The 72,089-nt window shown below is 39.2% G+C and overlaps 1 protein-coding gene across 2 annotated transcripts; it reads left to right on the top strand.

The window, feature by feature from the left end:
- The first annotated feature begins 10,802 nt into the window (after positions 1–10,802).
- On the top strand, positions 10,803–45,673 carry SLC25A36 (solute carrier family 25 member 36). Of its 2 annotated transcripts, XR_005719791.1 has the most exons (8): positions 10,805–11,098; positions 23,424–23,588; positions 28,321–28,398; positions 30,467–30,567; positions 34,356–34,458; positions 38,164–38,230; positions 40,470–40,759; positions 41,773–45,673. XR_005719791.1 is itself a non-coding variant. In XM_040233866.1 (7 exons), the coding sequence occupies exons 1-7, from the start codon at positions 11,058–11,060 to the stop codon at positions 41,964–41,966; spliced, it is 936 nt and encodes a 311-aa protein (XP_040089800.1). In that variant the 5' UTR covers positions 10,803–11,057; the 3' UTR covers positions 41,967–45,673. The 2 variants fall into 2 exon arrangements, 1 of the variants encoding a protein (XP_040089800.1); XM_040233866.1 differs by lacking the exon at positions 34,356–34,458 and having other exon boundaries at positions 10,803–11,098.
- Positions 45,674–72,089: the final 26,416 nt, after the last annotated feature.

The following is a 72,089-nucleotide window of genomic DNA, read 5'->3' on the forward strand; positions in this document are numbered from 1 at the left end:
TTATATGACACCTGCAGAAGCATCCACTAAACGTCAGATTCCTAACTGATAAAAATGTGTTGAATAAAAGTTAGTTGCATAACTCTAATAAACAACTGCAGAAACTGTAATAACTGTGCCCATTTGTGTGTGCTTAGTCGTGTCTGACTCTTTGCGACCTGGTGGACTGACTGTAGCCCGCCTGGTTTCTCTGTCCATTGGATTTTCCAGACAAGAATACTGGAGCTGGTTGCCATTTCCTGCTCCAGGGGATCCTCCTAACATAGAGAGCCTAGAGATCGAAACCGTAACTCCTGCATTGACAGGTGGATTCTTTACCACTGCACCACTTGGAAAGCCCTAAAAACTGTCTGAAGTTCTGAAGTGAAGTGAAAGTAGCTCAGTCGTATCCAACTCTTTGCAAACCCATGGACTATACAGTCCATGGAATTTTCCAGGCCAGAATACGGGAATGGGTAGCCTTTCCCTTCTCCAGGGGATCTTCCCAACCAAGGGATCGAACCCAGGTCTCTCCCACATTGCAGGCAAATTCTTTACCACAAGGGAAGCCCTAAAAACTGTCTAGGAGCCTGGATATTCAAAAGCATAGACCGCTTCCAGCTTCTTTCATCTTGAATTCCCCGCAGGGTGCCCTGGCACTGTCAGTCCAGTTCAGTTCAGTCGCTCAGTCGTGTCCGACTCTCTGCGACCCCATGAATCGCAGCACGCCAGGCCTCCCTGTCCATCACCAACTCCCGGAGTCCACTCAGACTCACGTCCATCGGGTCAGTGATGCCATCCAGCCATCCTCATCCTCGGTCGTCCCCTTCTCCTCCTGTCCCCAATCCCTCCCAGGATCAAAGTCTTTTCCAGTGAGTCAACTCTTCGCATGAGGTGGCCAAAGTACTGGAGTTTCAGCTTTAGCATCATTCCTTCCAAAGAAATCCCAGGGCTGATCTCCTTCAGAATGGACTGGTTGGATCTCTTTGCAGTCCAAGGGACTCTCAAGAGTCTTCTCCAACACCACAGTTCAAACGCATCAATTCTTCGGTGCTCAGCCTTCTTCACAGTCCAACTCTCACATCCACACATGATTACTGGAAAAACCATAGCCTTGACTAGATGGACCTTAGTCAGCAAAGTAATGTCTCTGCTTTTGAATATACTATCTAGGTTGGTCATAACTTTTCTTCCAAGGAGTAAGCGTCTTTTAATTTCATGGCTGCAGTCACCAACCCCCAAAATAAAGTCTGACACTGTTTCCACTGTTTCCCCATCTATTTCCCATGAAGTGATGGGACCGGATGCCATGATCTTTGTTTTCTGAATGTTGAGGTTTAAGCCAACTTTTTCACTCTCCTCTTTCACTTTCATCAAGAGGCTTCTTAGTTCCTCTTCACTTTCTGCCATAAGGGTGGTGTCATCTGCATATCTGAGGTTATTGATATTTCTCCCGGCAATTTTGATTCCAGCTTGTGTTTCTTCCAGTCCAGCGTTTCTCATGATGTACTCTGCATTAAATAAGCAGGGTGACAATATACAGCCTTGACATACTCCTTTTCCTATTTGGAACCAGTCTGTTGTTCCATGTCCAGTTCTAACTGCTGCTTCCTGACCTGCATGCAGAATGTGCCAAATGTGGCACTCAATTCTTTGTGTAAGTAGATACTGAGCAATGCTCTTTATTCTTTTTGTTTACAGTTCTATATATTTTGCCTGGATCTTCATGATATTTCTGATCCCTCGTTATTCTACGTTGTTTGAAAGTGAAAAACCTACATAGCCAAAATTATGGAAAAGTTGGGAAAACAACTTTAAGTATTTCCCAATTGATAAAAAGAGGGAAAACAAAGTATTCAGCTGTGGCCAAAAAATTGGCTGGTGACGGTTTCATCGACATCTTGAAAGAAGACACTAAGGGATTAACTGAGGAGCAGAGAGAAACATTAAGTACAAAAAGTTCTTAATATCTCATACTTCTGGGAGATTGAAAGGTTTTTCCCAAGGCAATTCTGACTATGGAGTGTGGAGCTTTCCCTTCCAGCACTGATCTTTGACCCTAACCCAAAGGTTAGTGAGACTCCCCAGTCCTGTTCTGTTTCTCTTCTGTTCACCCAACTTCTCAGCAGGATAAGAGAGCATGGCCTGAGGTCAAGGCGGGGGAGAAGGTGGAAAGCTGCTAAATCGGTTCTGGGTAGAGAAAGGGTTGAGAGGGCATCCAGATTCAAGGGAATCAGCCACTTACGAAATAAAACTGTTATCACTCTCTTCCCCACCAAATATTTGCAAAGTTCTGCTTTCCCACAGCATTGCTGCCAAACCAGAAGTCTATCCTTTTAACATTTGGCCCTTGACTCTGAGTACTGATGCAGTGCGAATTTATTGCCAGATATCGGAAAAAAAAAAGGATCAGCTATACTTTTTGGTTTCAGAGCTGAAAGACCCAAATGAGCACTTGTGAAACCATTAAACAACACTCCAAGTGTGAATTCTAGTTATTCATTTCCAAGCATAAGAGGCCCATACGGTACTCAGCACAATGAATGAAGAGACTCTACCATCAACATGGTACTCTGTGAAATTTCCCAAAACCATAGAAGAAAGACCCTAAAAGGTTAAAATAGAAAAAAACAGAAAAGAAAACACACGTTCTATAGAAAGACCAGAGCTACAGATAGAATCAAGCTTCTCCATATTGGGCCTGAGTGCTAGAAATCAATGGGTCAGTGACTTCAAAAGTCAGAGGTCCAGTGGTGGTCCAGTGGTTAGGAATCCATCTGCCAATGCAGGGGACACTGGTTCAATCCCTGACTTGGGAAGATCCCACATGCCAAACAGCAAATAACCCCAAGCAACAAAACTATTAGTCTGTGCTCTAGAGCCTGGAAACACAAACTATTGAACCCACATGCCACCACTACTGAAGCGCGCTTTCCCTACAGCACTGCAACGAGAAGCCACTGCAATGAGAAGCATCAGAACCACAATGAAGAGAAGCCTCCCAACCCTCTGCTCACTGAAACTAGAGAGAAGCTTGAGCAGCAGAGAAGACCCAGCACAGCCAAAAGTAAATAAAATTATATACATATTTTTTAAAAAATAAGAATATGCCTTGCAACGCAGGGGATGAGAGTTTGGTCCCTGATCAGGGAACTAAGAGCCCACATACCACAGAGTAAATAAGCTTGTGCACTACAACTAGAGAGTCCTTGTGCCACAACTAAAACCTGATGCAGCCAAAAAAAAAAGAGGAAAATTATTTTCAATCCAGAATCCCACTTTTCCCATCAGGTGACCAAAGTACTGGAGCTTCAGCTTCAGTATCAGTCCTTCCAATGAATATTCAGGGTTGGTTTCCTTTAGGATGGACTGGTTTGATCTCCTTGCAGTCCAAGGGACCCTCAAGAGTCTTCTCCAGCATCAGTTTGAAAGCATTAATTCTTCGGCACTCAACTTTCCTTATGGTCCAACTCTCACATTCATACATGACTACTGGAAGAACCATAGCTTTGACTATGTCATTTTTGTCAGCAAAGTGATGTCTCTGCTTTTTAATATGCTGTCTAGGTTTGTCATAGCTTTCGTTTCAAGGATCAAGAGTCTTTTAATTTCATGGCTGCAGTCACTGTCCGCAGTGATTTTAGAGCCCAAGGAAATAAAATCTGCCACTGTTTCCATTGTTTCCCCAACTATTTGCCATGAAGTGATGGAACCGGATGCCATGATCTTAGTTTTTTGAATATTGAATTTTAAGCCAGCTTTTTCAATCTCTTCTTTCACCTTCATCAAAAGGCTCTCTAGTTCCTCTTTGCTTTCTGCCATTAGGGTGGTATCATCTGCATACCTGAGGTTGTTAATATTTCTCCCAGCAATCTTGATTCCAGCTTGTGCTTCATCCAGCCCACCATTTCTCATATGTACTCTGCATAGAAGTTAAACAAGCAGGGTGACAATATACAGCCTTGACATACTCCTTTCCCAATTTGGAACTAGTCCACTGTTCCATGTCCAGTTCTAACTGTTGCTTCTTGACCTGCAAACAGGTTTCTCAGGGGGTGGGTAAGATGTTTAGATATTCCTACCTCTTTAAGAACTTTCCACAGTTTGTTGTGATCCGCATAGTCACAGGATTTAGCATAGTCAATGAAGCAGAAGTAGGTGTTTTTCTGGAATTCCCTCGCTTTTTCTGTGATTTGACGGATGTTGGCAGTTTGATCTGATTCCTCTGCCTTTTTTAAATCTAGCTCATACATCTGAAAGTTCTTGGTTCACGTACTGTTGAAACCTAGCTTGGAGATTTTAAGCATTACCTTGCTAGCATGTGAAATGAGTGCAGTTGTGTGGTAGTTTAAACTTTCTTTGGCATTGCCCTTCTTCGGGATTGGAATGAAAACTGATCATTTCCAATCCTGTGGCCGTTGCTGAGTTTTCCAAATTTACTGGCATATTGAGTACAACACTTTAACAACATTATCTTTTAGGATTTTAAATAGATCAGCTGGAATTCCATCACCTCCACTAGCTTTTTTCATAGAATCCCATACTTAGCCAAATTATCTAATATGAAGATAAAATGAAAGCATACAAAATCTAATGATTACAGGTAAGAGGATGTAAATCCCAGGATGACAATCACACAGCCAAGAGAGTACCTATAACTAATTCAGGTTGGAGAAGCAAGATAGAAGAATCCAAGAGGAAGGTCTCTAGAGTGAGGAAAAAAAAGTAGGATTGATAGACTGATATTAAAACATTTGGAAAATAATATTTTAGGCCATTGATAGATATGATGCAGATATATGGTATACTACTTGTACATTAATTGGCTTTGTAGTGGACAAAATCTACATAGTCATGATAAATAATTGTCAATTTAACTAAAAAAATGTGATACAACTATTGGGAAGATGAATCAGGAAAAATGAGTTTAGGGGTGGAATAAGAACCCTAAATCTGCATCTCTTATTACCCAAAGGGTAATGGATAACATTTGAAATTAATAAATCAAGAGAAACAGCATGAATTGCTATAATTGAGAAATCTAGAACTAAAGAAAAAGTTGAAAGTGGTTCAGTTCAGGTCAGTTGCTCAGCCGTGTCCGACTCTTTGCCACCCCATGAATCACAGCACCTCTAGGAGCAAAAACGATGAAGACAGTGAGGAATGAGGTTGGAAGTCTTGAAGTAATTACTAACTTTTCTAATAGCATATATTTACTTTCTTACAGCTTTGTGCATTGCTTTTAGTACTTTTATTCTGGTAAAATTTTCATAACATAAAATTTACTATTTTAACCATGTCGGAGTGTACAGTTCAGTGGCATCAGTTCAGTTCAGTCGCTCAGTCATGTGTGACTCTGCGACCCCATGAATCGCAGCACGCCAGGCCTCCCTGTCCATCACCAACTCCCAGAGTTCACTCAGACTCACGTCCATCGAGTCCGTGATGCCATCCAGCCATCTCATCCTCTGTCGTCCCCTTCTCCTCCTGCTCCCAATCCCTCCCAGCATCAGAGCTTTTCCAATGAGTCAACTCTTCGCATGAGGTGGCCAAAGTACTGGAATTTCAGCTTCAGCATCATCCCTTCCAAAGAAATCCCAGGGTTGATCTCCTTCAGAATGGACTGGTTGGATCTCCTTGCAGTCCAAGGGACTCTCAAGAGTCTTCTCCAACACCACAGTTCAAAAGCATCAATTCTTCGGCGCTCAGCCTTCTTACAGTCCAACTCTCACATCCATACATGACCACTCGAAAACCCATAGCCTTGACTAGATGGACGTACATTCATATTATTGTGCCACCATACACGATCCATCTCCAGAACTTTTCCATCACCCCAAACTGAAACACTACCTCCTCAATCCTCCCTTCCACAAACGCTTGGGAACCACTGGTTTACTTTTTTTCTCTATGAATTTCACAATTCTATGTAACTCACATTTGTGAAATGCTACAATATTGGTTGCTTATCAGCATATTTCACTTTAGCATAGTGTCTTCAAGATTCATCCACATTATACCATGTGTCTGAATTTCCCTCCTTTTTAAGGCTAAGTAAACATTCCACTGCATGTATATACCATATTTGGTTTATCCATTCATCTGATGCCAGACACCTGGGTTGTTTCCACCTTTCAGCTATTTTGAATAGTGATTCTATGAACCTTGATGTTAGTATCTGAGTCTCTGCTTTCAATTCTTCTGGGTATATACATAAAGGTGCAATTACTGGAATACAGGATAACTCTGTTTAAGTTTTTAAGAAATCACCAGTACTCTTGCCTGGAAAATCCCATGGACGGAGGAGCCTGGTAGGCTGCATGCAGTCCATGAGGTTGCTAAGAGTCGGACACGACTGAGCCACTTCACTTTCACTTTTCACTTTCATGCACTGGAGAAGGAAATGGCAACCCACATCAGTGTTCTTGCCTGGAGAATCCCAGGGACGGGGAGCCTGGTGGGCTACTGTCTATGGGGTCGCACAGAGTTGGACACGACTGAAGCAACTTAGCAGCAGCAGCAGCAGCATCTGTAATATGTCCTTCATTAGGTTCTGAAGTTAAATACATGAAAAGCGCTTCCAACAGTGCCTGGTACATGGTGAGCACTGCACCCACTTGAAGCTCTTTGAGATGATTACTATCATGGCATTAAGTACCCAGAAGGGTGCTTAACCAACACTTACCAATGATGTCCTCTGAGGAGCAGGATTTAGGAAGGGAGCTGGTTGAGGTAAGGATTTTAATTTCTAACTCATGCATCTCTGTATTATTTGAATTTATTACTTTTTATTAGAAGCAACATAAGGAAAACTATTTTAATGGCATCTGGCTAAGAGAATATAAAACAATCTCTCCAAACCTCCCATTAAAAGCTAAGAAGACACAAAGCTTTTAAAAAAAAAAAATCCACTCAAATATTTAAAATTAATGTCACCAACCTAAGGTTTGGAACCTGTATGAATTTTCTGTTATCTACAAGACCAACTGAGGCAAAGCGAGGGAGGGAAATGGTATCACTGGCCCATCTGTGCTCCACTTCCCAACAAATAGGTACTCAGAACTTCTCAGCCTTTAGCAATGAAAATTCGAGCTCAGTACTAATCAGAAACCAGAGTAGCAGTCTCCTCCACTTCACAATGAGCTTCTTTGTTTTGAGCCAAGCAACCAGATGTGGCCATGCTTTCCCCATCAGCTTCTCTTTCTACATTCAGTTTAAAACTACAGCTCCCAGAAAACCACTCGGTAGGAATGGGGATTGAAAGAGATACAGGTATACCTGACAACAAAGCAAGGTCTCTGCCCCACCCAGCCTACCTTAATATTCTGGAAAAGTACCTGGAAACTTGTTTGTTTAAGGGGCAAGGGCTCAAGTCACCTCTTCTTTGTGCTGGTCCTGTGTGAAGCACTTGACATTAGAAAATAGGAATGAGGAAGGAAAGTTATAAAAGCGCTGACAGACGACACAGGGCAGTAGAAACTCAAGAAACAGGACAGCCAATGCAACCCCAGAATCCCTGCAGGAATGACAGCCTCAGCAACCACACCCCAGTGGGTGGCCCCCAGGGCCACTAGTCAGAATGTGCAGGGCACGGAGTCTCCTTCCATGATGGCATCTGAAGGAGGATCCAAAGGAAACAGCCACATTATAAAGTGCTATTGCTCTTGTGGGAGTAATTTACCGCACCTAAGAACTCAGGCTCCTTCCTTACCAGTTTCAGAACCTTCATTAAATGTAATCACCGCAGTATTCACTATGCCGAAAACGTGGAGCCACAGTTACTGTCTTAAAGAAAATGCATCATAAATTGATGCAGTCACTTTGGAAAACAGTCTGGCAGTTATTGAAAGTACTAAACATCAAGCTATCATATGACCCAGCAATGCCACTCCCAAGTATATTCCCAGGAGAACTGAAAACATACATGCATTCCAAAACTTGTACACAAATATTCATAGCAGGATTATCCATGACAGCCAAAAAGTGGAAACAATCCAAATGGCCGTCAATTGAGAATAGATAAACAAAATGTAGTATAGTCATACGATGGACTGCTATCCTATCATAAAAGGGAATGAAGTAGTATTGTTGCTGCTGCTGCTGCTAAGCCACTTTAGTCGTGTCTGACTCTGTGCGACCCCATAGACAGCAGCCCATCAGGCTCCCCATCCCTGGGATTCTCCAGGCAAGAACATTGAAGTAGGTGGCCATTTCCTGCTCCAATGCATGAAAGTGAAAAGTGAAAGTGAAGTCGCTCAGTCATGTCCGACTCTTAACGACCTCGTGGACTGCAGCCTACCAGGCTCCTCCATCCATGGGATTTTCCAGGCAGGAGTACTAGAGTGGGTTGTCATTGCCTTCCCTGAATGAAGTACTGATAAGTGCTAAAATGTGAATAAATCTTGAAAACATTATGCTTAGTGAAAGAACCTAGACACAAAAGGACACATACTGTATAATTCTATTTATATGAAAAGTCCAGATTAGACAAATCCAGAGAGATAGAAAGTAGATTAGTGGTTGGCAGAGGATAGGAAGAGAGGAGAATGGGAGTAATTGATAACAAGTATGAGAGTGAGGAAATGTTCTTTCAGGATGAGGAAAATGTTCTAGAATTAGGTAGTGGTGATGGATGCTGGGAATGATTGAGGGCAGGAGGAGAAGGGGATGACAGAGGATGAGATGGTTGGATGGCATGACTCAATGGACATGGGTTTGGGTGGACTCCGGGAGTTGGTGATGGACAGGGAGGCCTGGCCTGCTGCAGTTCATGGGGTCACAAAGAGTTGGACACGACTGAGCGACTGAACTGAACTGAACTGATGGTTGTGCAACCATCAGAATATACTAAAAACCACTCACCATACTTTAAATGGGTGAATTTTATCTCATGTTTATTATACCTCAATAAAACTGGTATATTAAAAAAAAAAAAAGATCTACCCACCCACCCACAACACCACTGCCAAAAGTTAATACAAGGGTTTGAGGGAAGTATGGCCAGGGTGTCAATTTTTATTTCTACTTCTCTAGGAGTTTTGTTTTGTTTGAAAATTTCCCTCTCTGATGTGCAACTATTACTTCACCAACTGAAGCACTGAGATCAGAGACTCTGCTGGATGATTCAAATCCAAACTCTTCCTGGGTGAAAGAGAGAATCTTGGGCAAGTAAATTATTCTATATCTCAGTCTCCTCGTGAAAAAGTGGGGGGTAAGATCACTGACCTCGCAGGGTACTTGTGAGTTTAATAAGAGAATGCTGTAAAGGATTTAGATCAGAGCCTGACATATTAGTAAGTATTCAAGAAATATCAGCTGCCATCATTTTTGTTATTACGAATACAACACAGTAAAATAATACTACTTATTATTACAGGTAGCACTTACACAGCACTGTTACAGCATTTTACAGAATCTTAAGGTGTTCAGTCCTCATTACCGCCTTGTGAGATAAGTACTCTAAAGCCCATTTTACAGATGAGCATTTACTGTGAAGTGCATGAACTTGACAGTGTTGTGCAATCTGTACATACATTTTGTGGAAATTTAGGAGCAGGTAAAGAACATAGAGAGCTGAGGTAATCAGGGAGGACTTCATGAAGTAAGTGACCTTGGGAGGGTGGGAAAATGTGGTGAGGGCCTTGAAGGTGAAATGGAAGCTGCCAAGAGGTGGAAAAGATCAACATTTATTTACTGTGAGTGACAAATAGTTTCCGTGTTATGTTATATTCTGCACCTCAGAAATAACTACTAATTAGGAAAATTTTTAAATATTTAATCATCATATTCTAAAGGGATAAAATATTTTCTTTCCCTCAGTCTTCGACCTTCTTTCGTATACATATAAGAAACAGCTGCTAGTTAGAAAAATTAGTAAATAATGGTTTTCTTTCTTCTTTCTAAAATAAACCTTAGTGTTTTAATTCCATTTGCCTGTTTTAGTTACTACACCTTGGAGATTTTTTTTCACATGGATCTACCGCACCCTTTGTTACAATTGCATAATACTCCATAGTAGGAAAATTCTGTGACTCATTTCTCCATTCTCCTACTGATCAGTTTTCCATTACAAGCACTGTTCGTAAATACAGTACTGTTGTTTGTGATCCTGTAGTAGTATCTTTGTTCGAGCCTTTTCTTGGATTGTTTCCTTTTGTTTGTTCTTTCATTCTTGGATTGTTTTGAGTGCTACTCTGAGGTATCAACTGGAGTAGGAAAAGGCAACCGTCTTCAGTATTCCTAACTGAAAAAAGATTCCAAGGACAGAGGAGCCTAGCAGGCTACAGTCCCTGAGGTTGTAAAGAGTCAGACACGACTGATTCCAACCATGATGCCACGACTGAGATATCAACAGATAACAGGAAGCGGAAATGCTGGGTCATAGATCCAATTTTTAAAACGCGAATCAAGCAGGAGGCAAATGGAAATTTTCTGTACCTTCGTTTCAATTTTGTTGTGAATGTAAAACAGCTCTTAAAAAAAAAAAAAAAAACAGTAGTCCTTAAATCAAATCAGAGATTAGGCCGGCTCGCACCCCGACTCCGCTTGCCTACCAGGAACCCAGACCCGGAGCCGGGGGATCGAAGAGCTAGAATCCGCTAGGCTGCTCGGGTGGAGACCGCGCAGAGCGCAGCCCTCCGGACAAACGCTCGAGGTGCGAGGACACCGTGACCTACTATCCTCCGTGCACGCGCTCTGGCCCCGCCTCCCGGCCCCTTTCATTGAGAAACGCCTTAGCGATCACGTGAAAGAGGCATGCCGGCTGCGTGACGTCATGCAGCGCGGACCAATGGTAGCTTCTGTTTATGTCTGGGGGGGGGTGGTCGGAATATTCATCCCCACTTCGCCGTCGCCGCGGTGCCCTCTAGCGCGGGTGGTGAGCGCCGAGCCAGAGCGGGAGGCGGCCCGGCTGCAGCGCTTCGGGGAGGGCCGCGCCGGCCCCTTCTGCAGGTCTCCGTCAGCTCCCCTCGCCGTCACTGGGGCGCCGTGCTGCTCCAGGCCGGGGCGGAAGCTGCGGCCTTCGCGGGCGGCCGGATCCGCGTCCCGCCTCAGCGCCCGGAGGACATGCGGGAGAGAGAATGAGCCAGAGGGACACGCTGGTGCATCTGTTTGCCGGAGGGTACGTTGCAGCCGGGGCTTGCGGACGGTGGTCGAGGGCTCCGGGCTGAGGCCGAGGGCCGTGGCCTGAGACGCGTGCTAGAAGGGAGAGGGGGATGCGGCCCGGAAGCGCAGGGGTGAGGGGACTGGAGCTGGGAGCCGAAGAAGCCCAGAGGGCTGAGGCCCAGGCGGGGAGGGTGGGAGGGCGAAGCTGGCTGGACGTCAGGCTTTGGGCCCGCGGAGCCGGAGCGAGGCCTGGGGAGTGGCTGGCGGCGCTGGGGTCCACGTAGGCCCAGTCCACGCGCCGTGGCCTAGCGGGCGTCGGGGATGCGCGGCCGCGGGAGGACAGTAGCTGCAGGCCTCACGTAGGTTGTCCGGCCTGGTCGGGGGCGGAAAGTGCGGAGGCCGAGGACAAAATGGGCGCCGCACCTCCTTCTTCTTCCCTCCCTGGCGCGCGGGCTGCGGCGGGGCCTCACGTAGCTCACGCCCCTCCTCGGACCTCGCGCGGCTGATTTGCGGCTGATTTCCGGGCCCTAGTCAGTCCCGGTGAGTCGTCCTGGGGCTTCCGGCTCCAGCGGGAAAGCTTTGGGGTTCGGTTGCTCGCAGTAGCTGTATGTTTCTAGCTCAGAAAATTTCCTTCCTGAGCTTTTCCAGGTTGCGAGGTGCTGTCTCAAAGCGACAGTGCGTCCGCTGTCATTCTTTTCCTGAAAATCAACCCTCTTGCACATCCGCCGCTTTTCGTCCGCTTAAAGAAGAAAAGTAGGGGTAGGGAAGAGGTTAGAAGCTTTGACAATAGTTAACTGTTTGTACAAGGTTAAGACTAAAAGTCTTAGCTCCCTGTTTGCCAGCCTGAGTGCTACAGATATTTTGTTCAGCCAACTTAGTCTCCTTTTTTAGGTTGTTCTTTCCAAATTTGGAGAGGCATAGCAATTTTAAATTTAGGAGTGACTTCTTTTCTGCAGGGTCATAAAGAGTCTTATCAAAAATGGATACGACGAATTATGCTGAGGTTCTTTTCTGCCTTTGTGACCATATAAAGTCGCATCCCCTCAAAGCATGCAGTTTGTTTCTGAATCAGCTACTTTAAGAATCTTAAAGTAATACATACGCGGTTCTGTTCACAGTGGCTTCATTGGAGTTAGACGTGTGGACTCTATTGCCAGTGATGACCATGCTTTCCTTAGCTTAGCACATTGACTCAACAAATACTGCACACCACTTGTGGACCAGGCACTGTTCTGACATTAAAGTACTTTTCATTTAGTTTGTGAGACTCAGTTTTGGCAGGGTTTGCTTTCTATATTATATGTTTACCAGTAATCTTGGCAAATTAAATCATTTTGAAACCCATTAGCCATGTAGGTATTCTTGTAAAGATGTCTTGTTGTGCAAATAATTGGGTTCCCTTCTGTAATTAGATTATAAGGTAATTCTTGAAAGTTAGACACACATCTACTTCTGGCCACTATTTTAATCTGAGTGAGAAATGGACAAACTCTTTGATCTCAGTTGCTTTATCTCTAAAATGAGGATATTGAGACGGTTTCTAAGGCCCTGTTCTAGGTCCTAAAATTTTTGTTGCCCTACATACTGTCAAGTTTTGTTTAAAATGTTCTCAGTCACATCCGACTCTTTGTGAACCTATGGACTGTAGCCCTCCAGGCTCCTCTGTCCATGGGATTTTCCAGGCAAGAATACTGGAGTGGGTTGCCATTTCTTTCTCAAGGGGATTTTCCCCACCCAGGGATTGACCCCCTCATCTCCTGCCTTGTCAGGCAGATTCTTAACCACCGAGTCACCTGGGAAGTCTTGTTAAAAATAGGGCATATTTATTTGCAATGTTAGCTTGATTGCACTAACTTCCCAATTTGGGAGCCCCTCTACCCCTCCATACTCCAGTATTTTGGCCTGGAGAATTCCATAGTCTCTATAGTCCATGGGGGTCACAAAGAGTCGGACACAACTAAGCAGCTTTGACTTTTCAGTAGCCCCCGTAAAAGAACTTAGCGTGTGCAGGTTATTTAGAGTCTTAAATGAAGTACTTGTTTATAGTACCTGACATAAGATAGATGCTCAGCCTTATAAATTCTTCCTTTGCATCCTGTCTCCATTATATGTAGTTGCATAAGTTATTTCAGTAAAATTTGGCTTATCTTTCTTAGAGAAACATTAGAACTAGGAACGATGATGGTAAAGATCATCTGACTTAGCTCCTTCAAACTATGGGGAAATACCAAGATATAAAAAACGTGCTTATCCAACATCAAACAACTTTTCATACATGTTGAGTGAGAGGTAAATAATCTCTAAGGAACCTTCCAGCTCTGTCTTAAATGAAATCAATGCTGTGGAATGTTCTGAAAATCTGTATGCTAACCATTGTAGAAACGCAAATTGACTTGTGGGGAACATTGTTCTTCATTGAAGATGTCTGGGTGGTTCACCTGGTAAACAGTCTGCCTGCCGTTGCAGGAAACATGTTCCATCCCTGGGTAGGGATGATCCCCTGGAGAAGGAAATGGCAACCTTCTCCAGGGTTCTTACCTGGACAATCCCGTGAACGGGGGAGCCTAGTGGTCTACAGTCCCTAGGGTGGCAAGTTGGACACAACTGAGCATGCACACACACAGTATATCTCAAGTTGTGCATTTAGGCAATCATTTCTTGGACGTTCTTTATAGAAAATTAGATTTCATTTTTTTATCATGAAAGAATTATGCAAATTAAGAGTTAGGGAAACTTACTTTTTACTTTAATAATAACCAGATAGAGAAGAGGAATTCTTTTTATTAGCTGTTGTGCAAGAACCAAAAACTTTTCAGTCACATCTAATCATTAGACAAAAATCATTTTAAGATAGAGCCTTTGAATTGTTTTCTTGATGATTATAATAGTACTTATTCAAATATGTGTTTGCATCTCAGATTTTTAGGAGCCTTGAAGTGATATTATTAAATCAGAAAATTTTGAAACATTCTAGCATTGGAGAAGGAAATGGCAATCCACTCCAGTATTCTTGCCTGGAGAATCCCAGGGACAGGAGCCTGGTGGGCTGCCATCTATGGGGTCGCACAGAGTCGGACGCGACTGACGTGACTTAGCAGCAGCAGCGCTGGACCTTGGGTCTGAGTGACAGCCTCACATGTGTAACTCGTGCTTTCTTTAACACACCCTTTGGTCCCATTAAGTCTTTGTCAGGGTTAATATTCAGAGCAAGGTCATCGGTTAGCTTGATTGTATTAACGGAGGCCGCTCATGACAGCCTGCAAAAAGGATGTAAATACAATTTTATTTTAACTATACTTCTAATAACTGTTCACATATGAAGATTTAAGCAGTATGTTTTTACATTCTTTGATAGATCCACGTTGTTTACTTGTGTGGCAGTTCGGGGGTTTTTTCTGTTTGAGAGAGATTGCCACAAACAGGAGGAATAAATCTCCAACTTAGGTGGATGAGTTTTTTTTCCTGTGTAGCTCCTGTGACACTGAGAACTTAAAACATACAGTGGGCAATCTCAGGCTATCTAAGATTGTTTATTTTTATATCCTGGAATTAACCCAGTCATTTATTAAACCATTTATTTTTCATTTATTCAGTAAGAATCTCTAGTGGGTGTCAGATATCTTGTTTCTGCAGAAATTTTGTCATAATATTTGTTAAATGATTTCACCTGTTTCCTTGTAAGATCTGGGCAGAAGCAGAATACTTAAAAGTATAATGAATGTGGTTTATATACAGTTTACTTTGTCTACATTTTTGCTTAGCCTATTTTCATGATTTTTACAACTTTTTCTCCTTAAAAATACATTCTTTAATTCTGCCTAATAGATTGTAAGACTAAGGTAAGTTGCTTATCCTGATGTAGAATATTCTTGAAGAAACTTACATTCCTGTAAGGAGATTATTGTGGTATAGCATTGTAGGTCAGGAACCCCTGAGAGTTCCCAAGAACTTTTGGTGGTCTGAGATGTTAAAGCTCTTCTCATAAAAATATTAACACATTATTGCCTTTTCACTGTTGATGTTTGGACCGCTGGTGCAAAAGCAATGATGCCTTAGCATGTTTCAAGGCAGCTCCCCAGACTGTGCCAGTAGTCACTAGCACTTGCACTTTAAAAACACAGGTTCACTTAAGAATGTTTTTGAAACAGTAAAAATTAGTTTCAAATCTTGACCCTTGTGTATACAACTTCATTTTATATTCTGCGTGAGAAAATGGGAAACACGAATAAAGTAGTTCTGCAATTGTTGCAGCCTCAAATTGAACTAGCCTCTTTTTTCATGAGACCCACTCAACTGTGACTATTCAGACTTGAATATTTGGCAAATACTTTCTCAAAAAAAATGAAAGAAGTGGGCCTGTTGCTTTGAAGAAAACCACTGGTAGCATTTGTTGCCATGTGATAAAATCTGAGATTTTAAACACTAATTGGAACTTTTGAAATCTTGAATAGATAGGGAATGTAATTTTTAAGATATTGTATAATAAAATGTATCAGCATTTGAAAGACCTGTATAATCTAGTGAACCAGTATTTTTCAAATGACCAGTGCATGATGTTATAGAATAATACATAGGTAAAGGAATCAACATAATGCAATGGGTTTTAATGTAACAAAGTGAAAGTTTATTGGTGTAGTCCAGATTCCATATTGCAGCTAAGTTCAAGAGCCTACCACATGTCCAGTTTTAATGTAATATTGAAAAATGCCCACAATTATCTGAAAAGGGGGGATTGAATTGTTATGCTCAGTAAATTATATCATTAATTAAGGTTTCAGCGCCATGGTTGAGGAAAAAATTGGAGCAGGATAAAAGGGAATAATGGGGGTTGGGGAACACTGTAGTTCCAAGTAGGGAGTCTTGGTAGAGTCCTAACTGAGAAGGTGACTTTTGAACAAAGACCTGGAGAGGAGAGAGTTAACTATTTAGGTAGACCAGGCAGTGAAAAGGCCCTTGGGTGAATATAGTCAGAGTAATAGAGCCATATTAGGCCATTCGGCTTTTTTTCCTGAAATGGGAAGAGTCACTGCGGGAGTTTCCAAGGCTAACTCTGGTTGCCATGCATAGAGTAGACTGTACATAGGGCAAGGCCAGAGGTGAGGAAATGATTCGGCTATTGAAATAATCAAAATGAGAGGCAACGTTTCTTCAAAGAAGGTTGTAATCTATGTAACGTGAAGCAAAAGTAGTAACTGCAAGATTTCTAGTTTGGGCACCTGATGGGGGAAGAAATTATTGTTAATTGAAATGGGCGAGATTGCAGATGGAATAGGGCTGGGGTAGAGGAAGATAAGTATATAGTTCCATTTAAGACGTAAGTTTGAACAGGGTACATGTATTAGGTGAGCCCAGAAAGGAGGTCTGGACTAGAAACACACATTTAGTAATTAATGGTATATAGGTGGTAACATGAGCTTACTTGATGTCACTAAGGGAGTAAACATAGGGCAAAAAAGAGGACCTCTGGAAATTTCAGCAAAACAGATCAGAACAAGAGGAACCAGCAAAGAAGACCACAAAAATGTGCTCTGAAAGTCAAATGAAGAAACAAATATATACAGTATTAGGAAAGAGTGGCTGGTTAGTTGTCCCATGTCACTGTCTGTTAAGATGAGATCGGAGAGTTCGTCATTATTGAATTTAACAGTTGTGGAGCCCTTTGGTTACTGTGATTAGCAGTTTTCAAGGCAGTGGAAATCTGCCTTGAGGAGTGGAAATCTGATGGAAGTGGGAGAGAAATTAGACAGTAAATGGAATTTTGACATTTGTTGCTGGGGAGAGCAAAGAAACAGCAATAATGGGGGGAGGAAGTTGTTATTTTTACTAAACCTATCTCATACCCTCAGTATATTTTGCTTCTATAGTGAATTTTAATCCTGATACCAGTTTTTCCATGTTTATCTAAGTTGTTGGTTAATGTCTTTTTTTTTTTCAGTATTATTAGTGCTTTGATTTTGCTTTAGCATTTTGAAAAAGCCTAGCTTGTTAGTTTTTTTCCTGCATGAGAAATACTACAGATACCCACCCCCACCAAGTACCATTATTCTCAACCACATCTCACATGTGTCTGACTTTTCATAAGTTATTCTGTCAAGTATATAGGATATGTCTTTGATTCTTCAAGAATTTGTATCTTGCTCAAATTTTAAAGCTTCAGACTAAGTACCTCTACAAATACATTATCAGAAAAAACAATTTTCAGTAAGACTTCCTAAACATGGTTTTTCTACAGTTTCAAAGACAGGCTACATTTTTGTGATTGCAAAATTCTGACATTTTAATGAGTCTCTTTTCTTAGAGGTATTTCTTACTTTGACTAATGTCCTAATTAGGAAATTACAAGGGAGTGTTACCTGCAACAGAGAGATAACAAAATATTTTAACCTATTCACTTTGCTTTGCAAAGCTAAACACTGCAGTTGTTTGACAAAATAGGTTTGCTTAATGTTAACAAATGTATTTCTAAAGTACCTATGATATATATGTACATAGATACAAATATATGTGTGTGTACACATCAATATTGTGGACCCAAGCAGAATAGACTTTGTTGATTTATGAATTACCTTGCCTAGTAAAAACAAGTGTCCTGATCCATACATGCTCAAAAGGTCAAAATCAAAGATGTGTGTGCAACAACCACAGTCTTAAATCCCATTGGTTTTACATGACCCATCCTTTCTTTGGGGCTTCCCTGGTGCCTCAGACAGTAAAGCATCTGCCTGCAGTACAGGAGACCTGGGTTCGATCCCTGAGTTGGAATGATCCCCTAGAGAAGGGAATGGCAACCCACTGTAATAATCTTGCCTGGAGAATTACGTGGACACAGAAGCCTGGTAGGCTGCAGTCCATTGAAAGAGTCAGAAACAATTGAGCAACTAACACTTTCACTTTTCATCGTTTCCTAAGCAGAAACTTGGGGCACCAATTAGGTTCCTCCACAGATATGTCTAGTAAAAGTCTCTGAACCCAGAGAAACCGAATCTAGTGGTTCAGGCCCTTGAGGCTATCCTGATGATGGCGTTCTGCATATGCACCGACCCTAAGGATTTATGACTCTTGGCATCTTGGCTGAAACTGATATGCTTGTTACTCATGTTAGTGAATAATTTCTTTTTCCCTTTCCCTATCTTTCCCCAACCTCTCAAGTTTCTGATTCCTGTGTTGCTGTAACTTGGGTGTAGGAGAGTACCTGTTTTCCCAGATTTTTTTCTGTTTTGTTTTTTAACCAGTTTCTTGGTTACATTGTGCCTAGCTTCAAGGGGGGGAAAATTCCGTTCTAAGCAGTTTTTAACCTCTGCTTTACTCTCAAGGGATCTGTACGCCCTTGAGTAGTTAGAATGTCTGACATGTCAAAATTTTTGTCTTCATTATATACTATAAACAAGTAGAAGTGACATTAGAAAGTTCTGAGACATTTACACTACCAAATTACCATAGGCTAAAAATGTGTCTACAATCCAGTTAATTCCTGGGTTGACTTGATTTACTTATTGTATAATTTCTCAAACATCATGAAAATAGAATAGTTTTAAGTGTCTTGTAAAGATGTTTATTGATAACCATATTAAACAGTTTTTAAATATTCTCTAAAATCAGTTCATAGTTACATGGTAAGCTCTCACCAAGCAGCCTTGGCCTCATATCTTTTAAAGGTGTGACATTTGCCTTTGAAACTTTAAAATGTGCATTGATCCAAGTATTCGTAGTTCTACTAAGAGAATGTAATTGAAGTGGTTTTGTTTTGTTTTTTTTTTTTTTTTTTTTTGAAGTTTTTTAACCTGGATATAACAAATGTATAGTGGCTGCTACTGCTAAGTCGCTTCAGTCGTGTCTGACTCTCAGCGACCCCATAGACGGCAGCCCACCAGGCTCCCCTGTCCCTGGGATTCTCCAGGCAAGAACACTGGAGTGGGTTGCCATTTCCTTCTCCGATGCATGAAAGTGAAAGGTGAAAGTGAAGTCGCTCAGTCATGTCTGACTCTTAGCGACCCCATGGACTGCAGCTTACGAAGCTTCTCTGTCCATGGGATTTTCCAGGCAAAAAGAGTACTGGAGTGGGGTACCATTGCCTTCTCCGAAGGTATAGTTACATTTAAGTTTTACTTGATTAGAAACCACCCTTGCTACTTTTTTGATGTTGCAGAATAACTATATGATCTTTTGCTGTCAAAGTTGGCTCTTCTTTCTTTGGAATTGTTTGCTGATTGAACCTTTTAAAGCAAATATTTGAGACACTTTGAATTATAACTTTTAACAGTAAAGCATCCAACTTAGTACTTTCATTAGAAGCAAATTACATTGGTGACACCTTGCAATCTTAACTCAATGGCCACATCACTGAATCACAGGGACTCAGCACCAGTTAGAAGGTTGGACATGAAATGAGGCTCTGCTTTAAGGCACTGTGGTGGAGATGGTCAGGGGAAATATGAAAGGAAGTTTAGAATGTAGAGCATGTGAGACGTGAAGGTAGTCAGTTATCAAAAGCCTCTGTGTCCCTTTAACTCCCTTTGAACTGATGCTTGTCCTCCAAAACCACAGGAGCATGCTTGATGTGTTAAATTCTAAGAATTAGAGCAGAGGTGAGTGTGGTCGGAGCAGAGTGAGAAGGGAAATGGATGAGATTGTGTAAGGTCTTATAGATCATTGTGAGGACTTTGGCTTTTTGTCTGAATGACATAGGAAGTCTTTGAAAAGACTTGATCTGACTTAAGATTTCAATGCTGTCACTTTAGAGTATACATCAGAGGGAGTGGATTAAGGGTAGAAGCAGAGAGACACTATTTAGAAGGTTGCTCCAGTAACCTTAGTACAATATTGTGGCTTAGACCAGGTTGGAAATGGTGAGAGGTAGGTCATGATTCAAAATTTATTGTGGAGTTCTGAGTCAAAGACATTTGCACAAACACACCATTTTTCATGGAGTTCATTGAGTCCCAGAAATGTCAACCACATTCTCCAGTTAAAAACGCTTGCTGTTTTTAAAGGATATTTACTGCTAAAAATTTTGATTAAAAAGTTATTTGAAAATAAAGATGTAAACATGAGGTTTTTAAAAAAAGCTGCTGAAAGATCATGAAAACCAACGTTTCCCTGCCGCCTTACCCCATGTCTCCCTCCCAGTGGGAACTTCTTATTTTATCTGTTTAATCATTAGGTTTAGAATTCTAGAATAACTTAGCTTCTGCAGTTGCTGAGAAATCTGATGCTATTATGGCTTCTTTATGTATGTGATCTCTTGTTCTTTCTAGAAGTCTCTGCTTCTACCTTTGCCCCACTCCCAATGTATACTCAGTATTTTGAGGGATTGTAGTATTGTAACTTGACATGAGTTTCTTGGATCCATTGTACCTGTTAAACCTGAACTCAGAGTTTGAGTTCATGTTCTTCAGAGAATTAGGCTTCTTCCCCTGGAAATAGTTTTACCCACTGTAGGTGGGAGAGGGAGAGAATACAACGTGGATATCCCACTTTGCTTCATTACCTGTCAGCGTTCAATTCTTTGCCTTATCTCCATCTTGAGTACTTGGTGCTCTTGGTCTTTAGACCTCTACGGGGTCTCAGCAGGGCAAAAATGTTACTGCTGCTGCTGCTCTGTCGCTTTAGTTGTGTCCAACTGTGTGACCCCAGAGATGGCCTCCTACCAGGCTCCTCTGTCCCTGGGATTCTCCAGGCAAGAACACTGGAGTGGATTGCCATTTCCTCCTCCAATGCATGAAAGTGAAGTCGCTCAGTCATGTCTGACTCTTAGCAACCTCGTGGACTGCAGTCTACCAGGCTCCTCCGTCCATGGGATTTTCCAGGCAAGAGTACTGGAGTGGGGTGCCATTGCCTTCTCCGAAACTCTTTGGTATTTCCCTCTGCAAGCCTTTCTTCTTTGCCAAGACAGTTAATCCTTTCCATTTGCTTCATTGCTCGAAACCTTTCTCCTGCCTTTGTCCTTGTGGCATTTTCCTTTAGACATTGGGGAGGAGCTAAATCTAATGTAGTTACTCCTGTTTTCACAGAATAGGGATTTTAAATGTTTATCAACAGCAATAGTTTTGTTGTCTACATTGATTAATGATTTCATTGTACAAAATAATTACCTTAAAATAACTTAAAGCAGCATGAGAAACACTGAAGTGTTACTCTTGTACTGCATACCTATTGCATTTTATAATGTACTCCTTCAGGACAGTATAAGTGTTTGTGTGTATACCCACTTACACTTAACCCCAGCTCTATACAGTTTAGATCCTCGTGTGTTTTATTTATTGAGGGTTTTTTTTTTTTTAAGGGATCATACTGTATATGTCTAGTGTGTGATCTGGCCCATTAGTAATAGTTCCGTTAAAAAAAATTTAGTTGCTATTATCAGTAATTGACACTGACAACTTTTTTTTAATTTCTGTAACTTTATTGGGGAAGAAATCAGATACTAGCAGGACTTGGTTGATCACTCATCCATTGATCCATTGCATCGTTTATTTATTCAGTGCTTTATTAAACTGTATTGGAAGATAGATAAATCTACTAATATCTCCAAGCCTCTGAACAACTTAAGTGAAGATTACAAAATGTTTGAGACCCTATTTTGGAAGAGTTGGACGTGACTGAGCAACCAGCAGAACTTCACTTTTCTTTGGAGCACAAAAGGCTGTTTGACTTCCGATTTCCATTCTATGTAGAAGAACAGGTCACTCCTTTGTTGACATGCATAAAATAACATCACATTTTCAATTCTACTGATGCTATAAATTCAACAGTAGTTTTCCAGCCACATCAGTTATGAACATAAAGTATATTATGTAACCTCAAATCTTTTTAACCATGGAAGGCTTAAATAAGAATGGATGCTCTTAGAATAAATCTGCTTCCGTTGATTTGACGACTCAGCATCCATCTCAAAGAGAGATAAGAAAGCCTTCCTCAGTAATCAGTGCAGAGAAACAGAGGAAATCAATAGAATGGGAAAGACTAGAGATCTCTTCAAGAAAATTAGAGATACCAAGGGAACATTTCATGCAAAGATGGGCTCAATAAAGGACAGAAATAGTATGGATCTAACAAAAGCAGAAGATATTAAGAAGAGGTGGCAAGAATACACAGAACTATACAAAAAAGGTCTTCATGACCCAGATAATCACGATGGTGTGATCACTCATCTAGAGCCAGACATCCTGGAACGTGAAGTCAAGTGGGCCTTAGGAAGCATCACTACGAACAAAGCTAGTGGAGGTGATGGAATTCCAGTTGAGCTGTTTCAAATCCTAAAAGATGATGATGCAGAAGGAGCAGTCATCACCATGAAGGATTTTAGTACTTTTCTAGATATAAGGACGTACAAGAATTGGGTTCATAAAATCAGCTCCTGGAAATATCTATCTGAAGACCTGCTCTGCTGGTTTTTCCCCAAGCACAGAGTACCTCATTTCTGCTCTCCACCCTGAACTCCTTTCAGGGGATGTTGAAAATCAGCAGCTGCATGATTTAATCCTTGTAGAGGTAGATGGTAAGGGTCAATTAGTAGGGACAGTAGTAGTCCCTCAAGGTCATAAATTCAACCACACTTTGGGAGGCATTTTATGACCGTTTTGTCCCGTGGTGCTAGGAAGGCATTCGTAGATCTGGCAGAGATGTCATTCATAGGCCGCTCGGTGTGCTGTTAGTTGACTGGGTCTTTTCAGCAGTAACCAAAGGACTCGGTACGACCTGTGTTACTAATCTGTTATGATCCAGGGGGAAGTGTCCTCTTATTTATCTTCCTGTATCTAGCGTTAGGGTCATAACTCATAAAATTATATTTTTGTCAGATACTCAGTCACACATTTGGTAATGTAAGAAACAATAATCTTGTAAAATAGCTAACAGTATTACTAAAATTGTAAGAATTAAACCAAGATCTTGCACTCAGTGCGGCCCAGTATATCCTCAGGTTGTCAAGACTATTTCTTGAGTATTGAAAGATAAGGTAGGAGTTTGAGAAATAGGATATATCTCACATAATTGTCTCAGATTCAACACAAGTAATATCTGGGCAAGGAATACTAAATAAACCCTTATAACAGTATTTAAAGCTGTGATATGATATACTAATTCATTTTAACAATAGCACCCACTGTTTGGATTCTTCAGCTAATTTTTCTTGCTAGGTAGATACTAAACTCTTAGCTTCTAAACGTTTCTGCACAGTCAAATACATGAAACATGTAAGAAATTATTTAGTCTCCTAAATGCAGAAATTGTAGATTTTTGTGCCTTCTTAAAGCCCCAGTTGCTCATTTTATTTCACAGCTCTGTGCATGTGTACTAATTTATGAATTAAGTAGAGTTTTGTTCTTTGTGCTTTCTTGTAGATGTGGTGGTACAGTGGGAGCTATTCTGACATGCCCACTGGAAGTCGTGAAAACGCGGCTGCAGTCGTCTTCTGTGACACTTTATATCTCTGAAGTTCAGCTGAGCACCATGGCTGGCGCCAGTGTGAATCGAGTAGTGTCTCCTGGACCTCTCCATTGTCTAAAGTGAGAGCACAGTATTCACTGGTTTTTGTTGTTGTTGATTTACCTTAATGATAGCCTTGTTGACTTATTTATATTCTGCCATATTTTAAAAAGGTTTTACAGACTTAATGACAGAATTACTCTCACCTGTTCAGTAGAAACAGTGAACATCCCTAATGGAGAGAAAAAGTGAATTGGATAATATAAAACGTATCATTTCCAAATCATGTGCATTTAAAATATTTTTCTACATTTATCCATCCGATCTACTTTCTAAAGATATATTTCAGAAAGATATCAAAATAAACTCATACTTTGTGTTTATTTTGTTTCGGATTATGAATTCTAAAACAGTTTAGTTTTTGAAACGTGATAATGTTAAATACAATTCTTGTCTGTGTGTTTTTAATTTTCAAAGTACTCACACATAAGTACACCCAATTAATGAGATTTTTATACAGCCTAAATATAACCAAGATTTAAAGCAGATTTTAAAATGTAATTTAGTGTTTGGCATTTCTTGGTGGTTTGAAAAAGATGTGTTTTTACATTCTGTCATACTTCATTATATTACAAATTAGATTAGAAATTTCAAAACTGTTGAAAATTGGGGACTTGCCTGGTGGTCTAGTGGCTAAGACTCCATGCACCCAAAGCACAGGCCCCAGGTTTGATCCCTGGTCAGGGAACCAGATCTTCACATGCCATAACTAAGACCCAGTACAGCCAAATAAATAAGTAAATATTTTTTTAAAAAACTATTCCTATTTTACATGTTTAAACTTAAGCATTTAACTGAATGGGCTTCCAAGGTGGCTCAGTGGCAAAGAATCCATCTGCCAATGCAGGAGACGTGGGTTTGATCCCTGGGTTGGGAAGATTCCCTGGAAAAGGAAATAGCAACCCACTCCCATATTCTTGCCTGGGAAATCCCATGGACAGAGGAGTGTGGTGGGCTACAGTCCATGGGGTTGCAAAGAATTGGACACAGCCTAATGACCAAGCACAAGCATGAGTGGGTAACTCAAGGCCTGTGTGTCTCTCTCATCAGCTCTCTTGGGACATAATCTATTTGAACTTAGTTCAATAGTGTTTATTTTGTGGTAGCAAGTAAACCCGTACTTTGTGTTTACTTTCACTGCTAAAAGGTTTCATCACTTTTTTCAAACTTACCTAAGTACTTGAGTAGGCAGAATAAAATTGTTAACAATTTCGGGTTAACATGCCATTTGAAGTGAAAGTGAAGTTGCTCAGTCATGTCTGACTCTTTGCGACCCCATGGACTGTAGCCCACCAGGCTCGTCTGTCCATGGGATTTTCTCCAGGCAAGAATACTGGAGTGGGTTGCCATTTCCTTCTCCAGGGGATCTTCCCAACCCAGGGATTGAACCCAGGTCTCCTGCATTGCAGGCAGATGCTTTAACCTCTGAACCACCAGGGCACATGCCATATTTAGAGATAAATACTTCTATGTGGTTAATGATAATCTTTTAATACCATGATATTGACATTACCACTGACTTCCTCTTCTTAAAATTCTTCCTTTGACCTTTTTGACAGTACTATATTTTTTTTATTTCATTTTTCAGTGGTTTTGCCTTCTCTGACTTTCCTCAGAGGAACTAACAGGAATCCCTCTGGTTTCTGTTTTAATTTCTCAGTTTTCCAGGGACTGTAACTCGTCCCGCTCCTCTGTCCATGGCATTTCCCAGGCAAGAATACTAGAGTGGGTTGCCATTTCCTTCTCCGGAGGATCTTTCCAACCCAGGGACCAAGGCCAAGTCTCTTGCATCATCTGGATTGGCAGGCGGATTCTTTACCATTAGTGCCACCTAGGACTCCCCCATGTGAAAAGTCAGTTTAATGTTTCACCTGCCATCAGTACCCAGATGACTTCCAAGTCTGCATTTTCTTGCCTTAACCTCGCTTCGTATTCCCATTTTTTCGCCTAATCAGTCTGTTTTATGGCTTCTTCCTTTTTTCCCATCATCTCTATTCAGAGATAATTTACATATTATAAGAGCACCCGTTTAAGGTGTATAGTTCGGTTGTCCTTAGCATATATACGGAGTTTGCATTCACAGAGTTGTATATTCACATTACCGCACTCCAAATTCAGAATATACTCATCATCACCACAAAAAGAAACCCTTTCCTGTTAATTAGCAGTCACTCCTGTTTTCTCTTTTTCCTCACCGCCCCCCGCCCTAGGCAACAACTACTAATCTATTTTCTGTCATTAAGGACTTGCATATTCAGGGAATTTTATGTGAATGAGATTATGTAATATGTGGTCTTTTGTGCCTGATTTCTTTCACTCAGCCTGTTTTCAAAGTTCAGCTATGCTGTGGCAAGCATCTTTTTATTGCCAAATGTTCCATTGTGTAGGTATGTACTACATGCATTTATCCACCCATCCGTTGATGAACATTTGCATTGTCTCCCCTTTTGGAGTGTTGTGAATAATGCCATTATAGAAACCTGTTTTCTTGTTCATGTTTTCTCTTTTGGGGGATATATATTGTATTAGGAGTAGAATTGCTGGTCATTTTAACACTTTTACGAACTGCCAAACCATTTTCCAGAATGGATGCATTTTACATTCCCACCACCAATGAATGAGGTTTCTAATTCCTCGCCAAAATATAAAATAAAAATTCTCACCAGCCTTTGTTTTACTCCATCTGTTTTTTTTTTTTCCATCTGTTTTTATGTAACCATCCTAGTGGGTATGAAGTGTTTCATGGCTTCTTAACCAGGAATTTTGGGAATTCCCCCTTAGGTTTTAGGGTCTCATGGATGAACTTCCAGAGATCTATAAATTAGGTTGAAATTGTGTGCAATATTGTGAGTGTTTGCAAATGTTTTTCTATTTTAAAGGACAGTTACCTTTCTTAATTTCTCAAAAGAACTTATCACAGAAGGGAGTAGCAAACACTGAAATTTATTAAATGTGTTCTATAATTTTTCATTCTTAATTCTGCTTCTGTCTATCCTAGTTTTATCTAAAGTGTTCTGTATCATCTATATCAGTCATCTGGCAGCATGGTAAAAATGCAAGCTGCTAAACACTGTCCTGTACCTATTGAATCAGAATACTTTGAGGGTATAATCTAAGAAATTTTCATTTTGAACAAATGCTCCAATAATAATGATAATATTAAGATTTATCAAGTGTTTACTGTAAGCCTGGTACTCTTTTAAGCTCTTTTTTTTTAAATTAACTTGTGCTTCCCAGGTAGTGCTAGTGGTAAAGAACCCGCCTGCCAGTTCAGTGCAAGAGACATGAGATCTGGGTTTGATCCTTGGGATGGGAATGTCCCCTGGAGAAGGGCATGGCAACCCACTCCAGTATTCTTGCCTGGAGAATCCCGTGAACAGACAAGCCCGGAAGGCTACAGTTCATAGCGATGCAGGGTCGAACACAATGGAAGCGACTTAGCACATAGCACACATTCCTCATAGTAACCACCACCCTACCTCCCCCTTGAAAATATTGTTTTCCTGTTTACTGTTGATGAAAAATAAGGATAAGAGAAAGGTCATTACTTTATGTTTCACAACTAGTCAGTTACCAGAATTGGGCCATACATTAAGGCCCCACAATTCAGGCCCTTAATTAAGCATTATGCTCAACTGCCTTTCAAGCAGTCATTCCTAAGCATATAGATGCTTCAGAACCATTGGCCTAGTCTGTTAACTCTGAATTAAAATACCTACGCTTCATCAATCTATGTTTCTTACCCCCAAATCTCATTTAATAACTCACTTCAGAAAGTCTTCTATGACTTGGACATGCCTCTCTGTTCCTCTCCCTGCTGAGCCTGTGTTTAGTATTTTTAATATGGTCTGTTAAATTACTTACTTCAGCCTAATTCTTTTTTCCACAAATGGACAGATTTCTCAGTGGCAGGGTCCTTACCATCTTTTCTTACTTAGTGTGTTTAGTTTTTACACAATAACTATTCAGTATAGTAAATGTTAACTAATTAGAGGGAGAAACAGTAGCAGACTAACCATTTTAGTACCCTGAAGAATGTAAAGTGAAGTTGCTCAGTCGTGTCCGACTCTTTGTGACCCATGGACTGTAGCCCACCAAGCTCCTCCGTCCATGGGATTCTCCAGGCAAGAATACTGGAGTGGGTTGCCGTTTCCTTCTCCAGGGGATCTTCCTGACCCAAGGATTGAACCCAGGTCTCCCACATTGCAGGCAGACGCTTTAACCTCTGCACCACCAGTGTAAGGGTACTAACATTAGTAGATTAATTAGTAAATTACTAGTAGATTAGTACTAACATTAGTAGGTAGATTTTTGCCATTTCACTAAAATGGTTGGATAATATACTGCTGCAATGGGATAGCATTGTTCAGTATCAAGGAAGGGATCTCCAATACTAGGAAGCAACTGCATTTCTAATTGGGAATTGAAGTTGCTGGTAAAGATAGTAAAATGGAGGAGATTAAAGAAAAGAGTAGCATGATCATATGAAAATGTAGAAATCTATATTGACGATTATGTCTCTGAAACTTTCAGGAAAAAATCTAAATGGAGTTTCACTAGTAAATCTATTGTCAATCTTTATTATATGCTTTGTCAAGGAAAGCAGGTTTTCATAAGTGAGGTGAGGAACGCTGACAAGAGCATTTATAACATAGTACAAACAGAGGAGATTTAGACTTTTATATTTTCTGCATAAATAAAGTACCGCACTTTGAAGGACATTCCTTTCTAAATAATATTTTTCTCTTTCAGGGTGATCTTGGAAAAAGAAGGGCCTCGTTCCCTATTTAGAGGATTAGGCCCCAATTTGGTGGGGGTGGCCCCTTCCAGGTAAAAAAATTCATTTAAGTTAATTCAGTTGTGGCAGTCTTCTTGTTTCAAGTTTAATGAGAGGAGATGCTGATGAGAAGACGAAGCACTGTGACAGATTGATACCAGTAACCATCCAAAAGGAGGGGCAGGTCGTGTCGTGGGGGGTGTGAAGGGCCTCAGTTGTCACTGTTATGTATGAGATTGTCATGAAGCAGTCTTTGCACCAAGTTCAAAACAACCAAAAAGGCCTTAATATTTTGTCATTTTTCTCTGATATCTTTTTATCTTAGATTGACTTTTTCCATGATAGAACACAGCAGAGTCCACATTCAGAAAATGTGTACCCAGGTCTCTGTATCCAAACAGTGTAGCAGAACCAGATCCCATTATTTATGGGATTTCAACTTTTTGTGGGCTCTTTCTTTTTAAAACCTGATCCAAAATTCATTCTAATTGTGAGGTCTAAAAAAATGTGTAGCGTAAAGCTTGACACGTCACCTTAAACACATCCCCTCTGACCCAGTGTACCTTTCTACACACAGTTACTCTCTGCCCTGCCCATATGATAAAAGTTTGGTTTAAGGTCTTCCTTTATTTTTTTCTGGCTAATTGTGTACATGAAAAGCACAGTATATATGTTTATTATCATTTATGCAAATTGAATCATATTGAACTATTCACCAAGTTTGTCTTGAAGCTTTTTGCATGAAAATAGCTGAGTTTTTAAACTTTTATAGTATGATTGACCCCCGTATTTGTAAACCTTTAGATTTATTTCCAGATTTTTGCTGTTAAAAACAATGGTTTTGGAAACATAACTGTGCCTTTATCTGTGAGTACTTAAGCAAGTATTTTTCTTTAGGATAGTTACCTAAAAGTAGAATTTCTGGACAGAAGGGCATATGAACATTTAAAGTTAGCAAATAATTGCTCAAATCCCTTCTGAAAAGGCATGCCATCCTTTTATTCTCAAGTAGGGAATTAGTTGCTCTTTATCCACATATTACAAATGTTGGCAACTCTCCGTGTATTTTAATACTTGCCAAATAGATTAGCCATGATTTTTGCTGTTTTAATATGTTTTATATTGGTGCTTTCATGTCCTCTTCCTTGTAACTGTTTTTCATTTGTAGCTCTCTTCTGTGAATTACATATGCATATTCCTTGCCCATTTTCTCATTAGGGTGCTTTTTTTTCTTATTCATATCTAGTAATTCAGTGTTTATTCCTCTTCCTACTTTAATATTGTTCAGTATATCCTTTTTTTTTTTCATGAAAAAGAATATTTCATTTTCAGTTTTATTGACTTTCGTATTTTCTTAAGCACGTTAAAAAAAAACACAGCAGTGAGATTTGCCTTTCCCTTCTTAGACAGAGAATCAGGATTGTTGGAAAATAACAAGATATTTGATACAGCAGCAAGTAACTCAATGCCCAGAAAGCTATAAACAGTGAGGAGGTAGTTGAATGCATAAAGTCACAGTTAATAAGTTAGCAGGGAAAATATTTACAAATTTAATGCAGTGTTTACAAATGTTAGAATACCTGATATGACCCCGTGTGACTGATTTCTTTTGCAGTTGTTCTGTCTGTTTAGGGGTGCTGTAAGCTACTCTCTGTGTAGTATAGATTGATATATAGCACAGTGTGTCAGAATTGTTGAACATCCACTTTGATTGTCAATTCTACCTTCCTCTCTTCAAAAACAACATAAAATACCCACATCACATCTCCTTACATGCATTTAACTTACCCTTAGTGCTATATAGGCCTTTCAGCCTTATTCATGTGTTTTCTGATCATCAAAGTCTTATACAAACACTTTTTGTTTCAGTCAGTTGCTGTTAAAATATTGGGATATGAGCATCTGTTTGAGAATGCTTTACATTTAAGTTTAACAAGTCAATACGAAAAATACTTCATGGTCTTCTTTAAAAATATGTAGATATTACATGAAAATGTAAATAATAACTTATTATGTTTTTAGATTTCTGGACTCTAAAATAATAAAGATCAATTTATATGCCATGTAAATCTTATTAATTAAGCAACATGCTTATTGACAAAACTAAAATCTTTATTTTAGAGCCATATACTTTGCTGCTTATTCAAACTGCAAGGAAAAGTTGAATGGTTTATTTGATCCTGATTCTACCCAGGTACACATGATTTCAGCTGCAATGGCAGGTATGAATACATGATATTAAAAAACAAAATTTTCTGACACCTAGAGACTTAATATTGCTTTTTGATGAATTTAACCTTGTAAAGTTAAGGCAATGTGCTTTTCATTGACTCACATCTGCAAGCATGATTTTTACATTTTTTAGTATACCATAAATTTGATTAAATAGTATATGTAAAATCTGTTGTCAGCTGGCATTTATGTATTTAGAAGTTTGTGATATATGCAGGTAATATATTTACATTGTCTTGTGTAGTCCACTGAATATTTTGTGATCACTTTTAACTGTTTTAAGAATCCAACCATAATTACACTTAAAATTATAGAGCTGTAATTTACTCTTTTCTCCTCAATTTCTGTTAGTGCCTTTTCCTTTTTTGCTGCATGTTTTGGCTTCTGTCTGAAATGTGCCGGCAGTTCTTGGTAAAGTATTCATTTTGTCCTGTGCTCAAATGCTGAAATTTTTGTGAGTGGTGTATTACTGATAACTCAGTTATTATAATGTATGTATTGAAAAATATGTTTAGCATTCCACATAAATCACACTAAGATAACACTGAAAATGTAGCTGTGCACCAGATACCTGTACAGGCTTGCTCTAGAAATGTTTCCAGGAACTCTTTCATCATCATCCATGAGATTATATGATTGTGAATTAAAACAGCTAGTCTTGGACCTCTGCACTGCCTTAAAGATAATCTGGGAGATTGGTTTGACCAGTGTGGTTCTGGAATCATTTGCTGCCATGCATGTTAGACAAAGCCATGACCTTTATTTCTCATCAGAAAATTCTCTCTAGTTCTGAGATTTGTTGCATATTCAATCATGCCTCGCATTTCTAAATTATGCTGTGACTTTATAAAGCAAATTATAACTATCTTTATCAACTGTTGATCGAGAAATTGAATGTCAGATGCTTGATAATGAGTTAACTATTTTCTGTTTAGAAATAAATTGGATCAATCTCAACCACATAATTAATGAACTAAGTGTAAGTTTGAAATACTAATTTCTGAGAGGTCAGTAGCCATATAATCTAGTACATACCCTACAAATTTATTTTTATGGCTTTTTATATTTAGTTATTGTTGACTGACTCACAGAGTTTTAAAACTGGAAAGTAAAGCTTTAAAGATCAAGGTGGTGAAATACTCTCTACCAAAGAAAAGAGATCTTAGGCAAGTTAGGTAGTTTATGTGACTCTCCATTACCTTAGGTTATATTTTGAGAATCAATTCTTTAATACCACTGAGATCATCTAGTAACAGTTAGATTTTTTAATATATTTTGATAAATGTTGGATATGAATATATATGATTTTTCTCCAAATTTGAGTCTATAAAGTGAGTGGCTAATTTCAAACTATATAACCACTATGTTAGGGTCTTTAAGAATATATTTCTGGATTATCAGTGTTCATGTTTTTGTTTTTTTTAACCCCAGAAAATTGTAAAGAAATGTTAATCTTTCTTTTTTGAAAGACTTGATGCCAAGAAAGTAGGTAAGCAATTATTTTAAGTTGAGGATAGTTGTTAATATATTCAGTATTGCAAATTTAGGGTTTCAGAAAACCAATTCCCACTGGAACATCTTTCATTAGACTATCTCATCAAAATTTATTACTATGTTTGTATCATACTGCAAAGATTTTCAGTGGAATTGTCATTTTGTACTTTTTTCTCAAATGTGTATGAATGTTAACTTGTAGTTCTGTTTTATCTATGCGTTGATACTATTTCCCAACTTGAATTTCGGTAAACTACATTGTTCAGAGAGTATTGTACTATACACTTGTGTAATTTGAAAATACTTCTTCCATTTGATTGCAGTTAGATTTTTTCTGAGAATTACACCTTCAGAGCTTCTTTGCAACTGTTCATGAGCAATAATATTTAGCTTTGCAGTTTTTATACATAGCTACATGGTTGGTGAAACTGAATGGTCCGATGCAGACTTGTTAAGGTAGCCTTTGGCCCCCTTCACTCTTGTAATAATCTAGACTGGTTTTTCTTCAGGATCAATTTTAGAGGTCTTCAAAATATGAACTGGGGGTGCAAAGTGCTTAGAGGCAGTCATTTGAAAATTTGTTTTCTTACTATTCAAAAAAATGCTAACCTTGTCACTTCAGTATAAAAAATGTACCACTGTTGATAATGCCTGCAAGATTTTGCCACATCAAATAGCACATGCATTAAGGGTTTAGTAACTATGTACATAATTTTTATTCCAAGTAACCTCTTGGTTCAGTTGCCTTTTGCAGTCTATTCATATGAAATTGAATACAAAACCTATTTAATTTAAAGGACAGTTTATTTAAAGGCTGTCTTATTTTCATTTGTTTTAGTGTTTCAAGGAAATAATGTAAGAATTTGTAAACTCTCAACTTGAGCTATAAATTTTCATGCATTAAAAAACTTTTTTCTAGTTGTGAGGCTACTTAATCAGGTTAAGTAATAGTGTCTTTGTTTTACTACCTTCCCCCCTCCCCCCACATATGACCTTTGGCAGACTAAATATATCTTAATCATTGAGGGTATTTATTTTCTTGAGGGTTTTTGTGTGTTTTTGTTTAAATGAGTTTGCATATCCCTCTGTATACACCTACACAAAGCTGTGTATACAGAAAGAATAGTATTAAATTTTTTTCTTCTATAGTAACTCCCAATCTTCCAAAGTTTTTAGCTGGTATATATATACTTTTATATATAACAATATAGATTTAACAGAGATGAATTCTGATTTTTATTGGATAATATATTTACACAGTGAAGGCTTAATTTTTTAAATACCAGTAATGTAATCATTTAACATTTCCTAGATACTAGTGGGTTTTATTTGTTTGTGTTAATAGTGTTCAAGGTACATTTTCTATTTGACTTAAAGCTTAAGGTTAAGTTTTTACTCATTAAATAGAAATTTTGTTTTACATTATAAAATATTTTTAAAAATAATTTATCCCTGGCAGTTTATTCAGCTAGATGGATGGTTAGATGTTTTGTGTGTTTTCATGTAAACATTCTTCCTGTTTTTTGTTTCGTAGAGCACAAGAAACTGAATACAAAATATTTTATAAAAATGGATGTGCAGTATTACTGATCATAGTACAGAAAGTGAAAGGTACTATTGTAGCCACCTATATGTTACATTTTTTTAAAATTACAGTTATAAACTGAAGTTCCTTGAATTTTCTATTTTTTTAATTTTTACTTTTTTTTTTTAATTTAATTTAAATATTTTTTGGCCATGCTGTGTGGCTTACAGAATCTTGATTCCCTGACCAGGGATCAGAGATGGGCCCATGGCAGTGAAAGTGCCAAGTCCTAATCACTGGACTGCCAAGGAACTCCTCTGGGTTTTTTGTTGTTGTTTTTGAGATTTACCAAATAAGCTGATTGTTAAAGAACAGAAAATATTTGTGATTTCAGCTCTGAGCATGGTAAATAATAATGGTAGGAAAATGGGATATGACAGTCTGCTCTGAATATTTTCTTAGATTTCCGCTTTGACAAGGTTAGCATTTTTTCATTAAGGCAACATTGATCTTCTTTTGGGTAAGTATTTAGACTCTCAAAACTGCTACAGATGGCAGAATTTTCAGTACTCGGTACTTAAAAAAAAAAATTATGGCCCATTCTGATATTCCTTTTTCTTTTTTAACTTAAAATTTTCAAAAGTTAGATCTCACAGTAAATATTTCTCAAATCCTTCCAATGGGATTCATTTTGTACACGTGTTTCTGATGAGGTCACTGCTTGTTGTTATGATACAGAAAAGCCTGTGTCTATTTTAGGCATTTACTGTACATTTCTCCCGAGAAAAGAGTGAGATCGTGTCATCTCATGCTCCCCATCCGCAGGTCACTTCCTGTAGAAATATGGACTAACTTAAACCTCGTGAGTACTGATCTGAGCATCTCTTGCAGCCTCTAGTTATAAGAAACACACCCTGGGAATTTATAATAGCTGTTGAATAGAAGGCGGGAAATGAATTTTTATTTCCTGAATTTGTGTGTGCATTATCTGTATTTCATAAAACTTTAATTCTGATTCTTTGATAAACTCCTTCTAGAAGGAAGAATGGAGTAACTTTTCAATTATTGTTAATAAAAGCCTGGGGTCTTTAGCTTGGCCATAATAGCCTTGACCTCCAAAGAATTCCTTAACAGTATTTAAGATTTACATAGCTGTAAATGGTATCATACCATCTGACAACTTTTAGAAAATAGTAGTTCTCTTTGTTTAGTATAACATGTTTTAAAAGTCTAATACAGTGCTTTCCATTCTTGTCTGTTGATACTTGGCTTTCTGCTTTCTTGCAAAAACATTGATCTTAATACCTACCATTACTTTCCAAATACGGGATAAGAATATATGGGATCTTATTTTAGTTTTAATTAGCTTTTTTTGTGTTTTTTGTTTTGTTTTGTTTTTAATATATTTCTCTTCAAAGGTTAGGTGGGCTTTGTTCTTACAGAAGTTAATAAAAAGTACTGAAAATGCAATACTACAGGTATCACTCACTTAATGAAATAGACATTTTCAGCAAGTTTATTATATGGATTTCTGTTGTTCTGGTTTTTAATTGGTTTACATTATCAAATGGAATCTTAAATGAAACAAAGCTTTAAAAATTACATTTAAAAGATTTTTTGAACTTTCTAATAAAACATTAACCATATTACTAATAGTATGGCCAGTATATTGCCATTTCGCTTTTATTGACTGGAGCAATATTGATTCTTTTTAACCTACAAATAGATAAGTCAGTTTTAATATTTAACAGGGTACTCAGAATATTAATATGAAGTAGCATATTATCAAAATGTCACAATTTAAATGCCAAAATAAAAGTAATAGGAAATGTCTAAATTTCAGGGGAACCATTCCCAGTATCTTTGTGTGTGTTTATCTTAAAAGAAGTAGGAAGGTGTTTAACTTAAACTGTTTGCCAGCTTCAAATCACCTTACCAAATATAATTCAAAGTTAGTAATACATTTGTTTCTTCCTGCTTGTTTGATTTTTTTTAACTAATATATTATGTTTTCTAGATTTCATCAGCCTAATACTGTCTCCGTAATTTATTAGAATGTTTTCAGTTAAGAGAATGTACTAGGACCAGAGCTGGTAAAGGAACAATAACTAAAAAACCTGTGGATTATATATCGATTCTTTTCTTTAACTTAATGGTTTGCTGACAGTGAGGCAGTGTGTTTATTGAGCTAGCTTTTTACTGGGAGAGTGAGTCCCAGCTGTAGTAAGCCCAGACTCAATAGGGACAAGATGATGTCATTCTTTCACTTAAATTTTAGTGTGTCACATTCCATAGGTCAGTCTGTATCTGGAAATGAATTTTAGTTAAGTGAGAAATACCTGTTGTTTGCTTCCTATCATTGTTTATTAACATGTACAGAGCATAATTAAAACTTAATTATGGGTAATTAAAAATTTATCCCTAGTAATAGTTACAAATATGTATTATAATATTTTAAGTTTTCATATATGGGGTTTTTCAGCCTCTAATTGAGGAATTTGAGACTTGGAAGAGTGTTCACAAATTTAGGTACTCAGTTTATATTTTTAGACATAGAACTTTTATTTTTTTAGAAAGTTTTGTTGCTTAAGTTTGATACCCAGTTTTAGGCTTTCAAAGTTTAATAAAGCAAATTTTTCTCTTAAAATTTCCACAGAATAATTAATAAAAACTATTTTGAGTAATGCAGAGTATTTTGTTGGTTTGTGCTGCTTAGAGGCCTTTTGTTGATAAACTCCTAATATTACTGTACAGACATTTAGCTAATAACAGATATTTAGGTTTAAAATAAAGAATTATTAAATTAGGGGTATGATCAGAATTCTGATGTCAGGTTCACGGTTGCTTTAGAATGTAATTTAAATATCCTTAGTTTGACTTTTTCACTTAGAAAAATGAGATTCAAGAGACTTTATTCTTAATTAAGCCAGGCCATGCACAAATCTATTCCAAATAAAATATTTAAACTGAACTGGTTTCATAGTTTTCTTCTGTTTCCTTCTATCAAGAATATATGCATGAAAAGAACCTTTTAAAACATCTTCCTGACACCCTGTTCAGCACATCCAATTTTTATTGTTTTGGTACTGGCTGATCCTTACAAAATTGTTGATCCCTTTCTAATTTTATATGTATGTATGTAGCATTAAAAGCAGTTAAGAGAAATGGAGACTATATAATCATTAAAAAATTATTAAAGGAGTTATTAAACCAAACTTTTGTTTCATTTATCTTAGTTGATAATAGATTCAATTTGAGCATCTCTTGTGAAACATCTGGCTATTTCTGCAATATTAATATAGTGGATTAAAGGAGTAAAATTGGAGTTAGCTAATGATCTGACATTATAGAAGGGGAAAGAACCTGTGAGACTAAATTCCGATTAGTAAACAATATAGTACCACAGCATTTTTGTTCCTGAAAGTACTTTACTAATATTAGTGTGCTGATTATATTTCAAAGCCTTTCTAAAAATAATGTGCTTGACCTGCTAGTGTTTGATAGAAAGTATTAACAGTTAAGATCCTTAGACATTTTTGCATGTAAGTTTTCACTGAATTTAAAGGCCAATTGAATAAATGTAGGTTGATGAAAGGTAATTCTATGAAATTTGTGTAGCAGCTAATCTTAAATATTTCACAAGCATTATATTATGAAAACCCTGTTTTGTATAGATGAAGCAATCTCCATAAATTTCTATCATCAAGATTGCATTTCGTGTGCTATTTTTCTGTAGCTCTAGGAAGATAGCAAGTAAAAGATACACACTAGCCTAGAAACATACAAGAGATCTTAATTTACTACCTGAAATGAGCCACCTGAGGGGACCACCCTTCCACACTGATAGTTGATACATAGTACTTTAGTTTTAAAGTTTTAATAAAGCTACCTTCTACCTTGAGTTTCTCTCTTCAGTGTCTCAAAGTGAAAGGGAAGTTCTGATTTGTAACTTTTTGTACTTTTAAGTTTTTGTATGTTTTTAAATGGATGAAAAAATAGATCTGCCAAAATTCTTTAACAGAAACCATATCTCTGTGATACCATTATTTTAACAGTATTAATAAGTATATGGTTACATAAAGTATTCATAAGGCCAAACAATAATTCTTTCTGTCATATAGTCAACTTAAGATCAAATATTGGTAAATGCTGACGTTTATGTAGACTCCATTTTGAACATAGTGATTTGTGATGTTAGTTGGACCCCAAGTAGCTATTGTAGAGTTTGCATGCTAAAAAACCCTAGAAAACACAAAATTTCTATGTGTCTGCACAAATGGGTTTCTAAATTTAGAGAGTAGAGGGTGCCCAGAGGGTATTCTGAATGTATTGGAAGATGAATTATATATAATCAGATTTTGTTCTTAAAAAATTTTTTTAGTTAAAGTACAAATGTTCATGGTTGTGAATGGATTTGTAAAACAAAAGTGTAAAGCATACATCAGTTTATAGGTAAATATTTATATGCATTTTTTAAAATATAGATTACATAAAGTTTTAAAAAACCTTGAGGTTAATAGTGTGTTCTTCATTTTTACCAGAGTTCATTTTAAACATGTTTGTTTAGGTTTTACTGCAATCACAGCGACCAACCCCATTTGGCTTATAAAGACTCGATTACAGCTCGATGCAAGGTATGTTAATTCATTAAAGTTGGCTTCAACAAAATTTTTTCTGTAAATTTATATCAGTGAGATTTTAGTGCCAGGTATCTAACCATGTTTTTGCCCTCATTTCATTCACCCCATGTGTGATTATAATCAATCCTTGTAAATACCTACATAAACTAACTACATGATCAGTGAGTCTAGACTGAGTCTTTGAGGATCATTGTTCAAACTCAAGAACCTTGTACAACGGAGTGTTCTAGCATGGAATTTAGCTCTCATGTATTCATGAACTTCATCTGTTACCCCCAGTCACTTTATGGCAGCAAGATTCATTCATTCAATATATCTGTAGTGAACAGGTACTGGTAGGTTCTAGAGATATCTCTGGAAACAGTGGGGACCAATTTTAATGGAATAGTCAATGAACGGTATGTGAACCCATTTTAAGCAGAGGCACTAGTCAGTTCATACCTCACATATCTTTAAGTTTATGCCTGTGTCAAGTTCTGGGAACTGAGAGAAAGGCCAGAAGTGGTATAGCTTAGAGTCCTGCTATCTCAGCTCCCATTGGCCTTCAGAATGAAGGATGGGGAGAGGGTAACACTTTTTTAAGTAGAGAGATGATCCTGTCTGGTGTGTTGTAATAATAATAATCACATTAATTGTTTTGAAACTAACCCTTCAGTCTGCAGTAGGCTATATATAAAAGATTTTCACTGTTTCTTATATTTTAGGGTTTGGTAAGCCTAGTGTTATATCTTGTAGACTATAAATAAAACTGATCTAAGAAATTATTAACAATTATGCCTGCCTAAAGATCTGTTTTCTGCATTTTGTCATGTGGAATTGTATGTCACTTGGAGACTTAAAACATCCAGTCCTTATTTCATCTGGAATAATTTTTAGTGAAACCTAAGTACAGTGTTATGGCAAGACTCAGTTTATTTTGAAGTCAGAGAACTGAAAGGTAGTGGTAGATAAGACAACCCAAAGGTTGAAAAGTGTGAGATGCCAGTCTGTACTGTACTATTATAAACTACCAGGGGAATGTATGCTTCAGTATTTAGAGGGTGGATTTAGGTGAAAAGTAATAGTAAAGCCAGCACAATTTTTTAGGCTTAGGAAGTAGGGTTGGGGTAGTAGTGAAAGGTTGATTTGAAGGTCCGCTACCTTACAACACTAAGACCGAGAATAGGGCGGATATATTTGCATGTTATCCTTTAGGACTTAGAGCTCTCTTAACTTTCTTGTGAGAAAGAATCTGACAGCCGAAACTTAATTACAGTTGGTTGCGTGGATCACTCAACTAAGAAGGTAATTTATTCAGTACCATTAGTTGAGGATAGTTATTCAAGACAGTTACTAGTTTATAAAGTTGGAGGAATCTGTAGGTTATCATGTAGGTATCTTAGTTGTGATTTTATTTTGTTACATCATAAGCAGGTTGTATATAATTTATAAACAGTTAACTTTTCTATTTCTTTCCCTGTGGGTAGAATTTAAATCCATTTCTTACAGATAAAGTTCTATTGAGGGAATCATAGTGAAGGTAATAAATATTTTTATGAACTCAAAATTATAGCCAAGATAGATGTTGCACCCTTAAGCAGCACTAGTCTTGGGCACAGTGCTCAATACAGTGCTCAATAAATACTTGATAACTATAGAAGTCCTCATTCACTATTTACTGAGGTAAAAGAGACAGCCATTACCTTCAAAGGATAATAGAAAATTTGATTTAAATTCACCCAGTCATTTTTGGGGAGAAATTGGGTGGGCTTGAAAGAATCCCTCCAGTGCACTGAAATCACCTTAATTGTACTTCTTAATATTCTGTTGTCATTGTTGTCTCAGTCATTCTTCTTATGTGTTATTAAATGCTAAAGAAATCTCAGCTTAGAACTGCATTTAGTATAATGTGAGGGGTTTTTATTTTATTTTGTTTTTCTCTTAAGCTGCAGTCACAGTGGATTTTGTTGCTTATTCCTACAATACGAACTTCAGTGAAACTGGAGATTCAATGTAGTTTGTTTTGCATTCAATAAAATAAACTACCTTATAAGTTATCTATCTGATATGACAGACTTGAGACAAAAGAGTAGGAAGTCTAAATGTTTTTAAATTCTCATTTGTACATCCTCATGAATTAAAGAGGGTTATTCTTGAGTAGAGTGGCCTCTTCCTATATATTGTATTTACTTTATTTAAAAAGCTGTACTACTTTATTTATGTTAATAAGATTTTTTTCCTTTTTGCTTCTCAGGAACCGTGGGGAAAAGCGAATGGGTGCTTTCGAGTGTGTCCGTAAAGTGTATCAGACAGATGGACTTAGAGGATTTTATAGGGGCATGTCTGCTTCATATGCTGGCATATCAGAGACTGTCATCCATTTTGTTATATATGAAAGTATTAAGCAAAAACTACTAGAATATAAGATTGCTTCTACAATGGAAAATGAAGAAGAATCTGTAAAAGAAGCGTCCGATTTTGTGGGAATGATGCTAGCTGCCGCCACCTCAAAAACGTGTGCCACAAGTATAGCGTATCCACACGGTAAGAGGACGGGACGGTGTATGTTGTTACTCAGTCACGTCCAACTCTGCAACCCAGTAGACAGTAGACTGTAGCCTGCCAGGCACTGCTTTCCACGGGGTTTCCCAGGCAAGAATACTGCAGTGGGTTGCAGTTTCCTTCTCTAGGGGATCTTCCCGACCCAGGGGTCAAACCCGCATCTCCTGCATTGGCAGGAGGATTCTTCACACTGAGCCACCAGGGAAACCCCGAATGTGTATGAGCAATCCATTAATTCTGAAATATTTTCCCACTTCAGCCAGTGGCCCATTTATTAGAACATTTTACCATTTTACTGAATTATAGTATAACAAAATACAGTTCATCATAATGGGGTTTAATATGTATGAGTAGCATAAGGCTTTTTTTCCCCCTAAGATTTGTTTATATTTATTGCTGCATGAGAGCTTTCCTGGTTGTGGCCAGCGGAGGTTACTCATCGTTTTGGTGAGCTCAGGGGCTTTTCATTGTGCTATCTTCTCTTGCTGTGGAGCACAGGCTCTAGGTGCACGTGGGCTCAGTAGCTGCAGCACGCGGGCTTAGTTGTTCCTTGGCATGTGGAATCTTCCCTGAGCAGGGATCAAATCCACGTCCCCTGCATTGGCAGGCAGATTCCTATCCACTGCACCAGCAGGCAAGTCCTGTATTCGTCATTGATAATACCTGTATTCTCTTTCCTGTTCTACCTTTCTTTTAATCACATCTTTTCTCTCTTTTATCTATATCTAGTATGCAACAGATACTTTTGGTTTATTCTGTCTTCTACCATTCAGGAACCTATGAAATTTTATAATTAATATGCGTGATTTTAGCTAGCTAACTTAGGAGTTTGGTGGTGTTAAAATAGTGTCAGTAAGTTACATTTAAAAAAATCACTCCTCACTTATTCTGAGCTCACGCTTACAGTCTGATAAATGGAATGTGCTCAATATTAGGAGGGTATAAAGATATTATTAACATTTAAATAAAATGACTTTTTTTTTTTTTCTATACAGAAGTTGTAAGAACAAGACTGCGTGAAGAGGGAACAAAATATAGATCCTTTTTTCAGACATTATCTTTGCTTGTTCAAGAAGAAGGCTATGGCTCTCTTTACCGTGGTCTGACAACTCACCTGGTGAGACAGATTCCAAACACAGCCATTATGATGGCCACCTATGAGTTGGTGGTCTACCTGCTCAATGGATAGCACCGCCAAACTGCTGTGCTGTAAAGAGGGAAGACCAAAAGAGAAATTGGACCATGGAGCACCAAAGCCAGCCTGGCGGACAGAAGGGAAATAGTGTGGGAACATGGAACTGTGCCTGCGTGGAAGTTTGGTTGTAGGAATTAAAGTAATTGTAACCACATTACTTAGTCTTTTTAGTAATGTGGAAAAAAAAAAAAAACCGTGGCTGCCTCCGAGAAAAAGCCTTTAGAAGCACCCCTTCCTCAAAATTGCCATTTTCTCTGTCATGTCTACAGGATACCGTTGGCGTTTTGTTGATTTATGGCAACCAGAGTACAGTGTTTATTCCATGAGCACTTTTCCAGTCTTCTAGACAAAGCCATCCGTAACTATATACTAGAACTATCCAAAGAAAGTATTAACAGTCATAAATTTCTAACATCCGGCTTCTGTATAGTTCCTATGAAATTGGAAAGTAACAATACTAGTATTTACATTTCCTTTAGAGGACTTGGCACTGTATTTTAAAGGTAATTGTTTGGTATTGGCAGTCACTGTTTTTGACAGATGAAGTAATATCTAAATATTGTGCTTGCTTTTAGTTTTAAAATGTGTTGATTTCTACTGCTCACAGGTGTGTTACGTTTAGCCCAGTGTGAACACTAAAATTGCTCAATGTGTCACCTCAAATGGTAATAGTTTGGGACAAAATAAGCCAGCAAAATGTTGATTCTTGGCCATTTCGACAACTTGAGCATGTTCTCTTATTTTGTCTAACCTAATGATACATGAATGAATGCAATGTCTCTTCAGTGACTTAACTAGTTATGAACTTGAATTATCACCCATCATACCTAAGTATCATTTTCTTAAAGTGAAAAAAAATGTACTGCTTCTGGATCTTCCTCTGGTTTCACATTAAGAATTTGAACCTTTGGATTATTTCTGGAAGATCTTCATACATTGCATTATTTAGTAGAGAAAATGGTAATTTTCAGCTTTGCCTTTAAAAGGTGTTTTTCTTTTTAAGGCAACATTATAAGAATCCGGGGCAGCATAAACATTTATAGAAGGGCCTCTGTTATCTGATTGAGTGGATAGTGATCCTAATTGACTTATAGTTTTATAAGTGAACAAACTACTTTGCATAAGAAATTTATTCCATCCTAATTTCTTGAATGGTAAACCATTTAAAAAATGCAAGTTAATTCAGATTAAGTGTATTAACAAGAGATAGCTTTTACATTTTGCTGTTGAGATAACTGCACCTTTTAATACTGTAAGTGTATTTATTATATGTATGGCCCTTGTGAAGATATTTGCTGTAAGTCTCTAATATTAAAGACTTTTGCTTATGGTTGTTGCTCTGCTGGTGTATGAAGCTTATACCATTAAGCTCCAGTGTGGTACTCATTTCGGAATACATGAACTGTACATTGTGTGCAGTGGCTTTATCTTAAGAATGACTCTTTGTGAATGCACTTTGTGGCCTTTTGGGAGGTTAGGGGGGTGTGAGTAGGAGAGGATTCCCATGTTAGATTTTTTTTTTTTAAACATTGGTTAAAGTATTAGGCAGGAACAGTATTCATAACATTTTTTTTTCTGGGATTTAGGTGTATTGTTTGGGGGATCTTTAATATAATACATGTTTTAAGTATTCTTATGTGTACTGCAGTGCCCCTAACATAAAAACCATAGCGTGTCATTGCAAGCTTTCTCTACTGTCGCCAGTGAAACACAGCGCCCTGTTAGACTCCTCCACCTTCTTAACTTCCTTGTAACCAACAGTAACTGGATGTTTTTGAGGTGCTTCGATTGGAATTAGTATTCCAGTCTATTTGGAGACCAAAGGCAAATTCAGTTTCATTACCTTTGGGATTATTCATATCTTTTATGGTGAATTTCAGCTTTGACATTTATTGTGAGAAACATGCCAAAAAAAAGAAAAGAGTAATAGGGTTTATAACTTAAATCTGTAGAGAAAGTGTCAACCTATAGTATTTTGATTTTCAGGTGCCGCTTATCTGCCTAATACAGTGCCATTTGCCTTGTGAAGATCTGTAAACATTGTTGTATCGAATGTACAAGAGACTCTAATTTAGTGTTCTGAATACCCACAAATGGTTAAGAATGATATGAAAACCAGCAACTAAGGAACATCTTATTTAGTTGTAGCAAATTCATAACAAGTGTCCTTCAAGGATGAACTCATATTCTGTTCCTGTTTATATTTGTATTGACCTTGACCTTTTAGTGCATTGTATTCAGCTTTTAAAAGTTGAGTATATTTCTGTGCTGGAAGAAAAGGACCTTGAGTCTCAGGCTTTCTTTGTGCGACAGCTGGAAAGGAGCGATGATGTTTAATTGTTTTGTCCCCCCAAAAGTACAATCTGCTGCAGTTTATGACAGAGATAATTTAACAAAATACATATATAAAAATTGTATATAAAGTCTGTCTGAAACATTTCTTGGGAGGGGTTTTTTTTTGGTGCAAACATTTAAAAAGAAAACTTAAAGCATTGAAATTTTTTTTTATTCTGTGTTTTATTTTCATCTATCAGATAACTTTATTACTGTATAGAGGTAGTCAGCACTCTTCAAATTGGTATGTACTTCTATTTGAGAATCTTCTCAGAAAATTGAATCACTCCTTTCAGTTTAAAGCGGTACATACTGAAGAGCATATTCATAGAGCAGCAGATAAAGAACTCTGGTACTTCTGGCTCACAGAAACAGTTTACTAGATTTCAAAGTGTACATCTGAGAATCAACCTGTGATTGTGGGGTACCACACAGTGCTTTTAAATCCAGGGAAAAAACTGTGTCACCAAAGCTTGGTTTTCCTTATGTGTGTTACTTTGCGGAACCAATCTTAACTAGATGAGACCCGCAAGTAATTGATTTTTTTAAACTGACACCAAGAGAGAATATTATTTACATTGTTTAATATTATGTCTCTGTCTCCTAAAACCAAATGCCCATTATGGAATAACATGATTATATTAGGACTAGCTGAGTTTGGGTTATTAAGAATAATGAGTGTTTACTCTTTTACTGGAGTATAAATATGTCAGCATTTTTTAGATTTGTTTTAGATCACTAAAAATATTGATTTGACCCTGAAAGAATTAAGTGCTAGGAATCAGTTTACCCTTTAATCTTCCGGCATTGTCTGTGCTGTCTTTTGTTGTTTACATGCTCTTCTGCCTAGACTGTTAGTACTATCAGGACCCTATTGGGGCTGGCGGACGTAATACAGCCTTGTTCTCTAGTATTGATCATGACTTCAACATTCCTAAGAATACAGATATTTCTAAATGATTTAAATTGGAAGGGGATTTTAATTAAAAGTACTTAATACAGTGTACAGACTTTCAGCTTACACAAATCTCTTCTCCATTGTGCCCTTATATTTCTCAATCTATACCCTGCTTTTTATGCTACTCCTTTTAGAAACTGAAGATTCCTCTTTTACTCAGTTTTTGTGTTAATAAACATTTTGAATGTGTACCCCTGCATATGTGAACATTTAAATTATGACCTGTCAGTTGTAGCTAAATAATCAACTTCAAAGAGTTGATATTCTTTGACCATTTATGTGAGGTTTGCTATTCTTGCATTCCTGTTACGTGGCTGTAAATTATGTGCATTTACTCTGTATTTATGTTAACTAGCTGAATTTTATTTGAGTTTTTAAAATTCAAAAAATTAAAATATACTTATGAAAACCTGATGTCTCATTTTTTAGTTTTTATATAATGTATCCTAATATTCTGGTATGGTAAGAATATAATCATACTTTCTTACGATGATGTGTAGAGCAAAAGTGCATTGCCTTTTTTTTTTAAGTGTTAGCGTCCTACCTGCTAGACTTAGTGATAGATGTCTCTACCAATTAAAAGGTCAAGTGATCCCACTCTTAATTCAGGAAGAAATTTCTAGTTTCATCCTTTGAGAAAACTAAGAATATTAATTAAACTGGAAAAGAGCTGGAAACTGGTTAGAATAGCTGAATGAATCCACATGTGGTAGATTGAAATGCATGTGACACGTAAGTGTTTGTAGTGCCTACCCACTTTATGTTTTGTCTTTTGGTTTTTTTAGATTTTCCCAAATTGTAGCAACCGTCAAACTTGACCTAATTCTTTTGGTAAGGAAACCAGGAAAAAATTGCCATGTTCCTTTTCTCAAGTTACCTAAAGCTGGCATTGTTTGGCCTCCTTACAGTATTCTTTCTGGAAACTGAAATAGTGTTTTTGATTTCAGTGTTCGGAACCTTAGTCACTACACTAGGTTATTCATCAGCACCTCAGATGACACTGAAATGATGTTTTAAAAAACGGTAAAGATAGATGGGGATTGGCTTAGAATGAAACTGGGGAGTAATGAGAAATGGAGCTCAGTTTGTAAATTGGAAGAACATGGACTGTCTGAAGCTGATCTATATAGAGCTTGGATTACATCCTGAGGCTATTGGAGAAAGAATGAATATTTTTCTAGCCAAAACGTGATGACAGACTTAATAAACATGAGGTTAAATTTATTTTAGATGGGCTGCCCTCAGTTATACCACCTGTGAACCTCAGGGGTGTCCTGTGTCCTCTGAAGTGTGGCAATTAGTTCTCTTAGAAAACTCTGGAAATGTTACCTGGAAAAAAAAGTATTTTACCCAGACTTTGAAACAAAGATGGAAACTTGACAGACTGATACAGGGAGGGGTGTTACTTGAAGAAAAGATCAAAGTGTTCTAACGGCCCATTAGGAGAAACAGCCCCTTTTATTATTTTCCTGGGAATTAACTCAAAAATAACTGACCTGACATTTTGAAACTAGTGGTAGACCCAGGATTCTAAACCTAGTCTAATTTAAAGGGGCTCATCACATCCAGTACAATGAAATTAGTGCTGTGGACCCTTGTTTTATCCCTTAAAAGCACATTATAATCCCTCCTTGAGTCATTATTGAGAATAAATAACCCATTTTCAACTGCTACTTCTGACATAGCTTTCAAGATTAAACCAATAAAGTTAATCAAAGTTATGTGAAATACATGTTTTAGTGGCCCAGATTATATCTTCCTAAACTGTATATTGATTTTGTTTTTGTTTCCATACCCCCAATAAGTATGCTAGAGCAACTGGACAATAATATGAATAAAAATGAACAGTTACTTGACACAAAAGATGGATTTTGGTCTTTAAAAGTGTAAACCTAGAGAAAATATCTTTGCAACCTTGAAGTAGACAAGGTAGCTTAACCAAAACTGGTACTAACCATTAAACATCCGAATTTTAAAAATACAATTAAAAATGCAGGTGCAGACAAAGTAAGTCACAGTTTATCTGGTAGGACATTAATTAAATAATGTGATTAACAAATAACTGGGTTGGCAAAAAGGTTCATTGGGGTTTTTCCTTTTTGGCCAACCCAATAGAACCAAGAAGGAACACTACGGTACACCCAGAATGATGACAAGTAGATGCCACACCAAGGACATACGAGTAACGGACTCATACATTGCTGCTTAGAGTGTAAGATGATACACCTACTTTGGAGAACTATTTCTAGGAAAATTTAAAACTATCCATTCTGTTAGCCAGAATTACTACCATTTGCAGAGGAAAGGATTCCCAAGAAAAATGAAAACGTGTCCTCAAATGTTCATAGCGGCTTCATTACTAAATATCATCAAGAGAAGGGCAATTTGTATAGTGGAATACTGCATAGTAAAAAACCAAGATGGGAATTATTGATACATGCCATAGCACAGATGAGTATCAAAAGCAAATGAAAGAAGCCTGGCACAGAATAGTATATGCTCTATTCCATTTATGTGAGGGCCAAGAACAGGCAAAACTAGTTAATAGAAGCCAAATTAATATTTACCAGGATGTGTAGAGGGGGAGTTGGACTAACAAGGGGCCTAGTGGAACTCTCAAGTGATGGAAATCTCTTGCATGCTGATCTGGGTAATGGTTAAACAGAGGTGAACACAATATGAAAATCATTAGCTATACATTTAATAGTCACTTTAAACGTGTTTAAAACCTAATGAAAGTGGACGTTGCTCAGTCGTGTCCAACTTTTTGCGACTCCATGGACTATACAGTCCCTAGAATTCTCGAAGCCAGAATAGAGTGGGTAGCTGTTTGCCTTCTCCAGGGGATCTTCCCAACCCGGGCATCGAACCCAGGTCTCCCACATTGCAGGCAGATTCCTTACCAGCTGAGCTACCAGGGAAGCCCACAGTTCATAGTCATGCTTACTGTTTGAAGAAATAAATCTAATTAAACCTAAAAATGTGAAATAAAAAATAGGAAAAAGTAAATTTCTAGTGAAAGCTACAGAATGAAACCCAGGAAAACAAGATACTGGAAATATCAAAGTACAGTTCATAAAACTTTTGTTTAGTCACTAAGTTGTGTCTGACTGTTTGCCACTCCATGAACGGCTCCTCTGTCCATGGGATTTCCCAGGCAAGAATACTGGGTGAGTTGCCATTTCCTTCCCAACCTGGGGATTGTACCCATGTCTCCTGCATTGCAGGTGGATTCTTTACCACTGAGGTACCTGGGAAGCCCACAGTTCATAAACAGTCATGCTTAATGTCTCAAGAAATAAGATGAAGGTTTTAAAAGTGAACATCTGATTTTTGTGTCATGAGTAAAGCCGGATCCCTGAACAACTCACCTCTTCCATGATAGCTGATCTTAGAACATGCTTTTTAAGGCATTGCTGGCAAGAAACTGAAGGGTTCCCCTAAGGATATTTCTCCCTCCCCTCTGCCACCCCAAGCCCAAAGCAGAATAAATCTGGATTAATCAGGGTAGGGACTGGTTTTGCAGCTTAGATGACGCAATTATATTTGAGGTCTGGAGCCATGGACGGGGGAGCCTGGTGGGCTGCCGTCTATGGGTTCCCACAGAGTCGGACACGACTAAAGCGACTTAGCAGCAGCAGCAGCTGCTGCAGAATAGGGGAATTAGAACAGGCTGAAGTATTTGCAGGTGGGAGATGCCAGTAGAAGCCGAATCAGATCCCTAGAGGGGAAACTTCCAAGTTAGGCCAACAGAACTCTTATAGCATTAATTAATAGTCACCAAACACATGAGACCAGCCACTACAGAAGCGTGGGAACACAGATCCAATTGTCAAGTGATAGAGAAAAGGCAGAGTAGCTATAATTATTAACATGAGCTTACAATAAGAAACATTAGGAATAAATAGAGTAGGGACTTCCTGGTGGTTCAGTGGCTAAGACTCTGAGCTACCAATGCAGGGGGCCTGGATTCGATCCTTGGTCAGGGAACTAGATCCCATGTGCTACAGCTATGACTGTATGCCTCAGTTAAAAATCCCACATGCCACAACTAAGACCCAGCACAGCCAAATACATATATTTAAAAATTTAAAGGAGTAAACAGACTTAAAGTTAACAGTAAAAATGAAAAATATAGGAACTGACATCAACTCAATGAACAGGTCAAAAATGGACTAGACATAACTAAAGTGACTTAATCTTAAAGATATATCTAAACAATTGACCTAGAAGACAGCAAAGAGAGAGAAAAGGACTGTATGAAAGAGAAGTTAAGAGGTATGGAGGATGGAACGGGAATGTGCAATACTTGGTTATATTTAATGAAAAGAATAGAGAAGAGGCAATATTTTAAAAGGTAAAATTCCCAGAGCTGATAAACATGAATCCATAGCTCCACAAATCACAGTGCATCCTATGTAGGATTAAATTATGCCTATACACCTAGTGAAACTAAAGGACATCAAAGCAAGATGAAGATGTGATTTCTGCTACCTATATGATGGCTAGGTTTTAAGGCCAATATTTCTAATGAGTGCAATTAAAATACTAGATAAAATATTTCAAAAATCTTAACATCCAAGAGTTAATATAATAAGGAGGAATGAGCAGGCCAAAATCTAAGATACAACAAGAACCTAGAAAGTTAACAACCACTTAGACATGTTTACTGATCTATAATCTTGATAGCTTCTCAAGGGACAGAGCAGATGACCAAGTAGACCTCATCTAAGTCAAGGAGCCTGTAGATCCTTCCCATTAAGTTGGGACTCCAGAAGTAAATTTAGATTCTTTCTTTTGCCTCATTTCCTTGGTGCTGATCAGACGAAGTATATTGTCACTGTGCTTATTTAACTTACATGCAGAGTACATCATCAGAAACACTGGGCTTGATGAAGCACAAGCTGGAATCAAGATTGCTGGGAGAAATATCAATAACCTCAGATATGCAGATGACTCCACCCTTATGGCAGAAAGTGAAGAATTAAAGAGCCTCTTGATGAGAGTGAAAGAGGAGAGTGAAAAAGTTGGCTTAAAGCTCAACATTCAGAAAACGAAGATCATGGCATCCAGTCCCATCACTTCATGGCAAATAGATGGGAAAACAGTGGAAACAGTGGCTGACTTTATTTTGGGGGGCTCCAAAATCACTGCAGATGGTGACTGCAGCCATGAAATTAAAAGACGCTTACTCCTTGGAAGGAAAGTTATGACCAACCTAGACAGCATCTTAAAAAGCAGAGACATTACTTTGTCTACAAAGGTCTGCCTAGTCAGGCTATGGTTTTTTCAGTGGTCATGTATGGATGTGAGAGTTGGACTATAAAGAAAGCTGAGTGCCGAAGAATTGATGCTTTTGAACTGTGGTGTTGGGGAAGACTCTTGAGAGTCCCTTGGACTGCAAGGAGATCCAACCAGTCCATCCGAAAGGAAATCAGTCCTGAATATTCATTGGTAGGACTGATGCTGAAGCTGAAACTCCGATATTTTGGCCACCTGATGTGAAGAGCTGACTCATTTGAAAAGGAGACCACCCTGATGGTGGGAAAGATTGAAGGCAGAAGGAGAAGGGAACAACAGAGGATGAGATAGTTAGATGGCATCACCGACTCAATGGGCATGAGTTTGGGTAAACTCCGGGAGTTGGTGATGGACAGGGAGACCTGGCGTGCTGCGGTTCATGAGGTCGCAAAGAGTCAGACACGACTGAGCGACTGAACTGACTGAACAGATGAAGTTTCCTTGGTACTGAACAGAAATGAGGGGGGGAAAAAATGAGAGAGGAAAAACCTGTTCCTGAGACTGTAGATCAAGTACTGACCCTTGAGCAGAATTAAAGCCCAAATCTGCATTACTAGAATGGCTGGGAGAGGAACTCTCAGGTCATGAATTAAAGTGGTTCCAGAAACAAATCCCAAGTGCACAATAGAAGCAAATCCCATTCATTTCTGGAAAAACCAATCCTCATCCCTCCTCCCAGGTCATGGTAAAACCACATCGTGAAAAAACATTTTTTCAAGGACTATGAGCAGCACACAGTGAATAATATGCATATAAGGAGACCACATTGCTAGGGACAACTCTCAGAATAGAAGCAAAAACAGCCTATTCTCCACACCCCACCAAAAGAAAACAGATTCTGGAGTTATCAAATGTAGGTTGTAAAATGCAAATAGTATATTTTTAAAAACACAAGGCATACTTGAAAAGAGGAGAACGGGCCACTTAAAAATGGTAGGCCAGATTTGAAAACCAAATATAACTTCCAGAAATGAAAAATAAAAAGTGCAGTTGGACTAAGCTGAAAGAGAATTACTTAACTGGAGATGGAGCATAAAAAATGCAGAATGTAGCAAAGAGGGAGAACAAATTACAGAAGAGAGAGTAAGATACAGGGACGATACAAAGCAAGTCCAATAGACGTTTAATTAGTGTTCCAGAGAAGCAGAGAGAAAATGGATCATAGATATCATCGGAAACTACAAAGGCTGAGAATTTTCTCCAACTGATGAAGTGCTCCCAGGTACTCAAAATCTCAGGTAATCTCAAACAGAATAGATAAAAATGAGCCCATATCAAGACACAAAGTCATGAAATTAGATAACCAAAGCCCAAGAGAAAAATTTGAGATAAAAGCAGAATTTTTTCTTTGACAGATTCCTCAAAGCGATGACAGCCTGATGACTAACTCAATGTTCATAATAGAAACAATGGAACAATTCCTTTCAGGGAGTTACCAAACTAGGATTTTATACCCAGTAAAAATCTCTCCAAAGTGAAGGTGAAATGAAATTCCTGAAAAATTAAAACTGGGAGTTTGCAGCAGAAGCACACCAAAGGAAATCCTAAAAGATTTAGGCAGAAGAATGTGAGATCAAATCTTAGGAAGACCTAAGATGCAAGAAAAAATGGTAAGCCAAAAAGCAGTAAGTTAGGCAGGCAAATGCAGAATATATTTAAACTACATGAAAGAGATAATTGTGACATTTTTTCAAATGACAGAAAAATATAGTGCATTGCAGTATTTGGAAAGTGAGGAAGGAGGTAAGTGGAGTTTAAATGTTCTGTGAACCTTGTATTATCCAAGAGATTTTGATTCACTTAAAGTTTTAAATATACATTATAAACTGTTGGATAACCACTGAAGGGACAGAAATAGTACCACTTCCCCATACTAGTAGAAGGGGAAAACTTGAAATTCAGTTGTTTTTTTTTTAAGCCAGAAAGGAGAGACAAAAAGCATGAAATAATATAGGTTGACCAAACATATCAGTAGTTACAGTAAGTGGAATAAGATAAAATGTTCAAGGTCAAAGATTTTCAGGCTGGATTTTAAAATAACAACAACCTTGTGAGAGACATAGCTAAACCATAAGAACATGTTAAGGTTGAAAGTAAAAGAATAAAAAAGGATAAGATGTAAAAATGCTACCCAAAGGAAAACAAGTATAACTATGTCGTTGTTTTTCAGTCGCTAAGTTGTGTCCAACTCTCTGTGACCCCATGGACTGTAGTTTTCCAGGCTCCTCCGTTCATGAGATTTCTCAGACAAGAATACTGAAGTGGATTGCCATTTCTTTCTCCAGGAGATCATTCCCACCCAGGGACTGAACCCTTGTTTCCTGCCTGCTGAGCCACCAGGGAAGCCCCAGAGAAAACACACTTTCAGGCAAGTAAACATTGCTAGAATTCAAGAAAGTTAGTCATGTCATGATAATAAAAGATTTGTTTCACCGAAGACACGATGATTTAAATTTTTCATGCATCTAATTAAATTTCTTCATTGTGTAGAGCCAAAACAGAAAGAACCACAAGAAGAAACAGACAAACCCATCGCAGTAGTGAGAGTATTTGACAAACTTCACTCAGAAATTGGTAGAACAAGCAATAAAAAGAGAAACCATAGGACTTCCCTGATGGTCTAGTGGTTAAGAATTCACCTGCCAAAGCAGGAGAAATGGGTTCAATCCCTGGTCCAGGAAGATTCCACATGCCAAAGGGCAACTAAACCTGTGTGCCACAACTATGGAACCCAAGCACCACAACAAGAAAAGCCACCGCAATGAGAAGCTTGTGCACTGCAACTAGAGGGTAGCCCACGCAAGCCACAACTAGAGAACACCCACGAACAGCAATGAAAAGCCAGTACAGCCAAAAATAAATAAAAATTTTTTTAAAAAAGTAGGCACATAAATTTCAACAAGATAATTAACAATGCTGACCCAATAGAAGTGCATGGAATCCTGCATTCAACATCTATAGAATATACACGATTTTTCAAGAATACACAGAATGTTGACAAAAATGAGCCCAAGCAGTTTCATCCAACTTCAAAATATTGAAGTCATACAGAGGAGTTTCTTGAGTTTCTCGGACCACAAAACAATTAAACTGTAAATCAACAAGAAGACTGAAGAACTTCATAAGCATCGAAGTTGAGACACAGGCTTCTAGAGAACCCACAATTCTCCTCAATTAAATGGACAAAATATCTTAAGCTGAATGATAATAAGCAGTCTAAATGTTAAAACTGTTGAATTTTTAAGCAGTCCTAAGAAAAAATTTCATAAGTCCATACATTAGAAAAGGAAAAAGGCTAAAAATTAATGAGGCAAGCCTTTGTATTAGTTAGTGTTGGCTAGCGCACTGTAGTTTACTGACTCAAATGCATAATGGCTCAACCTAATAAGCAATTATTGCTTGTGTATTTAAGTATCTTGGACTGAGAGCACGCTGGTCCTGCTGTAACAATTCTTCAGTAGACTGAGGCTCTGCGATTCTCAAAACTCTCCTCCTAAGGTCACACTGGGGCCGTGGTTCTCATCCTTCATGTGTCATGCACTCAGTCGTGTCCAGCTCTTTGCTGGAACCCCATCCACTATAGTCCACTAGGCTCCTCTGTCCATGGAATTTTCCAGGAGAATACTGGAGTGGGTTCTCATTTCCTCCTCCAGGGGAGCTTCCCAACCCAGGGATCACGCCTGTGTCTCCTGTTTCTCCTGCACTGCAGGCAGATTCTTTACCCCCTGAGCTATCAGGGAGGCCTGTCTTATACTTCAGCATGTATCCAAATCATACAGAGGGTTTTTTGTTTTTCTGCTGATGTCACTGTTGTTTAAAATAAAAAATAAGTGTTAACTATCTTACTATAGGATATAGGTAGTTCCAAATCTGGAATTCCAAAATTCCACCATTTAGGGAAATAATTCAGAGAATAGAATTTTAGAGTTTATTTTAAATTTTATTTTCCCCGTACTATTACAAGAATATTTTCCTTCCCCTTAGCCTTACTGAGATATAGTTGACATATAACCTTGTATACCTTTAAGATGTAAATATGATGATTTGATAGTACAATTTTGTATGCCAAAGGTTTACCACAATAAAGTTAGTTAACACCTCCATCCCCTCACATAATTACCATTTATATGTGTGTGTGGTAAAATATTTAAAATCAGATCTCTTAGCAACTTTCAGGTATGTAATATAGTATTGTAAATATTGTCAAAGAAAACGGAGGAAAGGGGGCAAGGGAATAAACTTTGAAAGAATGGCATAGCCTAAGGACATGCCATAACCTGATTAGAACTAAATAGGTCCAAGATGGCAAGACAAGTCACTTTGTAAGGCAAGGAGAACCACACTCTGAAAAGGACACTCAGAGACAGCCTCTAGTGGACTGACAAAGTTTATTATCTAACTGCGCAGTTTTATAATTCTCAGGGAATAGAGCATAAGGCAGACTTGCATGCAGCCATTTCAGATAAACATTAAAGCATTCAAGCATAAAATACAGTTCCCATCGCCCAAGACATAACATAGCTTTGGCGAAACTCTAAAGGGAGTCTTATCATGAAACAACAATCCTTGCTCTCAGAAACAGGTGGTCAGAAGGAAGCCTTCAAACGCCTCAAGGCTGGGTGTATAACCCTTCGTTATCCGTTCCCAGCCTCAGGCACTCGGTGAACGTTCACAACCCTTTGTTATGCTCGTTCCAGCTTCCAACCTTCGTCATGAGTGGAGCAAATACATTTTCAGTACTTGCTCAAAGTCTTCCAGCTCCTCCACACACTTCCATGAGACCTTGAGCCTCAGTATATGCTCATTGTAACACATCAGCAAGCTAAATGACATACCCAGAAGTGGCATGACAGTTCCAAGGCCGACCTCAAAGATCAAAAACTGGGCAGTGGCCCAATTACTGGAAATTTCCGCCCCTTTCCCTAAATAATTGGAATAATTTTCCTACTCATTATCCTATGAAATTACATAGCCCATAAAAGCTAACCACACCACATTTTGAGGCCACACTTTCCCTGTGTGACGGTCCACACTCTTGTCTGTTGAGTGTGTTTCTCTCTAAATATATCCACTTCTTGCCTATCACTTTGTCTCTCACTGAATTCTTTCTGCAATGAGACATCAAGACCTTGACCTTCATTAGATCCTGAAACAGGTATATGGTCTCAGTTGGAAGACCATGGGTTTGGGGCAAGTTTGAGTCCTAACACATGAGTTCAAGTCCTAATCTGAGGGAAAGTGAAAGTAAAGTAAAGTCGCTCAGTCGTGTCTGACTCTTTCCGACCCCGTGGACTGTAGCCTACCAGGCTTCTACCTCCATGGGCTTCTCCAGGCAAGAGTACTGGAGTGGGTTGCCATTTCCTTCTCCAGGGGATCTTCCCAACCCAGGGATTGAACCCAGGTCTCCTGCATTCCGGGCAGACACTTTAACCTCTGAACCACCTGGGAAGCAGTTTCATTTTGGCTAAGATCTCCCACTTCAGCATTCTTACCTTGAGAACCCTGTGAACAGTATGAAAAGGCAAGATATGACTGAAAGATGAACTCCCCAAGTCAATAGGTGCCCAATATGCTACTGATGAGGAGTGGAGAAATAGCTCCAGAAGGAATGAAGAGGCTGAGCCAAAAAAGAAACAACGCCCAGTTGCGGATGTGTCTGGTGGTGAAAGTAAAGTCCAATGCTGTAAAGAATAATATTGCACAGGAACCCGGAATGTTAGGTCCATGAATCAAGGTCAATTGGAAGTGGTCAAACAGGAGATGGCAAGAGTGAACATCGACATTTTAGGAATCAGTGAACTAAAATGGCCTGGAATGGGTGAATTTAACTCAGATAAACATTATATCTACTACCATGGGCAAGAATCCCCTAAAAGAAATGGAGTAGCCATCATAGTCAACAGAAGAGTCCGAAATGTAGTACTTGTATGCAATCACATAAACAGCAGAATGATCTCTTTTCGTTTCCAGGGCAAACCATTCAATATTACAGTAATCCAAGTCTATGCTCCAACCCGTAATGCTGAAGAAGCTGAACGGTTCTGTGAAGACCTACAAGACCTTCTAGAACTACACCCAAAAAAGACGTCCTTTTCATTATAGGTGACTGGAATGCAAAAGTAGGAAGTCAAGAGATACCCGGAGTAGCAGGCAACTTTGGCCTTGGAGTACAAAATGAAGTAGAGCAAAGGCTAACAGAATTTTGCCAAGAGAACACACTGATCATAGCAAACACCCTCTTCCAACAACACAAGAGAAGACTCTACACATGGACATCACCAGATGGTCAATAAAGAAATCAGATTGATTCTATTTTTTGCAGCCAAAGATGGAGACGCTCTATACAGTCAGCAAAAACAAGACCAGGAGTTGACTGTGGCTCAGATCAAAAATTCCTTATTGCAAAATTCAGACTTATATTAAAGAAAGTAGGGAAAACAACTAAAGGTCATTCAGGTATGACCTAAATCAAACCCCTTATGATTGCACAGTGGAAGTGACAAATAGATCCAAGGGATTAGATCTGATTGAGTGCCTGAATAACTACGGACGGAGGTTCGTAACATTGTACAGGAGGCAGTGATCAAAACCATCCCCAAGAAAAAGAAATGCAAAAAGGCAAAATGGTTGTCTGAAGAGGCCTTACAAATATCTGAGAAAAGAAGAGAAGCTAAAGGCAAAGGAGAAAAGATAAATCCATTTGAATGCTGAGTTCCAAAGAATAGCAAGGAGAGATAAGAAAGCCTTCCTAAGTGAACAAAGCAAAAAAATAGAGGAAAGCAGTAGAATGGGAAAGACTAGAGATCCCTTCAAGAAAATTAGAGATATCAAAGAAATATTTCATGGAAAGATGGGCACAATTAAGGACAGAAACGGTATGGACCTAACAGAAACAGAAGATATTAAGAAGAGGTGGCAAGAACACACAGAAGAACTAGACAAAAAAGATCTTAATGACCCAGATAACCGCAATGATGTGATCACTCACCTAGAGTCAGACATCCTGGAATGTGAAATCAAGTGGGCCTTAAGAAGGCATCACTAATATCATAGTTAGTAGAGGTGACAGAATTCCAGTTGAGCTATTTCAAATCCTAAAAGATGATGCTGTTAAAGGGCTGAACTCAATATGCCAGCAAATTTGGAAAACTCAGCAGTGGCCACAGAACTGGAAAAGGTCAGTTTTCATTCTAATCCCAAAGAAGGGCAATGTCAAAGAATGTTCAAACTACCACACAAATTGCATTCATTTCACATGCTAACAAGGTAAAATCTTCCAAGTTAGGCTTCAACAGTACATGAACCGAGAATTTCCAGATGTACAAGCTGGATTTTGAAAAGGCAGAGGAACCAGAGATCAAATTGCTGACATCCATTGGATCATAGAAAAAGCAAAAGAATTCCAGAAAAATATCTACTTTTGCTTCATTGACTATGCTAAAGCCTTTGACTGTGTGAATCACAACAAACTATGGAAAATTCTTAGAGATGGGAATACCAGACTCTGTGTTCCAGAGAAACTGGTGGAACGGGTCTTTAGATTGTTAGATATTTTCAGGAACTGACTCCATGATCCCAATCCTTGTATCTCTTCATATCTAGAAAAGCACTAAATCCTTTCATGGCAACATCAGCTCCTCGTGACTAGCAGAAATCTTTTGCAAAGCAAGTGCTTGATTGCACTGAACTCCCCCTTCACCAAAATCTTATACGTTGACCTACCCCAACAGCCTGTTTGGAGCAGTCTCTCCGAGCTCTCTGAGGTGCTCTCCCAGGCTGCGGCCCTCATTTTGCCCCATATACAACTTAACTCACAACTCTCAAATTGTGCATCTTTTTTAGTCCACACATCACACAGGAAATGATTGCTAAACTGGACTACATTAAACTTTATAACTACTTTTTCTCAAAATACTTCAAAAATACTGAAATTAATCCCCAAACTAGATTATATTTGTCTAACACATGTAACTGACAAGTGTGTGCGTTCATCCTAAATCGCTTCAGTCATGTCCAATTCTTTGTAACTCTATGGACTATATCCCACCAGGCTCCTCTGTCTAGGGGATTCTCCAGGCAAGAATACTGGAGTGGGTTGCCACTCCCTCCTCCAAGGGAATCTTCCTGACCCAGGCATTGAACCCGCATCTTTTATGCCTCCTGCATTGGCAGGCGGGTTCTTTACACCAGTACCAGCAGGGAAGCCCAACTGACAAGGCAGAGTATCAGAGTATATAAAAAACTGTGAATCTCTCAGTTAAAGACAACTCAATAAAAACCTGGGCAAAGGTCATAAATAAACACTGCACAGGAGAATAAGACATGAAATGCAATAACCATGTGAAAAAATGTTCACCTGAGAAATTAGGAAATTGAAAATTAAAATCATGAGAGGCTACTTTATACGCATCAAAAATGATACAGAACGAAGGAATTCTTATGTGCTCCGGTTGAGAGTAGTGTAGAGTGGTATCATCACTTTGGAAAGAATTTTGCATTATATTATAAAGTTGAAGATGCTTATACCTATAAGGTGGCTCTTCCGCTCCTAGGTGTATACATCAGGAAAACCCTGGCTTGTACGTTCCAGGAATCATGCCCAAGAATGTTCACAAACAGCCTGCGTGCAATAGAAAATCACTGAAAACATTCCAACTATCCAAGAATAAAAGAGTGAAGAAATTCAAATCAGTGAAAATGAATGAACCACATGATCAGCAAGCATGGTTCAATCTCAGGAACTTAATTTTGAATAAGAAATGCAAATCAAAGAAGCATATGTATAAATAACATGATTTATGTAAGATGAAGTTCAAAAACCTGCTAAACTCAACAAAATGTGTTTAGGCACACATATGTATGTGTTTTTTTAAAAGCAAGAGAATGAGAAACAAAAACTCTGGATGATGGTTATGTTTGGCAAGAGAAGAGGATGGCTTCCCAGGTAGCTCAGTGGTAGACTCTGCCTGCTAATGCAGGAAATACAGGAGGTGCAGATTCAATCCCTGGGTCGGGGAGATCCCTTGAAGGAGGGAATGGCAACCCACTCCAGTTTTCTTGCCTGAGAAGTCCCATGGAGGTCACAAAGAGTGGGACCTGACTGAGCAACAAAGGGGTATAAAAAGCTGATAATTCTATTTCTGAAACCACTAGAAAATGATTACTAATGCTCCCCAATTTTTAATTTATGTGAAAAACAGCTTAGGAAAAAGATCCACCCCAGTGTTTCTCTCAATTCAAACCTGTTTCTAATTGAAAAGTCTTCAGGAATAGAATGAGTTCAAGACATAGAAATAAGGAGTCTTGCCCCATCAGAAGCTCTAGGGGGCGCCTGGCAGCTGCTGTGGGGCTCACAGGTATGTTTCCTGGGTTTTGCAGAGGTCTCTTCCCCTCTTAGCCCAGTGGCTGGCACCCAGAACCCACAGAACCTAGAAACAGCATGCACCCACAGAGGAGCACCCCCGAAAATTTGTGACATTAACATTTAAGGAAAATCTGGGATATGCCTAAGGGCCTGGTAAATTACAAACATTAAACATGGAGGGAAATGAAAAATGATTTTATAGTCTTCTGTGATGCTAGGGAACAAATTAAATGTGGTTTGAATAAATATATTCACCATTAGGTATTTGTCCTCTAAGAAAAATACAATTCGGGACTGGTTATATATGTCCAAATGTGGGCTACATATTAATAATTTTATGATTTAACAGTATAATTTAGCCAGAATGCAATTATAAAGTTGAAAACAGCAGCTGGGTGCTCCTCGAATCTCTACCCATAGGGGAATAGTCTGCAAAATATTGACATTGTATCTTTAAAACAATTTGATTCTGATTCTAATTGCAGAGTTGATAAATGCCCTCTTTTTATCTCAGTCTAGCCCCTCTCCTTTTGGGGCATGGGATTTCATGCTGACTTGAGGGGGCATTAAATACATTGCAATGTCATACAGGAAATCAAGGATCTAAAGTAATATTGTGTTTATTGGTATAATTTCCTCTTTGTTCCCCAAGGGTTTCCCCTTTAAAGCAGGTGGGACAAGGAGATGAGCCAATGACTGCCGTCGGCCTGTCCTGGCTGCTCCCTCAGCCCCCATCATCGAGAATGTGTTCTCAGTCTAAACACACACTCATCAGTTTCCTTGTTTATTTGTTTATTCATATGCAGCAGTGTTTACTGAGTTACAAAGAAATCCTGGCAGAGCTTGCTAGAATTTAGAACTTCCTGCCACAGTTCATCACTGCTGATGAAAGACCAGTATAATTGTACTCGGTGATATTTGTGGGAGAGACAGAGCTGGAAGAGAGCTGCTCTCTGAAGGACTTGGTAGGTAGAATCTGCGTTTACAATTGTGCCTCTGGAGTTTCTGACTTGGAGATGGAGACAGAGTCCAAGAGCAGAAAGTCCAGCTTGTGCTGCACACAAAATTGTGCCTAATGGGCAGTGAACATCCTGCCCCAGGTGAGGAGGTGGAGACAGGCAAATCTGTTCCCAGACGGCTCTAGTGGTGAAGAAACCGCCTGGGTCCAGAAGATCCCCTGGAGGAGGAAATGGTAACCCACTCCAGTATTTTTGCCTGGGAAATCCCATGGACAGAGGAGTCTGGTGGGCTATCCATAGGGTCACACAGAATCAGACACGACAAGGGATTTAGCACACACGCACTTAAATCTGTTCAAACAGATAACTCTCAAAGGGAGTGATAGACTCACCATGGTTTCCTAGCTCAGACAGATCCAGGTTCAAATCCTGCGTCTGACACTTGCTCTGGGAACCTGAGCATGTCATTTTCTCCTATTTCTTCCACCTATATAATAAGAACTGTGACACCTGCTCCAACAAGGCTGATCTGGGCATTAAAGATGAGATACACCTGTGAGAAGGCCTGCTACCTAGGAGAAAGCCAATGCATGCAGTATCTTTCTGGGCCCTTGTCTTTGCCCAGTCCAAGGAAATCAGTCAATTGTGCCATCACTGAAAGCCTGATCTATGCTTCGAGAAATTTCTGCCAGTGTCAATCTTTGCTGTTTCCAGAAAAAAAGCAGAAACTTTTGCAAAGGAAACTGCAAAGGAAAGAATTGGGTAAAGAAAGCATTTTTCTCCATTTTAAAATGAAAAGCATACTTTCCTAGTGGTCCTATGGTTAAGAATCCACCTTGCAATGCAGAGCACAAGGGCTCAATACCTGGTCAGGGAACTAAGATACCGCATGTCTCAGGGCAACTAAGCCCGAGAGTCACAACAAGAGAAGCCTGCACGCCTTGATGAAGACCCAGTACAGCCAAATAAATAAATAAAAATTAAAAAAATAAAAATAGTGAGAGGGACTATGTCAGTAAGTTGAGTTTGCCCAGTGCTTACAGAGGGAAGGAGAGAAATCATAAATTTACTAGGTCCAAAGTTCTGCGAAACCAAGCTGGTATTAGAAGATTAAAAAGTTCGTTAGTATTTTGGTAGAAGAAATATGAATTGTGGTGTATTTCATATTGATTCCTCCTGAGTCACTGTCCTCAGGAACTCCTATAATAATTTCCTTCTCATGACTATCAGTCAACAGCTGGCTTAGAATTGTGACTCTGAAGAGAATTCCTGTTCATTCTTGTCTCATTTCAGGCTGAGAAGTTAACTGAAGTCTGCCACAAACATTTCCTCTCTATTCTTACAATACAAGCAAAGCATGGTTAGATGATAACTTCGTATCATCCAAGGATTAATTAGCCAACCCAATTTAACTGGCAAGTGTCTTACAAGAAAAATGTGCAATGCTGGCTTGGCTAGGTGTTTGTGTATAAAACAGAGTTGTGTTGATGGTAACACTTCCTTATTCTTTTTTAGCTCTGAGTCACTGAAGGGCTCAAGGCTCAGCTCTTTTAGCACCAGCAGTTTCCCAGTGTCTGCTGCTTTTCCACCTGGCAAATGACCCCTGTCCCCAGAGTCACTCTTGGGATCCAGGAGAAGCGGAAAGCAGAAAGCACAGTTCTCATTGTGGGGAATCTCCTCCCGTTGTGGGGCTACAGAGGCAATGTTTGCAGTTGTACTCTGCTAGCAGACCTCATCAAGGACAGTACCACACACTAGGGGTCTCTTTGGAAGTGCTCCTAGTCCCCCATATCCACTGGAAGGGTGTACCCTCCCCTGCAGTGTGGGGGGCAGTCCCAAACAACAAAGCTGTCCTGCACCCACGCAAATTCTCTGAGTCCTACCAGAAACTCGTGTGTATGAAAAGCCTGTTCCTGATTAGCTCATCCTGGAACTTTGTTTTTATATAAACACATAATATTTCTGTGTGGTGGTGTGTTCTAGAAGTGCATCCAACTGTGTAAATCAAGGTAAGATTATGCTTTATTTCATTATGACTGAAACTTTAGTGAGAGTTTTGCTGTTTTAGAAAGTTGAAACTACCCCTGTATTTGAGTCATTAAGAAAGAAAACACCCCTGTTAGCCTGCCATATGCACAGTGCTTTTATATATAGTTATGGGCATCTAACCCGGAGAAGGCAATGGCACCCCACTCCAGTACTCTTGCCTGGAAAATCCCATGGACGGAGGAGCCTAGAAGGCTGCAGTCCATGGGGCCACTGAGGGTCAGACACGACTGAGCGACTTCACTTTCACTTTTCACTTTCATACATTGGAGAAGGAAATGGCAACCCACTCCAATGTTCTTGCCTGGAGATTCCCAGGGATGGGGGAGCCTGGTGGGCTGCCATCTGTGGGGTCGCACAGAGTCGGACACGACTGAAGCAACTTAGCTTAGCGGGCATCTAACCAAGGTTTCCCTAATAGTTCAGCGGGTAAAGAATCTGCCTGCAATGCAGGAGACACAGGAGCTCTGGTTCCATCCGTGGGTCAGGAAGATTCCCTGGAGAAGGCCACAGCAATCCACTCTAATATTCTTGCTTGGGAAATCCCATGGACAGAGGAGCCAGGCAGGCTACACTCAACAGGGTCACAAAGAGTCGGACACGACAGAGTGACTGTTGCTCAGTCATGTCCAGCTGTTTGTGACCCCCATGGACTGTAGCACACCAGGCCTCCCTGTCCTTCACCATCTCCCAGAGCTTGCTCAAACTCATATCCATTGAGTTAGTGATGTCATCCAACCATCTCATCCTCGGTTGTCCCCTTCTCCTGCCTTCAATCTTTCCCAGCATCAGGGTCTTTAGAGCTTTTTGTCTAGAGCAACTAGATAAAACAACAAAAAAAATGGGCATCTAGCTACTTCATTGTATCTGTGGGTATAATTGCATCCAAGCTTTTATATATTGAAATACATATTTTTATTTGTTGTTGCTTGTATCTATTTGGATTAAGCTCATCTGCCCGAACAAAATACCCAAATACATGGCTTAAACAAGACAGAGTTCGGTTTTTCTCTCCCACAAATGAAGTCCAAAGATAAATGTCAAAGAACAAATGATTCAAGAACAAATTGTTCAAGACAATAAGGGAAGACACTATTGGAAGGGACTCAATACAATGGGGTTTTTAGCAAGGGGCTGAGATCAGGCTAAAGTCTGAGTACAACAAAGACAAGTAGGATTTATAGCCAAGGAGCAGGGTGGTGGGTAAATGGATGGAAAACTACTAAAAGCAAACATCAGGGGCCTAAAGTGGCCAATTGTATTCCTGCTGAAGCAGCAGGCCACAGCAATCAGACATCACCTGGAGAATGATGGAGGATAAGGAAGCTGATCTGATATCAAGTGTTAGAATATTGACTGGGGGTGAAGGGGTTTCTGGCTAAGGTAGTTTTGCAGGATTCCTGCTAAAACTGGATGATGCAGAGATGAACACAAAAGCTCAAAAGTCAGGGTCTAATTGAGAAGAGAGTCCAGGGAACTCAGATTAGAATTTGATCAAGTAGAGAATCTTGGTTATAGGCAGTTCCACTTAATACTGAAATTCCTCATCATCGGGGACCCAGGTTTCTTTTATCTTTTTGTTCCCTTACCCTCGGGGCCAGGCTTCCATTCTCAATACTGTTTTAAATGACAATGGACCTCCAGTCACCTTGGCCACAATGTAAGCAGAAAGCTAGGAAAGAGAAGAGCAATAACTGTTCCCTTACAAGCAGGTACCCAGAAGTCCCAGTAAACAACTGCTGCTTCCGTCTCATTGGCTGACCCTAACTGCAAGGGGTGCTGGGAAGTGTAGTCTTTCAATTGTGTACATTGTTTTCCAGAATAAAAGTAGAGTTCAGATAATAAGAAAGAAAGGGGAAATGGCTACTGGAGTGGTAGGTAGCAATTTCAGCTGCTCCTGCTAGTGTTTTTCATATTGTAAGAGCATCTCCCTCCCCAGGAGTAAGGGGCTTAATTTTTATGAAGCCGAGGAGACCTGGGTCACACTGTATGTAGCCCATCCACTTACTTATTATGTGATGACCTTAACCACATGACTTAACCTTTTTGAGCCTCATTTTCTTATCTGTACAATGGGAGTAGAAATGGTACTTAGCTCCTAGGGTGAATATGAATTTTAAATTGCTTGAAAAGGCCTTAGCAAAAGCACTTAGAAATGTCCACCTCTCCTCTCCCATACAGACACAATTTACACACTTAGGAATAACACTGTTGGGTCCTTCATGAGGAAGCCTGGCATTCCTTGTTAGAGATATCAGCTTGGTGTGGAGAGGAAGCAGGGCTCCAGGAAAACCCCCACCTCACACCTGTCAGTTCTTGGCCAGTTGCTCAGCGGGAAGGATGCAAAGACAGCTGGACTTGGTTTTTCTGGGCTTTTCTCCATGGTCTTTTCCGGCAGGGCCAGCCAGAGGCCAAAATCTTGAAAGCAGTGAGGTTTCTTTGCAGCATCTGTCTCTCCTGGCTGCACCAGAAAAGATCTGACCAGTGACTGTGGGAACTGCTTGTCTGCTTCACTTCCACAGGAGAAAGGCTTTTGAAATGATTGTGTTCTCTTAAGCAGCAATAGGAACCAGGGCACCTTGGAAAAATGACTGACTCCAGGGCTAGGGCAGGATGTGGACATGATAAGCCCTGGGACATCTTGTGCCAGAAAACAAGGAAGCTCTCAGGACCCCAGATCCTATGGAAAAGATGTAGAATCCACTTGAAGGGGCTGTCTGTGGCCAAAGGTGAGACTGTTGGAGTATCACAATGAATAATGATTGTAATTTATTGAAATATCATATATCCTTTAAATCCTTTTAAAATGATGCTTAAGAAAAACGTATTGTGGGGTTTTTGTTTGTTTAGGTTTGGAAGGGAATGAATTATTATTTTGAAAACAGGTAAAATAAAAGGAAAGAAGCAAACATTCATCCTGTCTTTACTGGATAGAATATATTTCAGAGTAATCAAAGAGTTGATGGGTAAAAGTTTATCTTTATAGATGAATAATGGTGAATAAAATCAAGAATCATGACTAGAAAGCCAAATATTTTTGCAACCCCTATTAAAATATTATATTTAAGCCAAGGTCATCATTACTGCTAAAACTATGCGGTAAAATGTAAGGGGGGATTTATGATGTATAGTGAGCCTCCTGATCCACTGTCACATCATCAAAAGTATAGCACCCAGATGTGATGTGCCATAGAGAATACATAGCACCACTATGCAGCATCCTTACTGCCCAGTTCAGTCCAGTTCAGTCGCTCAGTCGTGTCCGACTCTTTGCGACCCCATGAATCGCAGCACGCCAGGCCTCCCTGTCCATCACCAACTCCCGGAGTTCACTCAGACTCACCTCCATAGAATCAGTCATGCCATCCAGCCATCTCATCCTCTGTCATCCCCTTCTCCTCCTGCCCCCAATCCCTCCCAGCATCAGAGTCTTTTCCAATGAGTCAACTCTTCACATGAGTGGCCAAAGTACTGGAATTTCAGCTTTAGCATCATTCCTTCCAAAGAACACCCAGGGCTGATCTCCTTCAGAATGGACTGGTTGGATCTCCTTGCAGTCCAAGGGACTCTCAAGAGTCTTCTCCAAAACCACAGTTCAAAAGCATCAATTCTTTGGCACTCAGCCTTCTTCACAGTCCAACTCTCACATCCATAAATGACCACTGGAAAAACCATAGCCTTGACTAGACGGACCTTAGTCAGCAAAGTAATGTCTCTGCTTTTGAATATGCTATCTAGGTTGGTCATAACTTTTCTTCCAAGGACTAAGCGTCTTTTAATTTCATGGCTGCAGTCACCATCTGCAGTGATTTTGGAGCCCCAAAAAATAAAGTCTGACACTGTTTCCACTGTTTCCCCATCTATTTCCCATGAAGTGATGGGACCGGATGCCATGATTTTCGTTTTCTGAATGTTGAACTTTGAGCCAACTTTTTCACTCTCCACTTTCACTTTCATCAAGAGGCTTTTGAGTTCCTCTTAACTTTCTGCCATAAGGGTGGTGTCATCTGCATATCGGAGGTTATTGGTATTTCTTCTGGCAATCTTGATTCCAGCTTGTGTTTCATCCAGCCCAGCATTTCTCATGATGTACTCTGCATATAAGTTAAATAAGCAGGGTGACAATATACAGCCTTGATGCACTCCTTTTCCTATTTGGAACCAGTCTGTTGTTCCATGTCCAGTTCTAACTGTCGCTTCCTGGCCTGCATACAGATTTCTCAAGAGGCAGGTCAGGTGGTCTGGTATTCCCATCTCTCTCAAAATTTTCCACAGTTTATTGTGATCCACACAGTCAAAGGCTTTGGCATAGTCAATAAAGCAGAAATAGATGTTTTTCTGGAACTCTCTTGCTTTTTCCATCACCCAGCAGATGTTGGCAATTTGATCTCTGGTTCCTCTGTCTTTTCTAAAACCAGCTTGAACATCAGGAAGTTCACGGTTCACATATTGCTGAAGCCTGGCTTGGAGAATTTTGAGCATTACTTTACTAGCTTGTGAGATGAGGGCAATTGTGCAGTAGTTTGAGCATTCTTTGACTTTCTTTGGGATTGGAATGAAAACTGACCTTTTCCAGTCCTGTGGCCATTGCTGAGTTTTCCAAATGTGCTGGCATATTGAGTGCAGCACTTTCACAGCATCATCTTTTAGGATTTGAAACAGCTCAACTGGAATTCCATCACCTCCACTAGCTTTGTTCGTACTGATGCTTTCTAAGGCCCACTTGACTTCACATTCCAGGATGTCTGGCTCTAGTTAGTGATCACATCATCATGATTATCTGGGTCGTGAAGATCTTTTTTGTACAGTTCTTCTGTGTATTCTTGCCACCTCTTCTTAATATCTTCTGCTTCTGTTAGGTCCATACCATTTCTGTCCTTTATCGAGCCCATCTTTGCATGAAATGTTCCCTTGGTATCTCTAATTTTCTTGAAGAGATCTCTAGTCTTTCCCATTCTGTTGTTTTTCTCTATTTCTTTGCATTGATCACTGAAGAAGGCTTTCTTATCTCTTCTTGCTATTCTTGGAACTCTGCATTCAGATGCTTATAGCTTTCCTTTTCTCCTTTGCTTTTCGCTTCTCTTCTTTTCACAGCTATTTGTAAGACCTCCTCAGACAGCCATTTGCTTTTTTGCATTTCTTTTCTATGGGGATGGTCTTGATCCCTGTCTCCTATACAATCTCACGAACCTCAGTCCATAGTTCATCAGGCACTCTATTAGATCTAGGCCCTTAAATCTATTTCTCACTTCCACTGTATAATCATCAGGGATTTGATTTAGGTCATACCTGAATAGTCTAGCAGTTTTCCCTACTTTCTTCAATTTAAGTCTGAATTTGGTACTAAGGAGTTCATAATCTGAGCTACAGTCAGCTCCTGGTCTTGTTTTTGTTGACTGTATAGAGCATCTCCATCTTTGGCTGCAAGGAATATAATCAATCTGATTTTGGTGTTGACCATCTGGTGATGTCCATGTGTAGAGTCTTCTCTTGTGTTGTTGGAAGAGGGTGTTTGCTATATTGAGTGCATTTTCTTGGCAAAACTCTATTAGTCTTTGCCCTGCTTCATTCCGCATCCCAAGGCCAAATTTGCCTGTTACTCCAGGTGTTTCTTGACTTCCTACTTTTGCATTCCAGTCCCCTATAATGAAAAGGACATCTTTTTGGGGTATTAGTTCTACAAGGTCTTCTAGGTCTTCATAGAACCGTTCAACTTCAGCTTCTTCAGCGTTACTGGTTGGGGCATAGACTTGGATTACCATGGTATTGAATGGTTTGCCTTGGAGACGAACAGAGATCATTCTGTCGTTTTTGAGATTGCATCCAAGTACTGCATTTCGGACTCTTTTGTTGACCATGATGGCTACTCCGTTTCTTCTGAGGGATTCCTGCCCGCAGTAGATATGATGGTCATCTGAGTTAAATTCACCCATTCCAGTCCATTTTAGTTCACTGACTCCTAGAATGTTGACGTTCACTCTTGCCGTCTCTTGTTTGACCACTTCCAATTTGCCTTGATTCATGGACCAGACATTCCAGGTTCCGACGCAATATTGCTCTTTTCAGCATCGGACCTTGCTTCTGTCACCAGTCACATCCACAGCTGGGTATTGTTTTTGCTTTGGTTCCATCCCTTCATCTTTCTGGAGTTATTTCTTCACTGATCTCCAGTAGCATATTGGGCACCTACTGACCTGTGGAGTTCCTCTTTCAGTATCCTATCATTTTGCCTTTTCATGCTGTTCATGGGGTTCTCAAGGCAAGAATACTGAAGTAGTTTTCCATTCCCTTCTCCAGTGGACCACATTCTGTCAGACCTCTCCACCATGACCCGCCCATCTTGGGTTGACCTGCCCATCTTGGGTTACCCCACCCATCTTGGGTTGCCCCACCCATCTTGGGCATGGCTTAGTTTCATTGAGTTAGACAAGGCTGTGGTCCTAGTGTGATTAGATTGACTAGTTTTCTGTGAGTATGGTTTTTGAGTGTGTCTGCCCTCTGATGCCCTCTTGCAACACCTACCCTCTTACTTGGGTTTCTCTTACCTTGGGCATGGTGTATCTCTTCACGGCTGCTCCAACAAAGCGCAATTGCTGCTCCTTACCTTGGATAAGATGTATCTCCTCACTGCTGCCCTTCCTGACCTTCAACGTGGGATAGCTCCTCTAGGCCCTCCAAATTGGATGACAATTCTAGATCTTCCTACCAAAACTACAAAAGATGGAAGAATGTATTTAAAAGCACTGGAAGGATATGATCTTCAAAGGCCAGAATGTCAGAAATTCTATTGGATAAATGACTTTGTTTCTCTTTTTTTGGCTGCACTGGGTGTTCATTACTACCCTTGGGCTTTCTGTAGTTGCAGCGAGTGTGGGCTACTCTCTAGTTGAGGTTCTCAGTTTCCTCATTGTGGTGACTTCTCTTGTTGCAGCGTACAGGCTCTAGAGCATGGGCTTAGTTTTCCTGAGGCATGTGGAATCTTTCTGGACCAGGGATCAAACCCATGTCCCCTGCACTAGCAGCCAAATTCTTGTCCACTGTACCACCAAAGTCCAAAAGAAGCTATTATTATAGATGAAAATAAATTTAAAAGATATTAAAACACATAAACTGTATGCAAAAGGAACATGATTGGATTACGACTTGGACAAACCAATTGCAAAAAGACATTTTAACACAGCTGTTTTTCAGTCACTCAGTCGTGTCTTATTCTTTGTGACCCCATGGACTGCAGCACTCCAGGCTTCCCTGTCCTTCACTATTTCTCAGAGCTTGCTCAAACTCCTGTCCATTGAGTCAGTGGTGCCATCCAACCATCCCATCCTCTGTCAGCCCCTTTTCCTCCTGCCCTCAATCGTAACACAGTTGGGGAAATATGAACGTGGGTTGGGAATCAGATGATTTTAAGAAATTATCATAATTTTGTTGGGTGTGATAATGGCACTGTGGTAATGTTTTCTTTCTTCTCCTTTTTTTAAATTTTATTTTTTGCTCTGGCTGCTCAGGGAGCATGTGGGATCTAGCTCCCTGACCAGGGATTGAACCTGGGCCCCCTGCACTGGGAGCTCAGAGTCTTAGCCACTGGACCACAAGGGAAGCACCTGTGGTAATGTTTTCTAAAAGTTCTTATCTGAGGGCAAAATGATAAGGTATCTAGAATTTACTTTGATATGTTTTGTTTTGTTTTAAGATGAGTGGATAATAGGATTTAAAAAAAAAAAAAGAATGGCTAGAACTCAGTCACGTGTCCTGCTAACTGAAGGGAGGCTGGGAAAGCAAAGGGAAATAAGCAGAAAAGGAAAACAACCAAAACCAGCCAAAATGGATTTTTAGCTTCCCCAGCTCCCCTTGTCTTCTTAACCTCAACTTCAGAGGATGGGCGACTCCTATTCCTCAGTCATGATCCATCATCATCAGTCACTGTCAGGGCTCATTGGACAGAAGATGGGCACATGGAAAGATGTATTTCCCATACTCCCTTCAATTAGCAGGACGTGTGACTGAGATCCAGCCATTCTTTTTAGATTCCACATGTAAGGGATGTCATGAGACTTCTCCTTCTCTGTCTGACTGACTTCACTCAGTATGACACTCTCTAGGTCCATCCACATTGCTGCAAATGGCATTATTTCAGTCTTTTGAATAGCAGAATAATATTCCATTGTATATGTGTACCACCTCTTCTTTATCCATTCATCTGTTGATGGACATTTAGGTTGCTTCCGTATCTTGGCTATTGAAAATAGTGCTGCTATGAATACTGGGGTGCATGTATCTTTTGGGATCATGTTTTTCTCCAGATATCTACCCAAGGGTGAGATTTCAGGGTCAAATGGTAGCTCTATTTTTAGTTTTTTGAGGGAACTTGTACTATTTTCCATAGTGGCTGCATCAATTTACCCTCCCACCAACAATGCAGGAGGGTTCCCCTCTCTCCACACCCCCTCTAGCATTTATTGTTTGTGGACTTTTTCATGATAGCCATTTGTCACTGCTTCTACCTTTTCCCCATCTGTTTGCCATGAAGTAAAGGGACCGGATGCCATGATCTTAGTTTTTTGAATGTTGGGTTTCAAGCCAGCTTTTTTACTCTCCTCTTTCACCTTCATCAAGAGGCTCTTTAGTTCCTCTTCACTTTCTTCTATGAGAGTGGCATCATCTGCATATCTGAGGTTGTTGATATTTCTCCCTGCAATCCTGATCTCAGCTTGTGCTTCATCCAGCCCAGCATTTCACATGATATACTCTGCATGGAAGTTAAATAAGCAGGGTGACAATATACAGCCTTAACTCAGTCCTCTCCCAATTTTGAATGAACTCCTTTCCCAGTCCATTGTTCCATGTACAGTTCTAATTGTTGTTTTTTAACTTACATATAGTTTTCTCAGAAGACAGATAAGGTGGTCTGGTATTCCCATCTCTTGAAGAATTTTCCTGTTTGTTGTGATCCACACAGTCAAAGGCTATAGTGTAGTCAGTGAAGCAGAAGTAGGTGTTTTTCTGGAATTCCCTTGCTTGTTCTAGTGGTTATTGGTAAGTTGATCTCTGGTTCCTCTGCCTTTTCTAAATCCAGTTTGTACACCTGGAATTTCTCAGTTCACGTACTTCTGAAGCCTTGCTAGCATGTGACATGAGTGCAATTGTGTGGTAGTTTG

The sequence above is a fragment of the Oryx dammah genome, unplaced genomic scaffold (assembly GCF_014754425.2).
Source record: "Oryx dammah isolate SB20612 unplaced genomic scaffold, SCBI_Odam_1.1 HiC_scaffold_2, whole genome shotgun sequence".
In the NCBI taxonomy this organism is placed as follows: domain Eukaryota; kingdom Metazoa; phylum Chordata; class Mammalia; order Artiodactyla; family Bovidae; genus Oryx; species Oryx dammah.

What these genes read in the sequence shown, in the direction of transcription:
- SLC25A36 (XM_040233866.1), top strand. Translation starts at nt 11,058, where the DNA reads ATGAGCCAGAGGGACACGCTGGTGCATCTGTTTGCCGGAGG. An exon ending in GTGCATCTGTTTGCCGGAGG is followed by an intron (nt 11,099 to 23,423) that starts GTACGTTGCAGC and finishes GCTTTCTTGTAG; the next exon opens with ATGTGGTGGTACAGTGGGAG. An exon ending in GGACCTCTCCATTGTCTAAA is followed by an intron (nt 23,589 to 28,320) that starts GTGAGAGCACAG and finishes TTTCTCTTTCAG; the next exon opens with GGTGATCTTGGAAAAAGAAG.